Source organism: Gossypium hirsutum, chromosome A03, assembly GCF_007990345.1.
Source record: "Gossypium hirsutum isolate 1008001.06 chromosome A03, Gossypium_hirsutum_v2.1, whole genome shotgun sequence".
NCBI lineage: Eukaryota > Viridiplantae > Streptophyta > Magnoliopsida > Malvales > Malvaceae > Gossypium > Gossypium hirsutum.
The window spans coordinates 73,687,721-73,757,402 of record NC_053426.1 but is presented as its reverse complement, the minus strand read 5'-3'; the positions used below and the strand labels follow the sequence as shown (position 1 = coordinate 73,757,402).

At 33.9% G+C, this 69,682-nt stretch overlaps 1 protein-coding gene and 1 long non-coding RNA gene across 7 annotated transcripts in view; both read left to right on the top strand.

Annotated features, from left to right (window-relative positions):
• The first annotated feature begins 24,349 nt into the window (after window positions 1-24,349).
• Window positions 24,350-26,010, top strand: LOC107886336 (uncharacterized). Of its 5 annotated transcripts, none has more exons than XR_005917082.1 (3): window positions 24,355-24,851; window positions 25,236-25,451; window positions 25,580-26,010. It is a non-coding gene; the product is annotated as an uncharacterized lncRNA (long non-coding RNA). The 5 variants fall into 5 exon arrangements; XR_001680729.2 differs by having other exon boundaries at window positions 24,358-24,851; window positions 25,593-26,010; XR_001680730.2 differs by having other exon boundaries at window positions 24,359-24,851; window positions 25,236-25,438; window positions 25,593-26,010.
• Window positions 26,011-65,503: 39,493 nt separating this feature from the next.
• Window positions 65,504-69,682, top strand: part of LOC107886338 (vacuolar fusion protein CCZ1 homolog B) — a 5,833-nt gene continuing 1,654 nt past the window's right edge. The window contains exons 1-9 of one of the 2 annotated variants that reach the window (XM_016810245.2): window positions 65,504-65,634; window positions 65,743-65,951; window positions 66,063-66,156; window positions 66,428-66,611; window positions 66,711-66,749; window positions 66,858-66,967; window positions 68,014-68,109; window positions 68,298-68,756; window positions 69,434-69,589. In XM_016810245.2, coding sequence (XP_016665734.2) covers window positions 65,770-65,951; window positions 66,063-66,156; window positions 66,428-66,611; window positions 66,711-66,749; window positions 66,858-66,967; window positions 68,014-68,109; window positions 68,298-68,756; window positions 69,434-69,589 — 1,320 coding nt within the window. In that variant the 5' untranslated portion in view covers window positions 65,504-65,634; window positions 65,743-65,769. The remainder of the gene's footprint in view (window positions 65,635-65,742; window positions 65,952-66,062; window positions 66,157-66,427; window positions 66,612-66,710; window positions 66,750-66,857; window positions 66,968-68,013; window positions 68,110-68,297; window positions 68,757-69,433; window positions 69,590-69,682) is intronic. The other variant, XM_016810246.2, reaches the window with a different exon arrangement.

The following is a 69,682-nucleotide window of genomic DNA, read 5'->3' as shown; positions in this document are numbered from 1 at the left end:
ACATGCAAACTCACATATAATAAACACGAAAAATAATATTTAAATATTTTTCTGACTCGGATTTGTGGTTCCAAAACCACCATTCTGATTAGGGTCTAAATCGGACTGTTACAGGGATGGTGTGTAGTGGATGAGGGTAGGATTGTAAATCTGCATCTGATCCTGTATATGATATATGTTATGTATTTTTTCTATTAGGAGTTATGTCTGAAATTAAATCTATGATTTTGTTTTTTCTAAGTTACACACTGAGGTTGTGAGCTCACTCTCACTATGTCTGTTTTATTTTAGGTAACCCTCATATTTAGTACGGTTTGGTGCGGCGGAGCTTGGTTAAAACTCTGTAGTTAAATATTCTATTTTTCGTGATTATACTATTTTAGTTTTGGAGGACTATTAGGACGTTTTCGAGACTGTTTTAACTTTTAGGATTTTATCTTTCAATTTTAATTGTTTTAAACATTTTTGGTGGATTTAGACTTGATCTGAAAAATGGGGGAATTTACAATAACAAACTATGAATTCAAAACTGGACGCAACTAAGATTTTCCACTACGAACTCAAACATTTAAAAATTTACATATATAAACAACGGTTTCATCAAATCGGATAAGAAATATATGTTCTTTAATAAAATGGATTTTTGCATAATAAGAGCTAACGACCTTCTTTCAAGGCAAACAAATTCTGGGTTTCTAAATGATTTATGATAACCTCTCCAGATCTGGCCATAAAGTCTTGACTAAGTTTGGGGTGTTACAAAATCCTTTAGGGCTCTCATCTTGTAGATACACACAGATCTCGACTATCGATATAACTCAATTTGTATCGTTGGTTTTGAGGGACCTCAACTATAAATAGAGGTCTTCCCCCTCATTTCTATCCACTTAGTTGTAATCATTCATAATAATACTACTGACACTTGGTATGTGTTATTTTTTTATGACTTTTTGTTTGTTCGTAGCTTCTTCTGTCTTTCGAGTTTGCTTTCGCGTTGCTTCGGTGCTTTAGAAAATTTTTACAAGAATTCTCATTTTTCAATTGGCCGAATTAGACAAGATTAAAAATCAAGAAACCACCTAAAGTTATGCGATTTGTCAAATTAAAGATCTAACCCCATAACATTTACATCTATTGAAATAGTGCCCGTGAACATTCTACCACTGCTGCAATAGTAACATTGAAAATTTTTAATACAATAAAGAAAATCAACATTGAATTTTTTTAAAATAATATTAAATTAAAAATTTTATTTTCTAAAAAAACCATTTCCTTTTTTTAAAAAAGATAATTACTTAAACTATTCTTAACTTTTATCTATTATAAAAAATATACTAACAAAATTAAAATTATAAAATAAATAATTTTTAAAATTTATAATTTGTTATGAATATCTTATTAAGTGGATGTCTATTATGATCAAGAAAAAGTTTTGGTGTACTTTAAATTCTAATAGTTATTAGAATTAGATCTCTACTTCTTTTATACTTCTTATGCCTATAAATAGAAATTTTGATGAAGCATTGTATGTTATTATTGTTTTGATTAACTTATTTTACTTTTGTTCTTAAGGATGGTGGAAGATTTGATACTTTTATCTATATGAAATCGAGAAATAAGATTCACTCTCAAAGTATGCTTTTTGATATTTACTTGTGGATGATCTCTTTCTCTTCATTACAAAAGATGTTTATAACCACTACTTCTCATCAATGGTAACGTAAGTCAATCTAATCAATTTCTTTTGAAATTTGATTTGGTTTCTATTAAAAATTTCATTTATATAATTCACTATCTGTATCTCTATGAATTTATAAAACCCTTCACACATTTAGTTATTGAGATTTTTATGTGGAGATAAATATTTTTTTTTCATTTTTAATAGAATTGATTGGTTTAATTTGGATTTTGATTAATATATATATGATTATTATGGAATATGAGTAAAAATACTTACTTGTTATGAACTTTGTGATATTCACCCTATCTGTGATAATTTCATATCATTGTAAAATTTGAAATGAAATTATGTCATAAGAGATGGACGTTAGAAAATGTTTATGTTTAAACCTTTATAGCTGTGAAGTTATTTTAATTTGACATTATAATATTTTGTATTTTGTTGTGTTATGATATATAAAAAATATATATTATCTAACCATAATTATTTATTGGTGACATGAATTTATTATTTGTTACGTTTAATATATGTTTTATTTATACCTATTCATTTTATTTTTATATGAATAAATAAAATTTTATTTAAAATAAATTAAGCATTCATTAAAGTTATACAATAAGATGATTATATACTCCTGAAGAGTTAATACTGCATCAAACTGTGATGTAAAATTTTATAAAATATAATATTATTTTTCAGATCAAGAAGATATATGCTGAATAAAACCTTCATGTGTTTTACATTAAAACCATATATATAAATAACATGAGATACTCATGTATTTGTATTATATATATTCCCCGAAGGAATACATTACACTATATGATTGAAATATCTTATGCGCTCCTACAGTAGCAATATTGTGAAAATGACTTTAGCAGTATTTTCAAACGATCTTTTACCTTCTAGTGGCTAAGCAAAATAATAAGTTATTAATGGAAAACTATAAAATTCTTCCCACTAGTTTTGCTTTATTCCTTGAAGTGAATGTAGCAGTACATAGCAATTATGAAAAATGAAAATATAAATATCATGATTGTTGTTATAATTGAGGATGTGATTGGAGACTAATCATGACAATATGAATAGATAGATTTTGTGTAACACCTCTAACCCGTATCCGTCGCCAAAACAAGGTTACGGAGCATTACCGAAGTTTACAGAACAATTACAAATAATTCATGTCATTTACTGTCCATATCCGAAACTAAACATATCGTCCCTTGAATGGACCATCGGGGCCGAATTTAAGCATTAGAAACAAGTTAGGACTAAATTGGGAACTCAAAAATTTTTTCAAAAAATTTTAAAATTTTTCTCATATACAGGGGTCATACGCCTGTCTGAGAAGGCTTTGTGGCTCACACGGCCAAGCAACATACCCATGTCTCAGGCCGTATGTACATTCGATATGAGGCACATGGCCGTGTCCTAGCCCATGTCCTTACCCATGTAACTCTCTGACTTGTGCCACACGGCTTGCTACACACCTGTGTGCTAGGCCATATGGTATATTTAATTTTTACAAATTAGGTGCAGGTTTCACAAGGCCAAGACACACGCCCGTGTTCTAGGCCGTATATCTCACACGGCAGAGACACACCCTCGTGTCTCCGACTGTGTGTCCAATTCTGAGCATTCTATTTCTCAAATTTTAGGATGCAGGGACACACGGCCATACCTCATACCCATGTGCCAGGCCGTCTGTCACACACGGTCAAGACACACGCCTGTGTGTCTACCCGTGTGGACAAAAAAAACCATTTCCTACCCTATTTCTCACCCAAATTTGCCAATAACGTACAATAACACCTGTACATATATATACCAACCAATTCCAAGCATGAAACTAAGCAAAAATCATTAACATGCATAATGTAACATTTCATATATTCACACAGTCAAACTTACCTTTTAGCAAGAACATATATTTACCCTAATTCGCACTAAACATACCTTATACATATATATGATAAACATAATGTATCTTTATAGTATCATACCAAAATGTATCATTACTAGCCATTCCAATGGCTAGATTACAAACATCCATTTACATGTCATCATTAGTAAAATTAGCTTATACATGCCATTATATCAAAATAAGTTTTCTATTTATACCAAAATAAGCTGAAGGATAGTGTGATGATACTCTGACCAATCTTCAACCTTTACGAGCTTTTGAGCACTATAAAACAAAGAAAAGAAAACCTAGTAAGCATTTAATGCTTAGTAAGTTCGTATAACAGGAATTAAACTTATCATATTTTTACATTTATGATAAACACACAAAAATGCATCCAAGCAATTTGGCTAATAGCCTAAAATACACAACTTTATCAATCATATTAGTCAAGTAATTCACATAATACCAAGAACATGGATGAGCTCATCATTCAATGACTTTCATAAACATATACCCGCCATATCATTATTCTATATTACATGTACATTTTGATAACAAATCATTTCAAGTTTAATTTAATCATGTTAGAACTTTACCCGTTGAATTTATTTGAAATATTGATGGATACGCTCATGTAGTACACTTTAGTGTACATTACTATAATTCGTCAATTCATATCCAGGGGTACCCAATTAGGGCACAAAATTGGGACGCACACCCCCGAGCCTTGTAATGGGAAACTCATACAAAGCCATTTCAGGAAGCTCATAAAGAGCTTATCGAGAAGCTTATCGGGGCTATATAACGGGAAGCTCATAAGAACTATAATCGAGAAGTTCACAAAGAACCATATTGAAAAGTTCACAAAAAATCATATCGGGAAGCTCCGGATAGCCAATATCAGGAAGCTCAAGTGAGCACTGTCGGGAAGCTTACAAAGAGCCAATTTAATGGGAAGCTCATGAAGAGCCTATAATCTGAATGCTCATAAGACCTAAGGTTTGTCCACAACCAATGTAGGATCACAACCTTTCAGGACACTCCGGAGAGCTATAACAGGAAGCTCGCAAGAACCTTATACGAGAAGCTCGAGAGGGCCAATATTGGATGCTTTTTTGAGCTACAATGTGCCTTCAACATATGGAAGACCACAACCAATACGGGAAACTTTTATCCATTGACTTTCATTTATTCAAACGAGATTAGACATTTATCGGGCATTATCAGATATTCAATCAATTTCATATACATAATAATCATACAATTCATATATACAACATTTAATTCTAGCATATAAATGTACACAATTTTCTTATCAGAATTTTCATATGACATTCCTATCATAATATAGACCATGCAATAATATTAAGAGAAATTTTCTTTTTGGCTCAGATTTGTGGTCCCGACATCACTGTTCCGATTTTATTGAAAACGGGCTGTTACAACTCTCCCCCTTAAGAATTTTCGTCTTAAAAAATCTTACCAGTGATAAGGTTCTGGTATTGCTTTCTCATGGGATCCTCCAGTTCCCAAGTAGCTTCTTCAATTCCATGCCGTTGGCAAAGAACTTTTACTAAACCTACCTTTTTATTTCTTAACTCTTTTGTTTCACGTGCCAAGATTTTAATCGGTTCCTCATTGTAAGTTATATCAGACTGAATCTTAACTTCTATTGGAGAAATAACATGTGAAGAATCTGATCTATACCGTTGAAATAAGGACACGTGGAAACATTATGAATTTTGTCAAGTTCTGATGGTAATGCCAATCGATAAGCAACAAATCCAATTCTTTCAATAACCTCATATGGTCCAATGAACCATGGCCTCAGTTTTCCTTTACGGCCAAACCGGAGAACTTTCTTCCAAGGTGATACTTTTAAAAATACCTTGTCGCCAACCTGAAATTCTATTTCTTTTTGTCTAAGATCGGCATAATACTTTTGACGATTAGAGGCTGCTTTCAAACTATCCTGAATCACATTTACCTTTTTTTTGTTTCACGGATCAAATCAACTCCGTGTATCTTTTTCTCACTGAGCTCTGTCCAATACAATAGAGTTATACATTTATGACTATACAGAGCTTCGTACGGTGCCATTTTAATATTGGACTGATAATTGTTATTATATGCAAATTCAATTAAAGGTAAATACTTTTCCTAGTTACCTTCAAATTCAAGTACACAACACTGAAACATATCTTCTAAAATCTGTATAACACGTTCGGATTGTCCATCAGTTTGAGGATGGAATGTGGTACTAAAATGTAATTGAGTACCCAGAGCTTCTTACAGCTTATTCCAAAATTGGGACGTAAATCTAGGATCTCTGTTTGAAATAATGGAAACCGATACTCCATTTAGTTTGACAATCTCAAAAACATATAATTTAGTCAATCTATCTAAAAAGAAATCCATACATACCAGAATAAAGTGTGCAGACTTCGTTAAACGATCAACAATTACCTCGATAGCATTTTTTCTTCGGATATAGGGGTAATCCCGATACAAAGTCCATGGTAACTCTTTCCCATTTCCAATCCGGTATCATAACTAGCTGTAATAATCCCGAAGTGAACTGATGTTCAGCTTTTACTTGCTGGCATATCAAATATTTAGCTACATATTCAGAAATATCCCATTTCATTCTCGGCCACCAGTACATCTTTTTTAAATCATTATACATTTTGTTAGTTCCCGGATGAACAGACATAGTACCATTATGAGCTTCATTCAAAGTCTTCTGTATCAGTTCTAAATTCTTCAATACAGATATTCTGTCTCTGAATAACAAACAACCATCAGATCCAATCTGAAATTCTGAATCGGGATTTAATTCACACTATTCTCGTTTAGCTGGTAATTCACTATAATCTTTCTAAGCTTCACATATCTGCGACAGAAATGTCAGTTTAGCTTTTAATTCAGCTATGATTGAACCATTATCTGACAATGACAACCGAGTATTCATTGCTCGCAAGGCAAATAAAGATTTTCTGCTTAAGGCATCAGCAGCCACATTAGCTTTTCCCAGATGATAGTCAATAATTAAATCATAATCTTTTAACAGTTCAAGCCACTTGCGCTGTCTCATATTCAAATCTTTTTGAGTCATCAGATACTTCAAACTCTTGTGATCTGTGAATATGTGACATTTTTCACCAAACAGGTAATGCCACCAGATTTCAATTCAAAAACAGTGGCTGCCAACTCCAAATCATATATCGGGTAATTCTTTTCATGTGGTTTTAGTTGTCTAGAAGCATAGGCTATTACTTTACCTTCTTACATCAATACACAGCCTAAAACATTTAATGACGTATCACTATAAATTATAAATTCTTTACCTGATTCAGGTTGAACCAGCACAAGTACTTTAGTTAATAAGGCTTTCAGTTTGTCAAAACTCTACTAACATTTATCAAACCACTCAAATTTCACATCTTTCTGCAACAATCGAGTCATCAGAGAAGCTATCATTGAGAACCCTTTAACAAATCTCCGATAGTATCCAGATAGTCCTAGAAAAATTCTGACTTTAGACACATTTTTCGGTGGCTTCCAATTAACAATAGCTGAAATTTTATTTGGATCCACCCTGATACCTTTAACAGATACTACAAGTCTAAGAAAACCAACTTCCCGTAGCCAAAATTCACATTTACTGAATTTGGCATACAATTGTTTCTCACGCAGAGTTTGCAACACAATTCTCAGATGATCAGCATGTTCATTTTCATCTCGAGAATATACTAGGATATCTTCAATAAATACCACCACAAACCTGTCTAAATACGGTCTGAAAATTCTATTCATTAAATCCATAAATACTGCAAGTGCATTTGTCAAACCAAATGGCGTTACAAGAAACTCGTATGCCCATACCTGGTTCTAAAATTTTTCTTTGGCACATCAGAATCTTTTACCCACAGCTGATAGTAACTGGAACGAAGATCAATCTTTGAAAATACAGTGGAACCTTTTAGTTGATCAAACAAGTCATCAATACGAGGCAGTTGATACTTGTTCTTAATTGTAACCTTGTTGAACTGTCTGTAACCAATACATAACCTCAGAGATCCATATTTGTTCTTTACAAGCAGAATTGGTGAACCCCAAGATGAATGACTAGGTTGAGCAAAGCCTCTGTCAATAAGTTTTTGCAACTATGTTTTTAATTCTTTCAATGCAGTAGGAGCCATTTTGTAGGGTGCTATGGATATATGTGTTGTCCCCAGAACAAGGTCCATAGAGAACTCTACTTCTCTAACTGATGGTAAACCAAGTAATTCATCCAGAAATACATCAGGAATTTCACAAACAACCGGCACTGACTTAATTTTCGACTCAGATACTTTAATATCTAACACATATGCAAGATAAGCATCATATCCCTTTCTGATATAATTCTGTGCCGAAATAGCTGAAATCATATTAGATAACCTATCCAGTTTATCAGATTCAACATAAAGTAACTCACCATTCTGACACTTTAACACAATGTATTTCTATTTACAATTTACCACTGCATCATGCTAGGTTAGTCAATCCATCCCAAAATCAAATCAAATTCATCAAAAGACAACAACATTAGTTTAGTCGAAAAGCAATAACCCTTTTACCATTAACGGACAGTTTTTACAAATTTTATCCACCAAAATATACTGGCCCAGAAGGTTCAAAACTTTAACCACAAATTCAGTGAGTTCAACAGGTAACTTTTTAACAGACGCTAAATTTCTGCATATATATGAATATGTTGATTCGGGATCAATCAAAGTAGTAATTTCAGTGTCAAGAAGAGAAAATGTACTAGTAATAACATCAAGTGCAGAAGCATCCTCTCTTGCACGTATAACATATATCTTTGCTGGTGCTCTGGCTTCAAATTTATCTGTTGAATCTTTTGTCACACTTCGACTATCACTAACATTACTGGATGTCGGGGTGGTCTGCTCTCGAAGCTGGATTGCTCAGCCTAGAGGTCTGAACAGTATCTTTTCCAGGCTTTTCTAGGCAATTTTTGAGATAGTGGTCAAAAGAACCACATCTAAAGAAAGCTCCGCTTCTTATGCGGCATTCACTGAAATGCAATTTATTGCAATGTTTGCATCTTGGTTTGGGACTTCCAACACTCTCTACACTTGTAACAGATGGAGATGGAGATCTTGGATTAGAGCGTTAAGAGCCTCGTTCTTTTCCAGAATACCCCGTAAATGTGGTAGAATGATCATAGTGTTTCTTTGATTTATGCTTGTGACTTCCTCAAAGATCTTTTACCAGATATTCGAGCTCCTCTCTCTGCTTGTTTCTTTTCTTTACTTAATTCCTCGGCTTTATGTGCTCGATCAGCCCATACCACAAATTCCCTCAATTCAAGAATTCCAATCAACAGTTTGATCTGTTGATATCTTCATTTAAATCCTCTTCGAAACATTTGCACATATCAACCTCAGTAAGAATCCATTCTCTGGCATATTTTCTCAATCTAACAAAGTCTCGTTCATACTTAGATACTGTCATGCATTCCTATTTGAGCTCTAAAAATTCCTTTTTTTCTGATCTAGAAATCTCTAACTAATTTACTTCCTTCTGAATTCAGTCTGGAACAATTCCCATGTAACATTTTCCTTTAGCACAACAGAAATCAAAGTATTCCACCACTGATAAGCTGAATCTTTTAACAATGATACAGCACATTTCAAACAGTCGACTGGTGTATATGATAATTTATCTAAAACCCTAATAGTATTTTCTAACCAGAATTCAATCATTTCTGGATCATCTTAAGCTGTTGCTCTAAATTTTTCTACCCCATATTTACGAATTTTATCTACCAGAGGCTTACTGATTCTAACATGTTTAGCACCCAGTGACATTTCTAGAACCGGCTGTTGTAAAACAGGGTTTGTTCTTACGAATTCAGTGAACCACTTATTCATCATTTGAAAGAAGGCTAATTTTACCTTCTCACCTCGGCCCTCAGATTCGAGCTTTCTACTACTAGATGCAGCTCTTTGAACTGAAGCTGGATCATTGCTCTCAGCTTTCTTAGATTTAGCTCTAGCTTGGTTGGATAACATTACTATATGTAAAACACATTTAAAATGATCAGGAGATATCACAATATTACATATTATATAATGGCATGTATACCTAAACTCACACTTGCTACATTAATCTGAGAATCGGCTAAACTGTAGTTCAGATACCAATAAATGTAACACCCTTAACCCGTATTCGTCGCCAGAATAAGGTTATGGAGCATTACCGAAGTTTACAGAATAATTACAAATAACTCATGTCATTTATTGTCCTTTTCTGAAACTAATCATATCGTCCCTTGAATAGATACACGAGGCCCAATTTAAGCGTTAGAAAGAAGTCGGGACTAAATCGGGAACTCAGAGAATTTTTCGCAAAATGTAAAAATTTTTCTCATATACAAAGATCACACACCTGTATGAGTAGGCCGTGTGGCTCACACTGCCAAGTGACATGCCCATGTCTCAGGTTGTGTGTGCATTCAATATGAGGCACACAGCCGTGTCCTAGCCCATGTCCTTACCCGTGTAACTCTCTGACTTATGCCACACATCTTGTCATACGCCCGTGTGCTAAGCTGTATGGTATATTTAATTTTCACAAATTAGGTGCAAGTTTCACAAGGCCAAGACACACGTCCATGTTTTAGGCTGTATATCTCACACGACAGAGACACACACCCGTGTCTTCGCACGTGTGCCCAATTCTGAGCATTCTATTTCTCAAATTTTAGGATGCAAGGGACACATGGCCATAACCCATGCCTATGTGCCAGGTCGTGTGTCACACAAGGTCAAGACACACGCCCGTGTGTCTACCCATATGGACAAAATAAGACCATTTTCTAGCCCTATTTCTCACCCAAATTTGCCAATAACATACAACAACACTTGTATATATATATACCAACCAATTCCAAGCATGAAACTAAGCAAAAATCATTTACATGCATAGTGTAACATTTAATATATTCACACAGCCAAACTTACCTTTTACCAAGAACATATATTTACCCCAATTCACACTAAACATACCTTATACATATATATGGTAAACATAATGTATCTTTATATTATCATACCAAAGTGTATCATTACTAGCCATTCCAATGGCTAGATTACAAACATCCATTTACATGTCATCATTAGTAAAATTAGCTTATACATGCCATTATATCAAAATAAGTTTTCTATTTATACCAAAACAAGCTGAAGGATAGTGTGATGATGTAACATCCCAAAATAGGGCCTAAACGGAACAGTAGTTGCGAAACCACAAATTCGAGATAGAAAAGTTTATTTTGATTAATTTTTATAATTTAGTGAGTGGTTAGATGCATGTGTTAGAGTATAGATGGACAATTTTATAAATAGCATGCTTAATTTGCCGACTAGGGCTTAATTGCAAAAGTTGATAAATATGAGTTTTAGATGCTAAAGGATTAAATTGAAGAGTATAATTGAAGTAGAGGTCCTTAAATGGTAATTAGACCATTAGGTTTTCATGGACAAAAATGGACATACATAAATAAAAATAACTAAAGTTTTAATGAAGGGTATTTTTGTTATTTGGTAATTAAAAGATTATAAAAGGGAAAAAGATGGCAAAATGTGACCATCTTCTTCATTACGTCGAAATTTCAAGGGTTCTTCATAGATAGGGTTTTGTCAAGCTTTCAAGCTTCATAGTTATTTCAAGCCTTGTTTTTAATATTCTTTACGTTTTTGAAGTCTTGGTAACTTGATTTAGCTTATTCTAGCAATAATTTAACCTAGGGTTCATATTTGGAAAATACCCATAGGTGAAATGTGTTTATTTTGATGTTTTATGGTAGAATATGAAGCTTGAAATTATGTTAAACGACTTGAGCTAAGCGATTTTAAGCGAAAACGAGTAAAACAACATAATCGGTAAAAATACCTAATGGTCATAAGTACATGTTAGAGTGGGAATTTGATGTTTCCGTAGGTAAATAAATGATCAGCATGTCATAAAACATAAGAATTAGGGATAAATTTTCATTTCCAAACCTTGGGGAAAAAGTGTAATATGTAAAAGTTTAGGGGCAAAATCATAATTTTACCAAAGTTAGAGTTAAGGGCTGTTTAGATAAAAGTGCATATTAAATAAGTTAAATTTGCTATTATAGATCAAGAATAACAAAATTTGGGGTTAGACCGAAGAAAGAAAAAGGTTGAGAAGTAAATCAAAATATTTGATCGTATTTTGTATCGAGGTAAGTTTGTGGTAAATAAATGCAATGTTTTATTGTTTATAATTAATAATGTTATTTTTTAGCATCTATATATTTTTTTTGTAAATTTATTCCTTGATGATTCAAGCAAGAATTGACGGAGAACTGATACTTAAAAGTCCCGGTTGAACCTTAGGAATGTGTAGGATACAAATGTCATGACATTAGGGTTTAAGGATACCAAGTAAGACCATGCCAAGGCATGGCATTGGGAAGTTCTACAAGGCAAGGAAATCATGGAAGACCATGTCAAGACATGGCATTGATAAACTACTATAAGGCAAAGATCCCATGTAAGACCATGCCAAGGCATGGCAATGGTGAGTTCATAAGGCAAGGATACCACGTAAGACCATGTCAAGACATGGCCATGGTAAGTTTAAAAAGGAAAGGTACCCGTGTATCCTTAGTATTCCAAATGGTTCAATGGAAAATTTAAAGAGTGTACCAAAGGGAAGGTAAGATAAGTCCATGTTTGAAAGGTTCAGGTTATCTTGATAATTAATTTAGAATGTTGTTATTTATTTACATGCAAACTTACTAAGCTTTATGCTTACTCCCTTTCTTTTCTCTCTTTTTTATAGTATCGCAAAGCCAATTCAAAAAATCGTAAGGACGTCAGAGATCTCCTTACACTATCAACGAGTTATCTCGGTATTTTGTGACTAGAAATACTTTAAGTTATGGCATGTATAGGGACTTGGCTATTTTGTGTGTATGTCATTGTAATATGATTAAAGAATGGCATGTGAATGCTTGGTAATGATTAGCTTATGATATAGCTAAATAAGAACATGTTTTGGTATTATGTATGCCTAAATGAGGTTTGATGCAAAGAAACTATGAAAGACTAAAAGTTGGCCATGGAACAGTTAGGAAACAACAACAGTGACGTGGTGTTGAAAAATCACTAAAAAATTGTCAAAATGGAATTAAATGGTGAATGAGATATAGAATTAAAGCGTGTTGAGTTTATTTTCAAAGGAAAGAAACATAGCAAGCAAAGTAAGTCTATATTATGAGATATTTAAATTTATAAGTCTATATTATGAGATATTTAAATTTCTGTAAGACTAGGTTAGAGTGACTTTGTGATCCCCTGTTCCAAATTTGGAAAATCACTAGAAATTGTACAAAAAGAATTATAAGTCATAGTTTATGTGTCTAGATTCCTTAGTGAGTCTATTATCATTAGAAATAAACAGAAACGTTATCAGAATTCTGTATAATGAGATAATTTAAATATAACAAATATTTAGTATGAGTAAGAGTCTAGCTATATATGTCATACTTATATTTTGATAGTGTGACGACTCCTGACGATTTTAAAATGTTTTTCTTTTCTAGTTATGGATCCTGAACTAGTTGGTGCAGATGATGTAGAAAGTAACACGCTGCTCCCACAGAAGGTACGGTGCCACCAAATAGTAGTGAAAGGCCCGTTACAGTTAGTTAGGGAGGAGGGGCTCGAGAAGCCTTCTTCTAAGCTATGAATGAATGATTTGCCAAGTTCGTTCGTATGAATCCATCCGTTAGACCACTACCCCCTCATGATCCTCAGACTACCCATGTATCTTCCCCAGTTACAGATACAGTCAGAAGAGAGAAGCCACCAGTTGATAAAATTAGAAAAAAGGGGCTGAAGAGTTTCGGGCTGCTAAAGATGACGATGCAGAGAAAGCTGAATTTTGGCTCAAGAATACTATCAGGGTCTTTGATGAGTTATCCTGCACACCTGAAGAGTGCATGAAGTATGTTTTATCACTTTTACGAGACTCAGCCTACCATTGGTGGAAGACACATGTGTTAGTAGTACCGAAAGAGAGGGTTACTTGGGATTTCTGTCAAAAGGAGTTCCGTAAGAAATACATTAGTCAAAGGTTCATCGACCAAAAAAGAAAAGAATTCATTGAACTAAAGTAGGGTAAGATGATAGTGACTGAATATGAACGTGAATTTTTCAGAATCAGTAATTATGCTCGAGAGTGTGTGTCTACTAAAGCTATTATATGCAAGAGATTTGAAGTTGGGCTCAATGATGATATTCGACTATCAGTCGGTGTTTTAGAAATAAAAGAGTTCATCATTTTAGTTAAAAGAGCTTGTAAGGCAGAGGAGTTGTTGAAAGGAAAGGGTAAAGCTGAAATTGAGATGCAAGACACAAAGAAAAGACAGATGAGCAAGTTGTTTCAATCTATATCCAAGAGGCCTAGAGAGTTCTCTATGAGATCTAATTTTTCAGCAGGATATTCTAGCTGAAACAGAGGTAGAAGATTTATAGGTCAGAAAGCTCAGACCACTTCAATTGCGAGTGTTGGCAGTATTTAGCCTGATAGACCCGAGTGTCCTCAATGTGGTCGACATCATCCAGGTCAATGTCGAGCAACTAAAACTGGTTGTTTTTGATGTGGTTTAAAGAGAAGTAATATCGAGTATAAGATCAGGGAATGCCCCCGTTAGAGGCAGACCTTAGAGAAGTTTGGGAATAGGGGCAGGTAGAGGTGCATCTAGAGATTCAGCAGTGAGACCAGATGTTAGAGCACCTGCAAGGACCTATGCTATCCGTGCTCATGAAGGGGTACCCTCTCCCAATGTAATTACGGGTACATTTTCTCTTCATGATGTTAATGTTATTGCTTTGATTGTTCCGGGTTCGACCCATTCCTATGTTTGCATAAAATTGATGCCTAGTATGAACATGTCCATAGAGTCTACAGAATTTGTGATTAAAGTATTGAATCCATTGGGTCAGTACGTATTAGTAGACAAAGTGTAAAAATTGCCCTTTGATGATTAGAGGTTACTATTTTCTGGCCGATCTCATGCTATTGCCATTTGATGAGTTTGATGTGATTCTTGGTATGGATTGGTTGACTGTGCATGACGTGATAGTGAATTGTGGAAAGAAATTTATTGAGTTGAAAAGCGAAAATAGTGAAATTCTTTGGGTTAATTCAGATGAGTCAGATAGTTCAATTGCCATGATTTCTATTATGTCTGCTCAGAAATGCTTGAGAAAAGGATATGAAGCTTATCTTACTTTTGTGTTGAATACTAAAGATCCGGAGTTGAACTGTGGTATGTGAGTTTCCTGATGTGTTTCCGGAAGAACTACCAGGTTTGCCTCCTATCAGAGAAGTTGAGTTTGGTATTGAATTGGTTCCAGGTACAACACCCATTTCTATTGCTCCTTATAGAATGGCTCCAATAGAATTGAGAGAATTGAAAGTTCAATTGCAGGAACTAACAAAGAAAGGTTTTGCAAGACCTAGTTGTTCACCATGGGGTGCACCAGTGCTCCTTGTGAAAAAGAAAGATGGTTCGATGAGATTGTGCATAGATTATCGGTAACTTAACAAGATGACTATTAAGAACAAGTATCTATTGCCTAGAATTGACGATTTGCTTGATCAACTGAAGGGAGCTACTGTGTTCTCCGAGATAGATTTGAGATCCGGATATTATCAGTTATAAGTAAAAGAGTCAGATGTTCCGAAAACTGCTTTTCGGACTAGGTATGGCCATTATGGGTTCCTTGTGATGCCATTTGGCATGACTAATTCTCCTGCCATTTTCATGGACTTAATGAATTGAATTTTCAACCTTACTTGGATAAATTTGTAGTTGTGTTCATTGATGATATCTTGATTTATTCTAATGATAAGACTAAGCATTCAGAACATTTGAGAATTGTTTTACAGACTTTAATAGATAATCAGCTTTATGCCAAGTTTAGCAAAAGTGAGTTTTGGTTACAGGAAGTTGGTTTTCTTGGACATATAGTCTCAGGTGAAGGTATTAAATTTGATCTAAGCAAGATTTTATCCATTGTTGATTGGAAGCCTCCCAGGAATATATTAGAGGTCAAAAGTTTTCTTGGTCTCGTCGGTTGTTATAGATGATTTGTAGAGGGATTTTCCATGATAGCTACTCCATTGACAAGATTGCTATAGAAAGATGTCAAGTTTGAATGGACTGAAAAGTGTCAGCAGAGTTTCGATAAGTTAAAGGCATTGTTGACTGAAGCTCCTGTCTTAGTACAACCGGAACAGGGTAAAGAGTTTGTGATTTATAGTAATGCGTCCTTGAATGGACTAGGCTGTGTACTTATGTAGGAAGGAAAGGTAATTGCTTATTCCTCTAGACAGCTAAAGCCACATGAGAAAAATTATTCGATGCATGATTTAGAACTAGCTACCATTGTATTTGCGTTGAAAAACTGGAGACATCACTTGTATGGTGAGAAGTGCCGAATATTTACTAATCATAAAAGTTTGAAATACTTGATGACTCAGAAATATTTGAGCTTGAGGTAAGGAAGATGGCTAGAGTTGATTAAAGATTATGAACTAGTGATCGATTATCTCCCGGGTAAGGCAAACGTAGTTGCTGATGCTTTGAGTAGAAAATCTTTATTTGCATTAAGAGCTTTGAACATTAGTTTAAACTTATCGGATGATGGTTCTATCGCCGAATTAAGAACTAAGACAATGTTTCTTGAAGAAATTTGTGAATTTCAGAAAGATGGCAGTGAGTTGCAAGCCAAAAGAGCTCAGTGTAAGTTGGGTATAAAGTCAGATTTTTAGATCAGTTCTGACAGTTGTTTAATGTTCAAAAATTGGATATGTGTACCAAACAATGATGAGCTTTTTCGAAAGATTTTAGAGGAAGCACATAGCAGTTCTTTGTCTATTCATCCAGGTAGTACTAGGATGTATAATGATTTGAAGAAAATGTATTGGTGGGTAGGAATGAAGAGAGATATCTCAGAGTTTGTTTCTAGATGCTTTATCTGTCAGTAGGTAAAAGCCGAGCATCAGGTACCTTCAGGTTTATTGCAGCCTGTGTTAGTTCCTGAGTGGAAATGAGACCGAGTTGCCATGGATTTTGTGACAGGATTACCTTTGACACCGAAAAAGAAAGATGTAGTATAGGTTGTGATTGATAAGCTAACGAAGTCGGCTCATTTTATTCCAGTTCGTATGGATTATTCACTTGACAAGTTGGTTGAGTTATATGTTTTAGAGATAGTCAGACTACATGGAATATAGTTATCTATTATTTCAGATAGAGACCTGAGATTTACTTCGCGATTTTGGAAGAAGTTACAGGAAGCTTTGGGCACAAAGTTGAGTTTTAGTACAGCTTTCTACCCTCAGACCGATGGTCAGTCAGAGAGAGTTATTCAGATACTTGAGGATATGCTCAGATGTTGTGTCTTAGAATTTCAAGGTAGTTGGGAGAAATATTTGTCGTTGGTAGAGTTTGCTTATAATAATAGTTACCAGTCGAGTTTGAAAATGTCACCTTATGAAGCTTTGTATGGACGTAAATGTCGCACACCTTTGTATTGGATAGAGCTTAAAGAAAATCAAATTTACGGGGTTGATTTAGTTAAAGAAACAGAAGAGAAAGTGAAAGTTATCAGAGATTGCTTGAAAGCAGCTTCAGATAGACAGAAGTCTTATGCAGACTTGACAAGAAAAGAGATTGAGTAACAAGTTGGTGATAATGTGTTCTTGAAAGTATCCTCATGGAAGAAAGTCTTTAGATTTGGCAAGAAATGCAAACTAAGTCCACATTTTATTGGACCGTTTGAGATGACTAAAAGAGTTGGACCATTAGCATATCGGTTAGCTTTGCCACCAGAGTTAGAGAAGATTCATGATGTGTTCCATAATTCCATGTTACGTCGTTACCGTTCTAATCCTTCACATGTGATTTCACAGACAGAGGTTGAGATTCAGCAAGATATGACTTATGGTGAAGAACCGGTAAAGATTTTAGCTCGAGAGGTCAAGCAACTAAGAAATAAAAGTATTACACTTGTGAAAGTATTATGGAATAGGCATGGGGTAAACGAGGCTACATGGGAGCCTGAAGAGGTTATGCGAAAGCAGTATCCAAATATTTTCACAAGTAAGATTTTTTATGACGAAAATCCCTAAAGGAGGGAGAAATGTAACATCCCAAAATAGGGCCTAAATGGAACAGTGGTTGCGAAACCACGAATTTGAGATGAAAAAGTTTATTTCAATTAATTTTTATAATTTACCGAGTGATTAGATGCATGTGTTAGAGTATCGATGGAAAATTTTATAGACAGCATGTTTAATTTGCCTACTAGGGCTTAATTGCAAAAGTTGATAAATATGAGTTTTAGATGCTAAAGGATTAAATTGAAGAGTATAATTGAAGTAGAGGTCCTTAAATGGTAATTAGTCCATTAAGTTTTCATGGACAAAAATGGACATACATAGATAAAAATAACTAAAGTTTTAATGAAGGATATTTTAGTCATTTGGTAATTAAAAGATTAAAAAAGGGAAAAAGATGGCAAAATGTGCCCATCTTCTTCATTAGGCCAAAATTTCAAGGGTTCTTCATAGCTAGGGTTTTGTCAAGCTTTCAAGCTTCGTAGTGAATGATTCCAAGCCCTGTTTTTTAATATTCTTTACGTTTTTGAAGTCCCGGTAACTTAATTTAGCTTATTCTAGCAATAATTTAACTTAAGGTTCATATTTGGAAAAATACTCATAGGTGAAATGTGTTTATTTTGATGTTTTATGGTAGAATATAAAGCTTGAAATTATGTTAAATGACTTGAGCTAAGCGATTTTAAGCGAAAACTAGTAAAACAACATAATCTGTAAAAATACCTAATAGTCATAAGTACATTTTAGAGTGGGAATTTGATGTTTCCGTAGGTAAATAAATGATCAACATGTCATAAAACATAAGAATTAGGGATAAAGTTTCATTTCCAAGCCTTAGGGCAAAAGTGTAAATATGCAAAAGTTTAGGGGCAAAATCATAATTTTACCAAAGTTGGAGTTAAGGACTGTTTTGATAAATGTGAATATTAAATAATTTAAATTTGCTATTATAGATCAAGAAAAATAAAATTCGGGGTTAGACCGAAGAAAGAAAAGGTTGAGGACTAAATCAAAATATTTGATCGTATTTTATATCGAGGTAAGTTTGCAGTAAATAAATGCAATGTTTTATTATTTATAATCAATGATGTTATTTTTCATCATCTATATATATATTTTTTTGTAAATTTATTCCTTGATGATCCAAGCAAGAATTGACAGAGAAATGATACTTAAAAGTCCCGGTTAAACCTTAGGAATGTGTAGGATACAAATGTCATGACATTAGGGTTTAAGGATAACAAGTAAGATCATGCCAAGGCATGGAATTGGTAAGTTCTACAAGGCAAGGAAATTATGTAAGACCATGTCAAGACATGGCATTGATAAACTACTATAAGGCAAAGATCCCATGTAAGGCCATGCCAAGGCATGGCAATGGTGAGTTCATAAGGCAAGGATACCACGTAAGACCATGTCAAGGCATGGCAATGGTAAGTTTAAAAAGGAAAGGTACCCGTGTATCCTTAGTATTCCAAGTGGTTCAACGGAAAATTTAAAGAGTGTACCAAAGGGAAGGTAAGATAAGTCCATGTTTGAAAGGTTCAGGTTATCTTGATAATTAATTTAGAATGGTGTTATTTATTTACATGCAAACTTACTAAGCTTTATGCTTACTCCCTTTCTTTTCTCTCTTTTTTTATAGTATCGTAAAGCCAATTCAGAAAAGCGTAAGGACGTCGGAGATCGCCTCACACTATCAATGAGTTATCTCGGTATTTTGTGACTAGAAATACTTTAAGTTATGGCATGTATAGGGACTTGGCTATTTTGTGTGTATGTCCTTATGATATTATTAAAGAATGGCATGTGAATACTTGGTAATGGTTAGCTTATGATATAGCTAAATAAGAACTTGTTTTGGTATTATGTACGCCTAAATGAGGTTTGATGCAAAGAAACTATGAAAGAGTAAGAGTTGGCCAGGGAACAGTTAGGAAACAGCAACAGTGACATAGATTTTAAAAATCACTAAAAATTGTAGAAATGGAATTAAATGGTGAATTAGATATGTCTATTTTCTTAGGAAAGAAACATAGCAAGCAAAGGAAGTCTATATTCTGAGATATTTAAATTTCTGTAAGACTAGTTTAGAGCGACTTCGTGATCCCTGTTCCAACTTTGGAAAATCACTAGAAATTGTAAAAAAAGAATTATAAGTCATAGTTTATATGTCTAGATTCCTTAGTGAGTTTATTTTCATTAGAAATAAACAGAAACATTATTAAAATTTTGCATAATATAGATTTTTAGTGAAGAGAGGTTAGGTCTGCTAAACTGCAAAATAGGGGAACATTTAATGAATAAACTATACTAATTGGCCAAACCAAAAATTCTGGAAAAGTTATGGTAAGAATATATATGAGTCTCGTTTTAGGGAAAATTTACGGATTTAAATTTAGAGTTTCGTAACTCGAGTTATAATTAATTTACTGACGTTACGCAGATAGACAGTTTTATTATGAATAGTGAAATAAATTGTTTTGATTTGTGTAAGTAATCGAAAAATTTTTAATGTTCTCGGTTTGGTCCCGAACCGTTCCAATTGTACGTTTTAGGGCCTCGAAGGCCCTTTTTAGGGATTTATTGGATGAATGTGAGTGAATTAATATTTGTTTTAAAAAGTAAATTTTTTTATGCCCCGAACAGGTAAGATAAGTCTGGTAACTCCTCGTGCTCGACTCCGGCGACGGTCTCGGGTAAAGGGTGTTACAGATGATACTCCGACCGATCTATAACCTTTACGAGCTTTTGAGAACTATAAAACAAAGAAAAGAAAACCTAGTAAACATTTAATGGTTAGTAAGTTCGTATAATAGGAATGAAACTTACCATATTTTTACATTTAAGATAAGCATACAAAAATACATCCAAGCAATTTGGCTAATAGCCTAAAACACACAACTTCACGAATCATATTAGTCAAGTAATTCACATAATACCAAGAACATCGATGAACTCATCATTTAATGACTTTCATAAACATATACCCTCCATATCATTATTCCATATTACATGTACATTTTGATAACAAATCATTTCAAGTTCAATTTAATCATGTCAAAATTTTACCCTTTGAATTTATTTGAAATGATAAATACGCTCATGTAGTACACTTTGGTGTACATTACTATAATTTGTCAATTCATATCCAATGGTACCCAATTAGGGCACATAATTGGGAAGCATACTCTCGAGCCTTGTAACGGGAAGCTCACACAGAGCCATTTCGGGAAGATCATAAATATACTATCGGGAAGCTTATCCGGGCTATATAATAGGAAGCTCAAAAGAGCTATAATCGGGAAGTTCACAAAGAACAACATCGGGAAGCTCTGAATAGCCAATATTGGGAAGTTCAAGCGAGCACTATCGGAAAGCTCACAAAGAGCCAAGTTAACGAGAATCAGAATGCTCATAAGAGCTAAGGTGTGTCCACAACAAATGTAGGATCACAACCTATCGGGACGCTCTGAAGAGTTATAACGAGAAGCTCGCAAGAACGTTATACGGGAAGCTCGAGAGGGCTAATACGAGATGCTCTTTTGAGCTATGGTGTGTTTGCAACATATGCAAGACCACAACCAATACAGGAAACTTGTATCCATCGCCTTTCATTTATTCAAACAGGATTAGACATTTATCGGACATTATTGGATATTCAATAAATTTCATATACATAACAATTATACAATTCATATATACAACATTTAATTCTAACATATAAATGTACATAATTTAGTTACACGAACTTACCTCGATACTTGTTCGTATACGAAAATCTCCTAATCCGAAACTTTTTGTTTTCCTTGTTCCAACTTAGTATTAGGTCTTTCAGGATCTATATAAATGAATTTAATCATCAATTTAATACAATTCACATTCAATTGGATTCAATTTACACCCTAGGCAAAATTATCATTTTTACTCTATACTTTTCATAAATTCCAATTTCGTCCCTAGGCTCAGAAAATAAAATTCGTGCAATTTAATCCTTATTCCAAGCCTAACTAAAATTTCCATATAACCTTTACAACACATGTATTTCACAAAATTTAGAATTTTTCCACAACTTTTACATCTTTACAATTTAGTCCCTAAATCATAATTTCATCAAATTCACTTTGTAAAAGTTGTTTATCTATCAACAACTTTTCAATTTTTACCACAAATTTCTAATTTTTAGCATATTCATCCATGGAAAAATTTTGATACTTTGATAACTTTACAAATTAATCCCCAAAATAGATAGATTAAACTATTTCGATCTCAAAAATATAAAATTACTAAAAGCGGGACAAGACTACTTACCTAATTAAACCAAGAAAGCTTGTTTTCTCTTTCCTAGGGTTTCCATGTATATTTTGGGATGAAGATGATATAAAATGATAATATTTCTATTTAATTATTTATTATCCATTAATTTTTCCACTTTCAATTTAGTCATTGCCTTTTTCTAATTTTCCATGGATGATTCATCAAAAATATCTACTAACTTTTCTTTAATGGTCTAATTACCATATAAGGACTTCAAGTTTTGAATTCCATAGCTATTTGGTACTTATAGCTACTAGAATTCAATTTTTGCATTTTATGCAGTTTGTTCTTTTCCATAATTAAACATATAATCGGTAAAATTTTCTTATCAGAATTTTCATATGACATTCCTATCATAATGCAAACCATGCAATAATATTAAAATAAATTTTCTTTCCGGCTCGGATTTGTGGTCCCAAAATCACTGTTTTGATTTAACTGAAAACGGGCTATTACATTTTGGTTTGAAATCCACGCATGTTTTGCGATGGTGGTTATGAAATAAAGAATCAATGAAGGCGTTTTGAAATCTATTCTACTAGATTTATTGCATGCCCTGAAGTGAATGCAAACATAAATAAACACTACAATGAAATAGTACTGAGACGACACTTTTGGGGCGACACTTTCCTAAGTGTTGGGATAGGCTTGCCAACATATGCTTTGGACTACACTTTGTATAAGGTTTGAGATGTTCATATCTAAGGCAAAGCTTACATAAGAGTTGGCTTTGCCCAACACTGTGCCGACACTTTTGGGTAGACACTTTCCCAAGTGTAGGGATAGACTTGTTGACACACAGTTTGGCAAACCCTTTGTATAAGGGTTGGGATATGCATGCCTAAGGCAACGCTTAAATAAGAGTCAAATTTCTCCAACACTATACCGACACTTTTGGGCCGGCAATTTCCTAAGTGTTGGGATAGACTTGCTGACATATGCTTTGGCCATCCCTTTTTATAAGCGTTGGGATATGCATGCCTAGGGCAACACTTAAATAAGAGTCAGCTTTGTCGAACACTATGCCAACGCTTTTGGGCCGACACTTTCTTAAGTGTTGGGATAGACTTGCCGACATATGCTTTGGATAACTCTTTGTATAGGGTTGGGATATGCATGCCTAAGGCAACGCTTAAATAAGAATCGCCTTTGTCCAACATTATGCCGACACTTTCCTAAGTGTTGGAATAGACTTGCCGACATACGCTTTGGCCAACTCTTTGCATAAGGGTCGGGATATGCATGCCTAAGACAACACTTAAATAAGAGTCGGTTTTGTCCAACACTTAAATTTGATGTCCAAATTGAATCTCTTTTTTTCTCTTAATCTAATGGTCCAAAATCATTCAAAAGTGCACTAACTTTATTTTTTCTCTTAATATATATTCTTGAGAATTGTCCATTTTACCTTTTATAATTCTTTGTATATATTCATCCTTGAACCTATGATCACTTTTTAATATAATTACACTTTTAGCCCTTGCACCGTTACTTCTTTACAATTGAGTGTATACTTCGATTTAATACATTAAAATATATCAGTTCTAATGACTTTCTCCGATGTTCAATTACCTCTTCTAATTTTTATCAATTAAATGCAATTCACTGCTAGGGAAATTTTCATTAAATATTTTCCCAAAATAATATTACTTATGACACCGGAGTTTTAGGGGAGTTATATCACCTATCACGTTGAGATCATCCCAAATATTACCATCACTAAAGTTTATCTTTAAGAATGTTATGCCTTAAGATAATCTTTGAGACTTCGGAGGTTCATTTGCAAACCCAAACATCTCATTCGAGACCATGTCGGACGTTGCCATCATTAAATATCATCTTTGAAGATGTCTCACCTTTGCTTGTCAGCATCCTTCCTCTCTTTAGAACCACTTCTCTAGGTGCGAGAACTTTTCCACCCTCAACATTTTGTATATAAAATTACTTATTAAAATGATTGTGTTAATTTTTTTGAATTAATATCATATTAGTATTATTTATATTAAACTTAAAATTATTAATATTCTTTGGTACATTAAAATTATTACTTCAAGAGAAAAATAATTTCATAAATATGAAAAATAATGATATATTAATAGAAATATGATATGATTATCTAATAATATTAAAAAGTTATTTTTATTTTTCCATTATTTACTTTTTGTTAGAAAGCATTTTGCTTTTGGTTTTCTAATAAATAAATAATTTTTATTTTTGACTTGAGAGAGTTCACAGGAGAGTATAGGAGAGAGCTATAGGGTTTTAAACTTCACTCTTTTTTCTTTCCCTTCTTTTAGTGTCTTCATCTACAACTTCTCAATTTTTCGCCAATTTCGCAAACAAGACTAAAACGAAAACCCTAATACACTTTACCTCTTTTCTTCTTCTTCTTCGTGGTCGTGCTTCATCTTCGTTTCAATCCCAGCTCACTTCAAAAATGACTAAATTGCCCTAGCTCAGCAGCCAAAATTTCATGCCCGAAACTAGCTCTTTCCACTTAAATTTGCCGTCATGCTTTTTTTTCTTTTAATTATAAGTTTGAAGTGTAAAGGAAGGATTTTTTTTTGTTGTTTGAAGATGAGAGAAGGAAGCCACGGAAGGGGATAGGGTTGCTCTGGCGTGTTTGATTTCTTGGATCCTTTTTGCAATTTTGGGTTTAGCTTCATTTTCCATTCTCTGGGCTGTCAATTGGTGCCCATCGCGGATTTATAGGTATTGAATCTAATATTTCCAACCTTTAATTTTGCTACTGATATAGTTGCTAACATCATAACAGTGCTGAGGTTGTTACTAAATGCAAAAGTGCTGCTGAGATCGTTAACAGTTTATTTGGAAACGGGTTTTGATTTTTTGAATTTAATTGTATCTTGGAGTTTCTATGTTGCTTTTTGGATTTCATGCTTTGCTGCTTACTGCGATTTCTTTGGTCTGCTCAAATGAGAAGCCACAATAAACTGTTTGCATTGTTATGCTTTAGGGTATGTTCAAATGCTTTACATCATGAGAGTTGGAAGTCACAATAAACTGTTTGCTTACTGAGTTGATGATTAATTCTTGGTTTTCTACTAAAATTTTGACTAATCAATTCTTGACTAGATTAGACGATACTCCCTTAGAGGATTCGACCTCAAGATTTGCCTCAAGATTGCATGTTTTGAGAAGGTTTGGATCAATCTGATTGCAGGAGTGGACAATTGATATGACAGGTCAGATATGTCCATCAAAAAGAGCAAACTTTTGGAAGACTAAAAGACTTCTCTTTGTTACCCCACAAGTATTGGAGAAAGGCATTCAATCTGGTGATTCTCTAAAGTAATTTTCACTGCATATTATTGATGGATGGAAGATAAATGATTGGCTGACTTATGAATTTTTTTTACTTCTACTATTCTGCTTAAGGTCTTTCTAATATGTTCTTTTGCTGGATTTTTCTCATCAAGTAACTTGTTGCAGGCACATGTTGGTAAAAATACCTTGCATGTTTAGTGATTGATGAGGCTCATCGAGCAATGGGAAATTATTCCTATTGTGTGGCAGTTCGCGAGGCAGTTTCCACATTTCTTTTAGTCTTTCAAACTTTTATTTTTCCCTTTTATTTTGAGCATGCTGTTGGCGGCAACATTTATGGAGCAAGTTATTAGAGATGCTAGTGTTACCCTAAATTTGTAGTTAATGTCAATGCCAGTGCAGCTAAGAATATTAGCTTTGACTGCAACACCAAGATGTAAGTTACGATTGTCTTCTCATTGAGTTTTGAAATTGTCATGTAACCTTACTGCTTACATTGGTTGCCATTATTCAGCAAACCAGCCTGCTATCCAGCAAATAATTGAAAACTTATATATATCAACCCTTAATTATTGCGTCGCTATTTAGAATCGTCCCTTTTGTTTTTATTATTTTGGCATTATCTTTACTTTACGTTTTCAGTGCATTGATATCATTCATCATACTGTATATAATAGGTTAAGTTGGCAACTAAAATATCCATCCAAGTGGATCAAGTTGAACCCATTTGCAATCCAACGGCATTTCTTGTATGTATATGTTTTATATATAATATAATAGGAGAGGGATCTATTATACTGTTGTAAAATTAAAATTGTTTTATATTTTTATATAATTAATATTTTAATAATCTAGTCGTCATATTTCATATTTTATTTATATAGATTATGTAAGTTAATTTTGACGTAAATTAATTTTTTATTATTTATTTTATGTAAAAAAATTTAACCATTCAATAAATATTAACATGTACATTTTTAAGATCAAAATGATAGAATTATTGGATTAATTTGAAAATTTACATGCACAGTAAGTATAATTATATCGATAAATATAACGTGACAAATATATTAATGTGTAATGTTATGTTAGCCTGTTATTTTTTAATAATTAGTTTCACACAAGCTATAAGTTTCATATTAAGCCTTTATGTTAGCCAAAGGAACTTGATTTCAATTTCTTGTTTGAAAAGTTTGTTGCGATATGAAGGGTTTGAAGTTGTAACACTCCAAACTCGGCCTGGACGTTATGGCCGAATCTAGTGATGTTACATGGAATGGGGTTTGAAATTGAGATTGACAAGTTAAAACATTTCCAGTTAATTAGTTTTTATTTAATTAAGAAAAACGTGAACTAGCTGATTTGCCTTAAAACATGTCTTTTAAGTAGAAGTTTTTGAAATCAATTATTTTACGAAATTGAAAATCTTAATTTTTAGAAAAAATCGTGTTTTGTTGAGTTGCAGTTTAAAAATCCATAAAAACAGTATAAAATCTCAATTTCAACCAAACAGTTCAAAGTCTCAACATTACAATAATAAATACCCAAAAATATTATAAAATCAAAAGCTATAATAAAGCAGTTCAGTAGTGGTGGTCACCGTTGAGCCTTCCGCTGCATTGATCTGCCTAAGTCTGGGGATCACTTGTACAGATTAAATAGAAAAAGGAGTGAGTTTTTGCAAATTCAGTGTGTTATTCCCACAGAAAACATACATACAGATACACATCAGAAAATAATCAATTACAGTCTTGGGCGTGAGCCCATTACAGATTCAATTTGGGCCTTGGCCCATTTGGATACAGTCTCAGATATAATTTAGGGCCTTGGCTCATCTCAAATACAATATGCAATAGCAGAAAATCACAATCCTACCCACCAGCCTCTACACACCATCTCCGTCCATCCCTACACACCATGTGGGGATTCAATCAACCCACCTATCCCTACACTCTATGCTATACCGAAATGCGGCACATAATCAGAAATTTGCAGCAGAGCTGCCAGATAACTAGCTTAATAGTCTTTCAGACACTTCCTCCAGATAACAAAAACCCACCCAAATGCAATGTAACATACAAAAGATGTCATACTATTATGCAATTATAGTACATACATTCAGATATCATAATTCATGCTCATTACAGAAATCAAACAGACAGATCACTCATATAGGGGGTCTAAGAAGGGCTCACCGACCTTTTAGTTGGTCCACAGTCGACTTGGGCGACCTGTGCAACCTTAGACAACTTTTTAAAAAAATGAGCTCACACGCCCGTGTGGCCCACACGGCCCAAATTGGCCTTGGCCGTGTGATTCATTTTTAATGTAACCCATGCTAGCTAAATATTCATATATGTTTTCACTATTTACTTATATGTTCATTCAAAGCTGTCTATTTTAGTCATTGTCACTAAATTATTTATATCTTAAGCTACAGAATTCCAAAATTAAGATTCGCTTGATGTTTTTGAAACTAGACTCAAATACCTTTCTACCATAAAATTTTCAGAATTTATAGTTTATCAAATAAGTACAATAAAATCTTCAAATTTATCCCTATTCTGTTGTTTGATAGCTTCAACCTCTCCTTACTAAAATTTATTTATCTCTTAGTACGGAATTTGGATGATGTTTCCGTTTGTTGCTCTTGAAAATAGACTCATTAAGGATATAAACATATAAATTTAAACCCCTAATTATTTTATTTTTTATACAGTTTTTGATGTTTTTCCAAAGTCAGAACAGGGGAACCCGAAATCATTCTGACCCTATCTCACAAAAATTATTATATCGCATAATTTACAATTTCATTGCTTACACTGTTTCTTCCATGAAAAACTAGACTCAATAAAATTTAATTTCATATTTTCTTCAACCTCTAACTCAATTTCCACTATTTTTGATAATTTTTCAAAATTAGACTACTGCTGCTATCCAAAACTATTTTAGTGCAAAATGGTGATTTCCAAGCTTATAACACCCTTATTTCCTTTTTCTACAATTTTTCGCATCATTTTCTCATATTTCTCTTATTTCTCGACAGCAACTAATTTCGACTTTTCTATGAATCCCATTTTCTGCGTTTCGGGTACACACCTGGTATCAATTCGTTGTGCAAAGTAATCCAAGCCTTAAAAAACCAATATTTGACCAATATATCCCTTAATTAATCATTTGATTAGTCAATCAAATCAAATATCCCCAACATAAAACTCGAGAAACTAAACCAACGACGATTCGAAAACTTACCATGACGAATCAGATAACCAGTCGTCTTCACACACTGGAATATCCGCTTAAAACCTTTGAACAGCACCTAAACGAGAGTAAAATGAACCCTTTGTTAATTGCCTAATCGAAATACGATAACTAAGGGGAAAAATTCCACTTACCGGAATAGATGAAGTCGAAAGTTGCACCCAAAGAGATGACTCGCAAAAAATACAGAAACGAAAAGAGTAGGGAAAAGAGAAGAGAATTTCGGCTATAGAGCAAGAGATGAACCGATCAAGAAAACAAAAAGAGATGGGAAAGAGAAGAAACAAGATTCGGCCAAAGGGGAACAAAAACCAAAAGTGAACAAGAAAGGAGAAGAAATGGCAGAGAAACAAAAGTCTAACGTCAGAAAATTTGTGGGGGAAAAAGAAAATAGAAAACTAATAAGAAGAAAATCTTATTTTGATAACTTCTTCTCAATTATCTCCTAAAAACATTCCCTATTAACTCACTAAAACGCAACAACTCAGCAGTCTAGTCTAATTTGAACTCCACCATGCTACACGGTGCCTCAAACAAAAATTAATTCCCCTGCTTGCACAGGGACTCGAACACATGACCTCCTACACACTAACACTCCGCTTAACCACCAGACCAGCATGCCCATATTGATATATTTTTACCAACAATCAAATAAAAGCCTACTGAACAAGAGTAAGGCCTAATTCATTCAAAATACCAAAATTTGCCCAAGCGAAGGCTTGAACTTAAAGCCTCCCAAACACTCCCAAAACACATAACCACTAAAGCTGACAGATATTTGTGTCATATTTTCACAATAATGAAATTAGAAATTTTGGGGAGTTACAGAAGTTGTTAATCCAAAGGAACTTGATAATCTACTAAAGGAAGAGGTATGCTGTTTCATATTATTTTCTATTTCCTATCTAGTGCACCTTTGAATATGTTATATTTTACTATAACAATTTGGGGTTGAATGAGGTCTGCAATTAGCTTACAGCAAGGTTGGGGCTTGAGGGATAACGCTAAATATAGTGAAGATTCGGGAAGCAGTAATGGTGAAATGAGAGAAGATTACTTATGTTACAAGAAGATAGTAAACAAAATGGATTGTTCGGGTATATGGTATACTTGGATCCATAGATGTTTCACCACTTGAGGCTACCCTTGTAGAAATAAGAGATCAGTAGAGTTTCTTGGAATTGAAGTTGCATTTTAAGATTGTATTGGTTGTTATATAGTATAACATCAATATCAATGTCCATCATTTTAGGAACTTTTTTACTTGTTTACTTTTGTACATTGAGTTAAGTGTTGGTGGTATATATTTCGGCTAAATGTTAGTGTACTTTGATATTAGATCAATTTTTGTAATGAATATTCAACCATTATTTTAATTTTAATTTAATATTTTTAGTCGTATTTAAAGCATAATTTCTATCATTATTCACTGTAAATGTTTATGAAAATATATTAATATTGAAACAATAAAAAATAGAAAAAATTACCTTAGACATGTTTATTCCAACATTTTTAAGATTGTTTTAAACGGGTTTATCCCAACCTTTTAAAGGTTGCCTTAGACGGGTCTATCCCAACCTTTTTAAAGGTTGTCTTAGATAAGGTATATCCCAACCTTTTTAAGGTTATACTAGACGGATCTATCTTAACCTTTTTAAAGATTGCCTTAGACAAGGTCTATCCCAACCTTTTTACGGTTGCTTTAGATGGGTCTATCCCAATCTTTTTTAAGGGTTGCCTTAGACAAGGTCTATCCCAACCTTTTTAAGGGTTGCCTTAAACGAGTCTATTGTAACACCCCGAACCCGAAACCGACACCGGAGTCGAACACGAGGTGTTAACTGACTTTAACCCCTTATAAAATTTATTTTCCAGACACTGCCCAATCTGTGTACTAGTCGTTTTAAAAATCATATCTTGAGTTTCGTAACTTGAAAATCAGTTTCGTAATTTTTCCCAGAAACTAGACTCATGTGCCCATCTATGTATTTTTTTCTAGAATTTTTGGTTGGGCCAATTAGTACAGTTTATTAGTCAAAATCTCCCAAGTTGCAGGGGTCGACTACACTGACCTTTGCCCATTACGACTTGAATATCTCCCTGCACGGGGCTTCAATACTGATGCCGTTTGTTTATATGAAAACTAGACTCAGAGAGGAATCTGTACATATATGGTACGACCCCTAATTATCTCTGGTTAATTTGTAATGAATTTCCAAAGTCGGAGCAGGGAATCCAGAAACCGTTCTGGCCCTGTCCCACAAAAATCTGATTATCTCTTAATATACTGCCCATATGCTCTTTTCGTTACTTCCTCATGAAAACAGACTCATCGAGCTTCGCTTACATAATTTATTCATCAATTAATTCCACTCCTACTATTTTTAGTGATTTTTCAATCTCATGACACTGCTGCTGCCAGCATCTGTTACGAAAGTAACTAGGTTCATTTCATGCCTACCCTTGATCCAACTCAATCGAACATTCGTGCCATGTTCGCATGGCTTAAAGTTTACATGCCAAAGTTCAAACACAACGTAATAGCTTATACATGCCAAAATGTTCTTCTAAGCCAACTAAGAAGAAAGTACCAAAACTTGCTATCCGGTGTGATGACTTCGATGACGGCCCGACCACGCAAAAATAGATGAGTCCAAGCAACCTATAATGGGTGACAAGGAAACACCGAGTGAGTTTATAACTCAGTAAGTCATAAGCTATGCACTACCATCCATCAATAACATTATCACAAGAGAAAACAAAATGGAACGAGGCTAATTACTCCATCCATTCCGAACCATACCATAGTTCCTCCAACCTATCAATTCAATTTCATATCAATTCATGCATTCACATTCCATATACTCATCAATAGGACATTGAAGCATTTTCATAAATCAATTTATTTTCGTTACAATCAAACGACTAAACGGCCTTTCACCCATCCTACGATAAATTTTATGTACGTGACTTCAAGTATATTTGTCACATAGGTTCAAACTTACCGAGCTCAACACCAAGTATAAGCATAGCACCTATTAGCCATGTACTCAAGACACTTACCCGATCCGCTGTCCGCGATCGACTCAATAGTGTCGCACACATAGTGTCCATAATGATTCACGAATGTATATCGAGTCCGCACACTCAGTGCTATATAATCAACTCGCACACCTAGTGCTACATAATCAAATCGCACACTTAGTGCTACATAGTCAAACTCGCACACTTAGTGCCGCATGGTCAATTCGCACACTTAGTGCATCATATTCATTTCGCACACTTAGTGCAACATAGTCAAATCGCACACTTAGTGCTGTACAATTTAATCCCGCGCCCTTAGCGCCAATCTCATGGTCATAAATGGTTATCCCGCACGTTTAGTGCCGAGATCAACAACTCAGTACATCTTACCTCTTTTCTTTCATTCAACAATTTCATCATCACATACGTACATGCACATATATATATATGTATATTTATTCATTCCATTCAGCATCAATACATAAACATTATGACCATTGAAATAATACCAACTACATGCTTAATGACTTACCTCGTGTTGGGTAAGACGGTTCCAACTCGACTACTCGATAACCTTTTCTTTGCCTTTGCTCGATTCACCTCCTTTAACTCCTTGAGCCAAATCAATAATTTAAAATAGTCATTAATCGACTATTCAAGTATTACTTTCAGAATAATATATATATTGATTTGACTTTCACACACATAGATTATAGTAAGCTTTATAATAGCCAATAAATAACTCATTGGCAAATTTTCATTAATGTTTACAACAAAATCACATATTCACTACGAGCTGTTTTCCTGAGCAGTAGTCGCTAAATTGTTTATAAATGGAGCTACAAAACTCCAAATCACTAGCCGTTAATTTTCCCTGAATATATACTCGTATATCTTCCATCCATAAAATTTTCAGAATTTTTGGCTTGGCCAATCAATACCAGATTTTTCTTAAAGTTTCCCCTGTTTCACTGTTTGACTATTCTGACCACTCTTCACTACAAATCAAATTTCTCATTTTACAGAATTCAAAATGTGTTGTATTTGATCTCATTTGAAACTAGACTCATTAAGGAGTCTAAGCATATAAATTTTATCTTATAATCATTTTTGTACAATTTATAATGATTTTCTAAAAACAGAACAGGGAATCTAGTAGTCATTTTGACTCAGCCCCACAATACTTCAAATATCTCAAGATCGGTAACTCTTTTGTTTTCATAGTTTCTTTTGTAAGAAAATAGACTCTTCAAGCTTTAATGGCATAATTCACTCAGCTTCTAATTCAACTCCTACAAATTATGGCGATTTTCCAAAATCACCTTACTGCTGCTGTCCCCAAACAGATTATTACCGAATCAAATACTAACATTTGCATTTCACCTTAATAGCTAGCTTGCCAAGCCTTAATTTAACATATTTTCATTCAATTTAGTCTAATAACGCATAAATGGGTAAATTACATTTTTACCCCTAATATTTCGCACTTTCACAATTTAGTCTTTATTCCACAAAACACAAAATACACAAAGTTTGGTCACACTCCTTAAGGGCCGAATCTTCCTAGTGCCCATATAAGTCCATACATCTCATTTATTTCACCTTTGAGTCCTTCAAAAATTTGTTTTTGTAATTTAGCCCTAACTACTCAAAATCACCAAAAACTTCAACACAAAACATATTAATCTTTAACATATCTTTCACTTTTCATCAACAACTATCAAAAAGCTCAAGCACTCATCAATGGCAAAACACAAAATCATCATCAATCCACAAAATTGAACCATGGGTTTTTAGAACTCTAGTCAACTACTAAAACATGCATGCATCTCAAGAACAACATCAAACATACCTTAGTCTAGCAAACCACCATAGCCGATTTTCTCAAGCTCTTCCCCTTCCTTTCTTTCCTCTATTCGGCCAAAGGTGTTCAAGAATGAACACACATTTTTTTTTGTTTTCTTTCCTCAACTCACGGCAACAAGGGGGGGTATGGATGAGACCATTTTTTTTTCATCACCCTTCCTTTTCATTGTTTAATTCCTTTCTTTAATTTATTTTAATTATCATGCTTAATATTTTATTTTCCTTACCATACATCACTAACACAACATGTTGGTGACATGTTTCCACCCATAGCATGGCCGGCCACTACATATTAGGGAGGGGGAATTTGACATGCAAGTCCCCTTTTTCTTCCACATGCACTAATAGGTCCTCATGCATTGACCTATCACATTTTAAAATTTTCTCATATAAGTCCTATTGACTAAATTCACATGCAATCGACTAAATCGAAGCTTGAAATTTTCACACATTCATGATTACATATTCTAGATAATAAACATCACATTCAAACCTTTCGGTGACTCGGTTTAGCGGTCCCGAAACCACTTCCCGACTAGGGTCAATTTTGGGCTGTCACAACTCTCCCCCACTTAAGAAATTTTCGTCCCCGAAAATCTTACCGGTAAATAGGTTTGGATATCGTTCTTTCATCGAGCTCTCGGTTTCCCAAGTAGCTTCCTCGATCCCGTGTTCGAGCCATAACACCTTTACTTTCTGTTCGGCATCTTTAATCAAATCAACTCCGAAAATTTTACTTTCACCAAGCTCAGTCCAAAACAATGGTGTGCGGCATTTACGCCCGTACAAAGCCTCGTAAGGTGCCATCTTAATACTTGATTGAAAACTATTGTTGTAAGCGAATTCAATCAAAGGTAAATACCGTTCCCATGAACTACTAAACTCGAGGATGCAACATCTCAACATATCCTCAAGCATCTGAATTATCCGTTCGGATTGACCATCGGTTTGGGGGTGAAAAACGGTGCTAAAATGCAGCTTGGTACCCAAAGCTTCTTGCAATTTCTCCCAAAATCGCGAGGTGAATCTCGGATCTCTATCCGACACGATAGAAATAGGTACTCCATGTAATCTCACAATCTGTGAAACATACAATTCGGCTAGTTTATCCAATGAAAAATCCGTACGCACGGGGATAAAGTGAGCCGACTTAGTCAGCCTATCAACAACAACCCAAATCGCATCCTTCTTACTTGCTGACAATGGCAGTCCGGACACAAAGTCCATTGTGACTCGATCCCATTTCCACTCGGGTATCATGATCGGCTAAAGTAACCCTGAAGGCACTTGATGTTCCGCTTTCACTTGTTGACATATTAAACATCTCGAAACAAAGTCGGAGATGTCTCGTTTCATACCATGCCACCAAAACCGACGTTTCAAGTCGTTGTACATTTTCGTGCTCCCCGGGTGAATTGACATTCGGCTACAATGGGCTTCGTTCAAAATCATCGGAATGAGTTCCGAATTCCTTGGAACACACAAACGGCTTCTAAACCTCAAATAACCATCATCATCAATCTGAAACTCCGATTCCTTGTTCGGAACACACCCAGCTCGTTTTGCAACCAATTCATCATCGACTTTCTGAGCTTCACGAATTTGATGAGTCAATAATGGTTTGGCTTTTAATTCAGCTACTAACACATTGTCAGGTAGAACAGACAAGTGTACATTCATCGCTCGCAAAGCAAACAGTGATTTCCGGCTTAAGGCGTCCGCAACCACATTAGCCTTTCCCGGGTGGTAATCAATGACAAGCTCGTAATCTTTCAACAACTCAAGCCAACGTCTTTGTCGCAGATTCAAGTCTCGTTGAGTCATCAAATATTGAGACTTTTGTGATCCGAAAACACATGGCACTTCTCACCAAACAAATAATGTCGCCATATTTTCAATGCAAACACAATGACGGCTAGTTCGAGATCATGGGTCAGATAATTTCTCTCGTGTGGCTTCAATTGTCTCGACGCATAGGCCACAACTCGACCTTCTTGCATCAATACGCAACCCAACCCAAGTAGGGATGCATCACTATAAATGACAAACTCTTTACCCGATTCGGGTTGCACCAAAATTGGAGCTTCAGTCAAATGAGTTTTCAGTTGATCGAAGCTTTTCTGACATTTCTCCGTCCATTCGAACTTAACATCCTTTTGAAGTAACTTCGTCATTGGTGTGGCTATCATCGAGAAACCTTTGACAAATCGTCGGTAATAACCGGCGAGCCCTAGAAAGCTCCGGACTTCGGTAACATTTCTCGGAGGCTTCCAGTTAAGTATGGCTGAAATTTTGCTCGGGTCAACTCGAATACCCGATGCGGACACCACATGACCCAAGAAGCTAACCTCTCTTAACCAGAACTCACACTTACTGAACTTAGCATATAACTGCTTATCCTGCAAAATTTGCAACACTTGCCTCAGATGCTCAGCATGTTCGGTCTCATCTCTTGAATAGACCAAGATGTCATCAATAAACACAACTACGAACCGATCCAAATACGGCCTGAAGATCCGATTCATCAAATCCATAAACACCGCAGGGGCATTAGTGAGCCCAAACGGCATCACTAAGAACTCGTAGTGACCATATCTCGTCCTGAAGGCAGTTTTGGGTATGTCCGATTCTCGAATTCGCAACTGATAATAGCCCGATCTCAGATCTATTTTTGAGAACATTGAGGCTCCCTTCAGTTGGTCGAACAAATCATCAATACGCGGTAACGGATACTTATTCTTTATCGTCACTTTATTCAGTTGACGATAGTCAATGCACAACCTCATGGTTCCGTCCTTCTTTTTCACGAACAATACTGGTGCACCCCAAGGTGAGAAACTCGGTCGAGCGAAACCTCTATCCGTCAATTCTTGCAACTGAGCTTTCAACTCTTTTAACTCGGTTAGTGCCATACGATACGGAGCGATCGAAATTGGCGTAGTTCCAGGTACAAGGTCAATACCAAACTTTACCTCCCGAACAGTTGGCAAACCCGGTAACTCTTCAGGAAAAACATCCGGGTATTCACAAACCACCGGCACCGATTCGGGTTTCTTTTCTAACTCCTTGTCATCAAGTACATACGCGAGGTACGTTTCGCACCCTTTCCTTACATATTTCTGGGCCAACATTGCTGATATTACAGCTGGCAACCCCCTTAAGTCTGCAGACTCAACTCGGATTATTTCGTTATTTGCGCACCTCTAATCGATAGTCTTGCTTTTGCAATTCACAACCGCATCATGCGCGGTTAACCAATCCAAACCAAAAATAACATCAAACTCGTCGAACGGCAAAAGCATCAAATCGGCCAGAAAACAGGATTCTCGGATTATTAGAGGGCATCTCTTACACACTTTATCAACAAGTACGCATTGACCCAAAGGGTTTGATACTCGAATTACGAGCTCAGTAGACTCAACAGGTAGAGTCTTACTGGTTGCTAAGGTTTCGCATACATATGAATGAGTAGAACCAGGGTCAATCAATGCAATCACATTAGTATCAAAGAGAGTGAAGGTACCAGTGATGACGTCGGGGGAGGATGCCTCCTCTCGTGCGCGAATGGCATATGCTCTAGCAGGAGTACGGTTCTCGGCTCGATCGGCCGTATCAGAGGCCCCCTCTGACTACCACCCCTGCCTCCTAAAATTCTCGGTGGTCTACCTCTAGATGTCACTCCACTAGGTCTTGCACCTTGAATCTTATTCTTCTCATCCAGCTCCGTGCAATCTCTAATGAAGTGGTCCTTCGAACCGCATCCGTAACAGACCCTGCTAGTAGACTTGCCCCAACATTCACCTAGGTGTCGTCTTCCACATTGGGGACATTCAGGTTTCTCGTGACGATTATTGCCCACACTAGCTACCGAAGTAGCTCGGGAGCCCATCGATGGTCTTGCCCTGATGGAAATTCCCGCAGTCGCCCTCGACTTCTTAATGTCCTCCCTGAACTTCTTTACAGCTGAGAACGGAGCTTTACCCGTCGATCTCTTACGATAATCTCTAGCTTCAAATTCAGCCTTCCTCTTCTCCTTTCCAAGTTCTTCCGCCTTGCAGGCTCGTTCGACTAGTGTTACGAATTCTTTTATTTCCAAAATACCCATTAGTAGCTTTAAATCTTCATTCAATCCTTCCTCGAATCTTTTGCACATAGCAACCTCGTCAGCTACACACTTCCGGGCATACCTACTGAGTCTTACGAATTCATGTTCGTATTCAGATACAGTCATACGGCCTTGCTTGAGTTCCAAGAACTCCTTACGCTTCTGATCAATGAACCGTTGGCTAATAAATTTCTTCCGGAATTCCATTTGAAAGAAGTCCCAAGTTACTCGCTCGTTCGGGACAATGGAAATCAAGGTCCTCCACCAATAGTAGGCTGAGTCTCGCAACAAAGATACAGCACATTTTAGACATTCGTCGGGTGTGCATGACAATTCATCGAACACCCGAATGGTGTTATCTAGCCAGAACTCGGCCCTTTCGGCATCATCAGTTACTATGGCCTTGAACTCCTCGGCCCCACGCTTCCTAATCAAGTCTACAGGTGGCTTACTCAGCCTCACAGGATCAACGACTGATGGCATTACAGGCTCTTGGGGTGGATTATTCAAATTCGGGAATTGTTGGACAGCCGGGTTGGTTCGGGCATATTGCGCGACCCACTCATTCATCATGGTAAAGAAGGCTTGTTTAGCCCCCTCACCTTGATTATTCGCAGATGACTGAGGTTCAACAGGCGGCGTCCCTTGTGCAGGAGCAGCCGCTACGCTCTCAACGTCATCCGCTAGGGTTCTTTCTTCACCGGGGTCCATTTACTAATCAAAACAAAAACATTTCAACCGTCGGAAGTCATCACACATTTAAACATTAACATTCGGCATGTATAGCTAGACTCATACGCGCTATGGTAGTCCTAGAACCGACTAAACCATAGCTCTGATACCAATAAAATGTAACACCCCGAACCCGAAACCGACACCGGAGTCGAACACGAGGTGTTAACTGACTTTAACCCCTTATAAAATTTATTTTCCAGACATTGCCCAATCTGTGTACTAGTCGTTTTAAAAATCATATCTTGAGTTTCGTAACTCAAAAATCAGTTTCGTAATTTTTCCAAGAAACTAGACTCATGTGCCCATCTATGTATTTTTTTCTAGAATTTTTGGTTGGGCCAATTAGTACAGTTTATTAGTCAAAATCTCCCAAGTTGCAGGGGTCGACTACACTGACCTTTGCCCATTACGACTTGAATATCTCCCTGCACGGGGCTTCAATACTAATGCCGTTTGTTTCTATGAAAACTAGACTCAGAGAGGAATCTGAACATATATGGTACGACCCCTAATTATCTTTGGTTAATTTGTAATGAATTTCCAAAGTCGGAGCAGGGAATCCAGAAACCGTTCTGGCCCTGTCCCACAAAAATCTGATTATCTCTTAATATACTGCCCATATGATCTTTTCGTTACTTCCTCATGAAAACAGACTCATCGAGCTTCGCTTACATAATTTATTCATCAATTAATTCCACTCCTACTATTTTTAGTGATTTTTCAATCTCATGACACTGCTGCTGCCAGCATCTGTTACGAAAGTAACTAGGTTCATTTCATGCCTACCCTTGATCCAACTCAATCGAACATTCGTGCCATGTTCGCATGGCTTAAAGTTTACATGCCAAAGTTCAAACACAACGTAATAGCTTATACATGCCAAAATGTTCTTCTAAGCCAACTAAGAAGAAAGTACCAAAACTTGCTATCCGGTGTGATGACTTCGATGACGGCCCGACCACGCAAAAATAGATGAGTCCAAGCAACCTATAATGGGTGACAAGGAAACACCGAGTGAGTTTATAACTCAGTAAGTCATAAGCTATGCACTACCATCCATCAATAACATTATCACAAGAGAAAACAAAATGGAACGAGGCTAATTACTCCATCCATTCCGAACCATACCATAGTTCCTCCAACCTATCAATTCAATTTCATATCAATTCATGCATTCACATTCCATATACTCATCAATAGGACATTGAAGCATTTTCATAAATCAATTTATTTTCGTTACAATCAAACGACTAAACGGCCTTTCACCCATCCTACGATAAATTTTATGTACGTGACTTCAAGTATATTTGTCACATAGGTTCAAACTTACCGAGCTCAACACCAAGTATAAGCATAGCACCTATTAGCCATGTACTCAAGACACTTACCCGATCCGCTGTCCGCGATCGACTCAATAGTGTCGCACACATAGTGTCCATAATGATTCACGAATGTATATCGAGTCCGCACACTCAGTGCTATATAATCAACTCGCACACCTAGTGCTACATAATCAAATCGCACACTTAGTGCTACATAGTCAAACTCGTACACTTAGTGCCGCATGGTCAATTCGCACACTTAGTGCATCATATTCATTTCGCACACTTAGTGCAACATAGTCAAATCGCACACTTAGTGCTGTACAATTTAATCCCGCGCACTTAGCGCCAATCTCATGGTCATAAATGGTTATCCCGCACGTTTAGTGCCGAGATCAACAACTCAGTACATCTTACCTCTTTTCTTTCATTCAACAATTTCATCATCACATACGTACATGCACATATATATATATATGTATATTTATTCATTCCATTCAGCATCAATACATAAACATTATGACCATTGAAATAATACCAACTACATGCTTAATGACTTACCTCGTGTTGGGTAAGACGGTTCCAACTCGACTACTCGATAACCTTTTCTTTGCCTTTGCTCGATTCACCTCCTTTAACTCCTTGAGCCAAATCAATAATTTAAAATAGTCATTAATCGACTATTCAAGTATTACTTTCAGAATAATATATATATTGATTTGACTTTCACACACATAGATTATAGTAAGCTTTATAATAGCCAATAAATAACTCATTGGCAAATTTTCATTAATGTTTACAACAAAATCACATATTCACTACGAGCTGTTTTCCTGAGCAGTAGTCGCTAAATTGTTTATAACTGGAGCTACAAAACTCCAAATCACTAGCCGTTAATTTTCCCTGAATATAGACTCGTATATCTTCCATCCATAAAATTTTCAGAATTTTTGGCTTGGCCAATCAATACCAGATTTTTCTTAAAGTTTCCCCTGTTTCACTGTTTGACTATTCTGACCACTCTTCACTACAAATCAAATTTCTCATTTTACAGAATTTAAAATGTGTTGTATTTGATCTTTGAAACTAGACTCATTAAGGAGTCTAAGCATATAAATTTTATCTTATAATCATTTTTGTATAATTTATAATGATTTTCTAAAAACAGAACAGGGAATCTAGTAGTCATTTTGACTCAGCCCCACAATACTTCAAATATCTCAAGATCGGTAACTCTTTTGTTTTCATAGTTTCTTTTGTAAGAAAATAGACTCTTCAAGCTTTAATGGCATAATTCACTCAGCTTCTAATTCAACTCCTACAAATTATGGCGATTTTCCAAAATCACCTTACTGCTGCTGTCCCCAAACAGATTATTACCGAATCAAATACTAACATTAGCATTTCACCTTAATAGCTAGCTTGCCAAGCCTTAATTTAACATATTTTCATTCAATTTAGTCTAATAACGCATAAATGGGTAAATTACATTTTTACCCCTAATATTTCGCACTTTCACAATTTAGTCTTTATTCCACAAAACACAAAATACACAAAGTTTGGTCACACTCCTTAAGGGCCGAATCTTCCTAGTGCCCATATAAGTCCATACATCTCATTTATTTCACCTTTGAGTCCTTCAAAAATTTGTTTTTGTAATTTAGCCCTAACTACTCAAAATCACCAAAAACTTCAACACAAAACATATTAATCTTTAACATATCTTTCACTTTTCATCAACAACTATCAAAAAGCTCAAGCACTCATCAATGGCAAAACACAAAATCATCATCAATCCACAAAATTGAACCATGGGTTTTTAGAACTCTAGTCAACTACTAAAACATGCATGCATCTCAAGAACAACATCAAACATACCTTAGTCTAGCAAACCACCATAGCCGATTTTCTCAAGCTCTTCCCCTTCCTTTCTTTCCTCTATTCGGCCAAAGGTGTTCAAGAATGAACACACATTTTTTTTTGTTTTCTTTCCTCAACTCACGGCAACAAGGGGGGGTATGGATGAGACCATTTTTTTTTCATCACCCTTCCTTTTCATTGTTTAATTCCTTTCTTTAATTTATTTTAATTATCATGCTTAATATTTTATTTTCCTTACCATACATCACTAACACAACATGTTGGTGACATGTTTCCACCCATAGCATGGCCGGCCACTACATATTAGGGAGGGGGAATTTGACATGCAAGTCCCCTTTTTCTTCCACATGCACTAATAGGTCCTCATGCATTGACCTATCACATTTTAAAATTTTCTCATATAAGTCCTATTGACTAAATTCACATGCAATCGACTAAATCGAAGCTTGAAATTTTCACACATTCATGATTACATATTCTAGATAATAAACATCACATTCAAACCTTTCGGTGACTCGGTTTAGCGGTCCCGAAACCACTTCCCGACTAGGGTTAATTTTGGGCTGTCACATCTATCCTAACATTTTTTAAGGCTTTCCTTAGACAAGGTCTACCCCAACCTTTTTAAGGTTGCCTTAGACATGTTTATCTCAACATATTTTAAAGGTTGTTTTAGATGAGTTCTGTCCCAACTTTTTTTAAAGGTTATCTTAAACTGGTCTATCCCATCCTTTTTAAAGTTGCCTTAGACGGGTTTATCTTAACCTTTTTTAAAGGTTGGCCTTGACTAGGCCTTTCCCAACCCTTCAATAAGGGTTAGCTTATGTTGACTTATGCCAACTATACTATAGACAACCTTTTTGGAAGCGTCGGGGTAAGCGTCGCGAAACCTATGCCAACCTTTTTTGCATCTTTTTTGGTAAAAAAAAAGTGTCGTGGTAGGGTTGTTTTGCTGTAGTGAAAATAAAAGATATAATCATGGACCACTAAAAGTGGGAACATAGTAATAAATAAGAGAACAATGAGAGTTCTCAACATAACTCTTCAAATGGTAAAGATAACTTATGTTATCAATGTGATATAAAAGATTATTTGCAACATGTGGCATATGCACAAATATTTTATTTCTGTTAAAATTCGTTGATGGAGGATATGAGAATGTAGTAATAAATTCTATCACTATAGATAGAAAATATTTATCTTATTTGGTATTAAAACAAACAAATATTATTCCAATATTTGATAGTACAAAATTAGTCGAAAGTTCTAAAAAAGCTAATATATTAATATCTTGTGATGGTTAATCTATTGGTTTTAAAAGATATTTATAATGGATCTTATATTGAGATTTTGAATGAGGAAAATATTATATTTCATATGAATCACTATTGCTATAAATTTCTATTTTGAAATAATGAAAAAGAGAGGATTGAGTTATTAATTTATATTTATTTTATAATCTTTGTGATCTTCTTTTGTCATCATCCTCATTAAGAGGTTGGAAGCAAAATTTTTGTCTATGAATGATCTATTTATGAGTAATAAAATATGATAATTCTATCTAAAGCTCGTTATGGTTGGATGCACCTAAAGTTGCAATTTTTTTTAAATAATTGAATATGCATATTCCCTGAAGCGAATATTGCATATAATTATTTGAAAATTATATTTATTTTGTTGACTTAGTGACATTATAATATTCACATTGATTTAGACATTTCCAGTAGTAAATGTCACAATAGCACTTATATGTGGATACAAAGTAAAAGGAATATAGTAAAATTATTAATTTGTTACGATTTAGTACAATTAAAACACATATTAAAGTAAACCAGAAGTTTACTAATACAAATGTATTTACTACTTGGCATGACCAGTTAGACAATTTTGGATCATATATGATGCAAAAATTAATTAAGAATTCATACGGACATTCATTAAAGAACCGAAAGATTCTTTAATTTAAAATAGTTCTCATATGTTGCTTGTTCTCAAATTGATTATTAGAAACTCACTAGCTAAAGTTGAGCTTTAATGTCTTGCATTTTTTAAACGAATATGGGCCCATTCATCCACAATGTGAAGGTTTTTGTAAACAGCCCGTTTTCAGTGAAATCGGAACAGTGATTTCGGGACCATAAATCTGAGTTTGGAAGGAAACTTATTTTAATATTATTTCATGATCTGCATTATGATAGGAATATCGTATAAAAATTTCTTTAAAAAAATTTACCGATTACATGTTTAATTGATAAAAGGACCAAATTGCATGAAATGCAAAAGTTGAGTTCTAATAGCTATAAGTATCAAATAGCTATGGAATTCAAAATTTGAGGTCCTTATATGGCAAATAGACCATTAAGAGGAGTTAGTAGATAAGTATAATGATTCATCCATGGAAAATTAAATAAAGAAAAGGACTAAATTGGAAAGATGAAATAATAAAAGATGATATTTTAATTAAATAAGAAATATCATCATTTTATATCATCTTTCCCAAATTAAAGACATGGAAACCCTAGTTATGGGTGTTGAACTCAAGCAAGCTATTTTGGCTTAATTAGGTATGTTCTCTTGTCCCGTTTTTAATAATTTTCATATTTTTGAGATTGTAATAGCTTAATCTAACTATCTCGGGGATTAATTTGTAAAGTTATCAAAGTACTAGAGTTTTATAATGGATGAATATAGTTGAATTATGAAGTTTTATAGCAGAAAATGAAAGGTTGTTGATAGATAAACAACTTTTGTAAAGGAAATTTTGATGAAAGTATGATTCACGAACTAAATTAAAAAATTGTAAAACTCATGGAAAAATTTTGAATTTTATGAAATGCATGGGCTGCTGATATTATATGTAAAAATCGGCTAGACTTGGAATAAGGATTAAAATTACATGAATTTCATTTTCCGAGCCTAAGGATGAAATCGTAATTAATCAAAAGTATAAGGGCAAAATGGTAATTTTGCCTAAGATGTGAATTGGATTGAATTGAGTATAAATTGTATTAAATTAATGATAAATTCATTCATATAGATCCGGATAGACCAAATACAGAGTTAGATCGTTGAAAAGAAAAAGTATCAGATTAGTAGATTTTGTATACACGTACATTGTCGAGGTAAGTTTGTGTAACTAAATTGTGTATATTTATATGTTTAAATTGAATGTTGTATATATGAATTGTGAAATTTCTATTTATATGAAATTGATTACATACCCAACAAAACCTGATAAATGTTAAGTTCCGTTTGAATATATGAAATTAGATGGATATTGGATTCTCGAATTTGTTGTGGTCCTGCATATGTTGCGGACATACCACAGCTCGAAAGAGCATCCCGTTAACAGCCCTCTTGAGCTTCCCGTTATATGGTTCCTGCAAGCTTCCCGTTAATAGCTCTTTGGAGCATCCCAATCGGTTGGGATCCTACATATGTTGTGGACATACTGCAGCTCTTATGAGCTTCCCGTTATATGGCTCTTTGTGAGCTTTCCGATTAAAAGCTTTTTGTAAGCTTCCTAATTAATAGCTCTTCAGAGTTACCTGTTATTGGCTTGCATAAGCTTCCTGATTATGACTTTTATGAGTTTCCCGTTACATGGCTCACATGAGCTTCTCGTTATATGGCTCGAGAGAGAGCTTCTCGTTTAAGTGCTCGTATGAGTATTCCCGAATATGAATTGATGGAATACAGTTTTGTATACCTTGTGTGTACAACATGTGTATCCATCGATATTTTCAATGATTCAACAGGCAAAACCCTGACATCAGAAAATATGAATACAAAATGAATCATTACCCGTATATACAAGAAATACATGGAATTGATATATGAACATAAGATATGGAGAGTTTATGAATGTGGAATTTGATATTTGATGAGCTCAGACATGTTTCTTGATATTCATGTTAAATACATGACTAACATGTTGATGAAGCTGTGTGTTTAGGCTATTAGCCAAAATTCTTGGATGCATTTTGTATGTTTATTTTAATGAAAATAATTGGTAAGTTAATTTTCCGTTATAATGTAATGACCCAAAATTCACGGGTATCGAGAAAGTGTATTATCGGGCCTCCGTCTTAATAAACCGAATTCTTAAATAATTATTAGAAATATTTATGAGTCTAGTAGTGTGTTTAATTAGGCTTTAGTTAGGTGAATTTAGCTTAATTAGGAGAAATTAGGAAAAATGACTAAATTGAATAAAGGGTAAAAATTTAATTATAGATTAAAATAAAATAAAAGGGATTAAATAGAGAATTATGCCTATTTTATTTGGAGAGGCGGCAAATGGGTATATTATATATAAATATTATTATGGTTTTATATTAAAATTATTATTATTAAATAAATTAAAATAGTGACAAATGTATGGTAATGATAATAAACATGTGTAAAATACATGAAAATACACTTGTAATATATTTGTATATTTTCTTAAATAATAAGTAAAAGATATTTATTAATTATTATTATATTATGAAATAAAATAAATAAAGACAAGTGTATGGTGATGATAAAATACAAGTGTGTTAATTAAAATATGTACATTTGTAATATATGTATTTAATTTATTTATTATTTAAGTAATAGATATTTTTTATATTTATTTATTATATTATTATAAAATTAATAAATAAATATAATGCAAAGAAAGTAAAAAGGACTAAAAGGGCAATTAAACCAAAAGCATAATTTCAGATGGTTAATCCTTAAAAATATGAGATTTTTAAGTTTAATATATGTATTATATTATTAAATAATAAAGATATTTATTATGTTTTATTATATATTATATTATTATATTATATATATAGTAAAGTAAATAAAGAAAACAAAGAAATTAAAACAACAAAATAACAGGGACGAAATAGAGAGAAAAAAGAAAGAAAAAGAAAAAGAAAGAATTTAGTGTTTTCAAGGTTTAAATTCAAATTGCCAATATCGCAGTCGAGGCATCCACGAAGAAAGGAAAAGAAAAAGTGGACAAGGAGTAAAAACGAGAAATCACGATTTGTATTACTATAATTCAAATCTATTTATTATTAATTGTTATATTTTAATTAAAATGCATGGTAAGTAAAATTAGGTAAGCAATTGAAATGTTTATGGCTATTGAAATTGAATGTGAACAAATTGGAAATTAAAAGTGATTTGAATTAAGTAATTGAATTATGAATTATGTGAATATTTGAAAGTATATTGATTGGAAACTAAAAGTGATTTGAATTGAATCAAATTGAATTGAATGAAGAAAATATGTGAGTATTTGAAATGTATATTGATTGAAAAGTAATTAGTGGTTTGAATTTGATTGAAAAATGAATTAAAAATATGAATTGAATAAAAGTGAATTAAATTATGAATATGTATGAATATGTGAATTGTGTATTGATTGAAAAGTGGTTTGAATTGAATCGAAGTGTAATTATATGTGAATATCTGAAATATATATTGGTATTGAATTGTATATTGATTAGAAAGTAGAAAGTGAATTTAAATTGAATTGTGATTGAATTGAAAGTGAATTTGAAATAGAAAAATGATTTGAATACCCTATTAACTAGTTAGGCTGAGTCAGATATAGTTTGCATGCCATAGGATTGGAAGAGTATGGGAATTTATCGGCTTTGCCGATCAGGCACTATATGTGTCGTATTAGGCACCATGTATGTCGTTTCAGGCACTTTATGTGTCGTATACTGCTTCTGATATATTGATCAGGTACTGAGTACCGTTTTAGGCACAATGTGCTGTACTGGTGTATTTGGTTGGAATCCATGTATCCACCAAGGTCCGAGTTTGTTAATAAGGTAAATAACTGAAATGAGAAAATTAAATAAATTTGATTGATCATACTATTAAAAATATGATAATGAAATTATGAGTTGAATTGTGAATTGAATTGAGACATGAGATTTGAAGCATGAACTTAAGGTCCATGAATTTGTTAAAATATCGAAATAAGAAGTGAGAATAGAATGAATTGGAAATAATGAAATAGTGTATGAGTTAATTGAATATAATCATGTGAATTAATTATAATTATTTTTATTGAAAATTATTGGTTTAAAAATAGACTAGTGTTATAAGGTTTTAGATATGAAATAGAATAAGTTATTGAATTAAGATATAGAAATGAAATAATGATTTTATGAAATGGTTATTGATGAAATGCATGAAATGAATATTGATATAGTAAGAAGATATATAAATTAAAATGAAGAAAAGCCATTTAAGATACATATTACTAAGAAAATTTAAAGTTTTAAATGCATGAATGATTTATTGAAAGTAAAATAGTGGTAAGATTAATTGTGCATATTTATTGTTTTTACTAAGTATTTGAATTATAGTAATACCACTGGGTGTATACTCAGCGTATGGTTTGTTTTCATGCGCAGATTAGGTACAGAAATTTTGAAGAATTGTATTTGAGATTACGAGCCTTCATCTCATCACATCTTCAAGCAACAAGAGGGTACATTTTAAAATTTTGAATAGAATGACATGTACTTAGGAAAAATCAAGTATGTTCCAAGTAGTAGTAATGACTAAATTATAAATTATTTAAATTTATTATTTTTCTATTTTTATGTTCTAATATATTAGTGATTAGCCAAGAATTACTTTGGCACCAAATGTAATATTCCTATATCAGGTTCCTTGAGTCGAACATGGTATAGGGGTGTTACAATACAAACTTACTAAGTATTAAATGTTTACTCTATTTTATTTCCTCTATTTTATAGTAAATTGAAAGCTCGTTGGGTTGGAAGCTTGGCGGAGATCACTCACACTATCCACTGGCCCATTTCGGTACAAATATAAAACTAATTTTGGTTGTAATGGCATGTATAGGCTAAATTTGCCAATGTTGGCATATAAATGTTTTGGTTGTAAATAGCCATTGGAATGACTTATGAGGAATATAATTTGAAGTATATATAAGTAGATTTATCATGCTTGAAAAATGAGTTGATTATGCATAAATGTATTTGGTACCTAGGTAAATATGAGTAATAGAATGATATAATGATAAATTGTCACTTGTGGTGCTTAAGAGCACATTAGTTGTATGTGGTAATATGTCATGTTTAAGACATGATTTTAGCATGTTTTGAGTGCTTTGATATGGTATGTAAATGTGCAATTTGTTATTATAGGTTGATGTCAAAAATTGGGCGAGAAATATGGCTTGGAAATGGCTTATTTCATCTATACGGGTAAATACACGAGCGTGTGTCTCAACCATGTGTGACACACGGCCTAGCACATGGGCATGTGGTTTGGCCATGTGCCCCCTGCATCTTCAAAATTTCAAAACAAAATGCTTAGAATTGATCACACGTCCTGGCACACGGGGGTGTGGCTTGGCCGTGTGACCCCTGCACCTATTTAATGAAAATTATTATGTTCACACGGCCTAGCACACGGGCGTGTGACTTGGTCGTGTGACCTAAATCAGAGAGTTACACGGGTATGAACATGGGCTGGGACACGGCCGTGTGCCCTACTTTGAATGCCCACACGGCCTGAGACATGGGCATGTCTCTTGACCGTGTGAGCCACATAGCCTGGCCACATCGACGTGTATCCCTTGCACTTAAGAAAAATTTTGAAGTTTTGCAAAAAATTCTCTGAGTACCCGGTTTAGTCCCGACTTAATTCTAATGCGTGTTTTGGACCGCGAGGGCTCACATAATAGACAATATGATTGATTATGATTAGTTTCTAATGCGTGTTTTGGACCTCTAGGGCTTACATAATGGACAATATGATTGATTATGATTAGTTTATGATATGAATGTTAAATGGTATGAAATGTTTGTATTTGATCTATAAATTCTGGTAATACTCCATAACCCGTATCCGTCATCAGAATAAGGTATGAGGCATTACCGGAGCTTATCGAATCATCATTAATTAGGGGAAAAAGTAAAACAAAGTAAACATGTAATATTTAATAAATTCGTATAACATGGTAATTAACTTACCGCTTCTCTATATTCAACATAATTGTGCAAAGCATAATTATTCGAATTGATCATGAGCTCTAATAACTATTCTTATCACATTGTTAGTCATATAATTCATATAAATGTCAAGAAATATGTATGGGCTCAACTTTCATTAAATTTCTCATATGCATATACTTTTACACAACATTTATTCACATAACTTATAACAATCATATCTATGTATTTTAAATATGCTTTCATAACAATTTGTCTTGATTTTAGACTATCTAACATTGGAGCTTTACTCATCAAATCATTTGAAATACTATCTTTATACAAATAGTACACTTGAGTTGCACAATTCTATAATTATGAACGAACACATTTATAAAATATATTCCATGTTCATATATAATAGTCTCATGTCTCCATATATAAAATATATAACCATCATTTTCTTGTGTTTCAGATAAATACATATAATCATACATAAGCATGTCATTCATTATTTCTTCCTGTCTATCACAATTTTAAATGACATATTTGTAACAGTCCGGTTTTGACCCTAGTCGAAATAGTGGTTTTGGGACCACAAATACGAGTTATAAAAATATTTTTAATATTATTTTTCGTGCTTATTATAAGTGAATTGACATGTGTGAAAGTCTCGTGTGAAAATTTAGTCATATGTGTGCTTAATTTGATAAAAGGACTTAATCGCGTAAAATATAAAAGCTGTGTGCTAGTAGTTAAAGTGCTTAATTGTCATGGCTTATTAATTATAAAGTCCTTATTTGAAGAATGGATGGACCATTATGCCTAGAGTTAGTGGAATTTTAATATTAATTCATTAAGGCTAAAATGGTAATTGTATTATTAAATCAATTTTAATAAAACATAGTGAAAATAATGGTCATTTTATCATCTTCATGGCGGAATGAATCAAGGAAAAGAGCTAAAAATAGGGTTTTGATATTCAGTTCTTGTGTGGCCAAATTAAGGTATGTGTTTTACTCGGTTTTTGATAATTTCTACGTTTTTGTAGTCGTTGCTTCGTATACTATCAAGCCCATGTCTCAATTTCTGATTTTAATGATGATTTTGAAATGTGCCATTGATAAAGCTATGAGCTTTGTGATGTTAGTTGGTGAATTATGAAAGCTTGATGTTGGGTTTACATGTTTTGTCTTTGAATTTTTGATGAAATTGAGTGTTATGGGCTAAATTGTAAAACTGTTATTTTGAGGGACTAAAATGTGAAATAAATAAAATGTATGGACTTGTATGAGAGCTGGGAGAATTCGGTCGAGCATGAGTATAAGCAAATTATGTGTATTTTGTGATTTTGTGATTTAGGGACTAAAGTGTCAAAATGTGAAAATGTGAGGGCTATTTTGTAAAATGCCCTAAATATGTGTATATGTATTGTTTTGAATTATTTGGGGAATAAAATGGTTAATTTTGAATACATATAGGTCAAGAAAAGAGGAATTCAGACTTAGATCGAAGGAAGTTGAAGATTGTAGAGTAAACAGTCCGAGTCGACAATTCAGAGTACGAGGTAATTTTGAACTTAAAACATGATGTTAAGTATATTTTGATGATTTGATTTTATATACATTGTATTTATGTTTGGTTTGGATGAATACGATGATAAATCGATGGTAATTAACACTAAGTGTGCGATTTAAACTAGCTTCGGCTATATAAGGAACTAAGTGAGCGATACCGACTTAGCTTCGGTTAATTGAGATGGCACTAAGTGTGCGGTATCGTTCTAGCTTCGGCTAACTTTTTTAGCACTAAGTGTGCGGATGTTCAAAGCACGAATAATTTATGGAAAGTCTTAAAATATTTAAACGAAATGTGAGAATAAAAGTGAATAAGTACGGAAAGATTCAGGTATGTACGATACCTATGTGGTAGATGATACTATGTATGTGAAGCTCATTGATTTGGTATGAACATGTGGCTTGTGTTGGTATAGATTTGATAGATGATTTGAGAATTTATAAATACTTATGTATTGATGATTTTTGGTACGAGCTTACTAAGCTTTTGAAAGCTGACTTTATGTGTGTTTGCATTGTTTTATAGATATCGAAGCTACTGCAAGCTCGGGGATCGTCTAGGTTCGTCACCACACTATCGAACCTCATTTTGGTACTCTAAAAATGTATATATTAAAGTATGACATGTATAGGCTAGTAGTTGTGGGATTATGTTTTGTGATGTATATACTTAGCCATGTGATTTGGCTATTTGGTGTTTAAACTTATAGTTGATAATGGCTTATGGTAGGTGATGTTAATATGCAATTGTGGTATGTTTTAGTTGGTAAGTTTGGTAAGTTTAGCTTGAGATTGAATGATGTATGGAAGGCAATGTTTTGGTATGATCTTAGCTTATGTTGGCATGAATTGGTAAGGTTTATAAGTAGGAAAATGGTTGATATTGTTATGATATAAATGATGAATGTTTGGTATAGATATTGGCTGAAATGGTTGAGCAAATATGCTTGTTTCTTTGCTTGTAGGTTGACCCATTTTGGGATAGCAAATTGGTTATTCAAATGGCCTATTTTTGTCCAGACGGGCAGAGACACGAGTGTGTGTCTCAGCCGTGTGCGACACACGACTATGTTGCATGGTCGTGCGTCTCTTGGGGTACCCTAAAATTGTAAGTCAAGCTCGAACACAGCCAAAGCATACGGGTGTGTGGCTAGCCGTGTGACCCAAGTCAGGCTTGACCACGGCCAAGGCACACGGGCGTGTCTTGTAGCCGTGTGAGCAAGTCAGTAGAAATACCCTGTTTTGACACGGCTTAGACACACGGGCGTGTCTAAGGCCATGAGGTATGTGACCTTTGAAAAGTTGAAAATTTTTATAAGTTCTGAAACTTTTTTATATTATCAACTTAGTCTCGAATACACGTTTAATTATTGTATGCTCAATTTTATGTTCTTAATGAATGTGAATGAATGACATTTACTGTAATGATTTAATATTTGATATACAATTATTTTGAATTGTGTTGTGGGTCAACTAATGCCTCCTAACCTATTCCTGCGACAGTACGGGTTAGAGGTGTTACATTTTAATTGGTATCAGAGCTATGGTTTAGTCGATTCTAGGACTACCATATCGTTTGTGAGTCTAGCTATACATGCCATATTTATGAACTGTGATAGTGTGATGAATCCTGGCATTGAAATGTGTTTTTATATAGTAAATGGATCCTGAAAGAGCCATAGCAGACGATGTTGAAAGCAATGCGCCTGCTCCCGCGCAAGGAACGGTGCAAGTTAATTCTCAACCGGCTACGAGTTTGAGGCTAAACAAGCCTTTTATCAGATGATGAATTATTGGTTCACCCAATATATTAGAACTAATCCGGTTGTACAACAACCTCCACCCCCCGGTTAATTCTCCTCAAACTCCTATTATGCCACCAGTGAATTAGATTCAGTTAAATAGACCACCAGTCGATAAGATTAGAAAATATAGTGCTGAAGAGTTCCGAGCTACAATGAGCGATGATGCTGAAAAGGCTGAATTTTGGTTAGAGAATACTTTAAGAGTGTTTGATGAACTGTCTTTGAGACCCAAGAAATGTATAAAATGTGTTGTTTCCCTTCTGAGAGATACGGCGTATCATTAGTGGAAGTCTTTGATATTTGTGGTTTCGAGTGAACGGTTACTTGGAATTTTTTCCAAGCTGAATTTCGGAAGAAATATATCAGTCAGAGATTCATCGATCAAAAACGTAAAGAGTTTTTTGAGCTTAAATAATGTCGTATGTCTGTCACAGAATATGAGCTGAAATTTGTAAGGTTGAGTCAGTATGCCCGAGAATGTGTATCTTCAGAAGCAATAATGTGTAAAAGATTTGAAGATGGTTTGAATGAGGATATTCGTTTGTTAGTCGAGATTCTGGAAATCAAAGAATTCATTGTACTAGTGGAACGAGCATGTAAAGCTGAAGATCTTGGAAAAAGAGAAAAGAAAAGCTGATTTTAAAGCTAGAGAGGTACAAAAGAGATTATCTGGAAAATCATTTCAATCTGGATAAAAAAACATTTAGAGATAATAGCAGTCGTTCAAAAACTAGTGTGGGATATACGAATAGAGATCGTGCTAGATCGCAATCGAATTTCAAATCTTCAGTTACGTCTGTTGCCAGTGTTGATAATGCAAAGAATGAAAAGCCTGAGTGTGATCAATGTGGAAGACGACACTTTGGAGAATGCTGGGGAAAAAGTAATAACCGAGCTTGTTATAGTTGTGGTTCAAGAAATCATTTTATAAAAGATTGCTCAGATTTAGTTGAAAAAGGTAATGTTCAGAATCCGAGGTAGAGTGATAATGTTTCTCGTGGTAGACCTCCCAGAAATTTGGGAAATATAAGCAGTAGTAAAAAGGGAACAAAAGACATAGTTATTAGATCTGAGGCTCATGCACCTACCAGAGCCTATACTATCCGAGCTCACGAGGAAGCTTCATCACCAGATGTGATTACGGGTACATGTACTCTTTATAATACTTCTGTGATTGCTTTGTTTGATCTTGGATCGACACATTCGTATATATGCATGAACTTAGTGAACAGTAAGACTTTACTTGTAGAGTCTACTGAATTTGTAATTAGAGTTTTGAACCCCCTAGGCAGATGTGTTCTGATTGATAAAGTATGCAAGAATTGTCCATTAATGTTTCGAGACACTTGTTTTCTGGCTAATCTGATGTTGTTACCTTTTGATGAGTTTGATATAATTCTGGGTATGGATTGGTTAACTTTGCATGATGCTGTTGTGAACTACAAACAGAAAACTATTAATTTGAGATGTAAGAATGATGAAATAGTCAGAATTGAATCTAGTGATTTGAATGGTTACCTGCTGTAATATCTTCGATGAAAGCCTTAAGTATTGTGAGAAAGGGTTATGAAGCTTATTTAGCATATGTGATTGATTTGAGAGTGCCAAAAAAAAAGTTGAATCCGTGCCTGTTGTGTGTGAGTTCACTGATGTATTTCCTAAAGAACTTTCAAGATTACCTTCGGTTAGAGAGGTAGAATTTGGTATTGAATTGGTACCTTGTACTACTCCGATTTCAATAGCTTCGTATAGAATAGCTCCGACCGAGTTAAAAGAATTAAAGTCTAAGTTGCAAGAGTTGACCGATAGAGGATTTTCCAAATTGAGTTTTTCACCTTGGGGTGCTCCGGTTTTATTTGTGAAAAAGAAAGATGGTACGATGAGAATGTGTATCGATTGTCGTTAGTTGAATAAAGTGACTATCAATAATAAATATCCTCTACCCCGAGTTGATGATTTGTTTGATTAGTTGAAAGGAGCTGCTGTGTCTTCGAAAATAGATTTGAGATCAGGTTATTATCAATTGCGAGAGAAAGATTCAGATATTCCAAAAACTACTTTCAGAACGAGGTACAGCCACTATGAATTTTTAGTTATGTCTTTCAGATTGACTAACGCACCTGCTATCTTTATGAATTTGATGAATAGAATTTTTAGACCGTATTTAGATCAATTTGTTGTTGTATTTATTGATGACATATTGATTTATTCATGTGATGAATCCGAACATGCTGAGTATTTGAGATTAGTGCTACAGATTTTGCGAGATAAGCAGTTGTATGCGAAGTTCAGTAAATGTGAATTCTGGTTGAGAGAAGTGAGTTTTCTGGGCCATATTGTATCATCATCTGGTATCCAGGTTGACCCGAGCAAAATCTCAACTATTTTAGATTGGAAACCTTTAAGGAATGTTTCTGAAGTCCACAGTTTTCTGGGACTAGCTAGTTATTGTAGAAGATTTGTGAAAGGTTTTTCCATGATTGCGACTCCGTTAACAAAACTGCTATAGAAAGATATGAAGTTTGAGTGGTTCGAAAAGTGTCAGAATAGCTTTGATCAGTTGAAGACTTTGTTGACTAAAGCTCCGATATTGGTACAACCCAAATCGAGTAAAGAATTTGTGATCTATAGTGATGCTTCATTGACTGGTTTGGGATGCGTTTTGATGCAAGAAGGCAAAGTCATTACTTATGCTTTGAGACAGTTGAAGCCGCATGAAAAGAACTATTTGACGTACGATCTTGAGTTAGCTACGATTGTGTTTGCTCTAAAGATTTGGTGTCATTACTTGTTCGGTGAGAAGTGTCACATATATTTTGATCATAAGAGTTTGAAGTATTTGATGATTCAGAAAGATCTGAATCTACGACAGAGAAAATGGTTAGAACTGCTAAAAGACTATGAACTTGTGATTGATTATCATCCGAGAAAAGCTAATGTTGTTGCTGATGCCTTGAGTTGAAAATTGTTGTTTGCTTTATATGTGATGAATGCTCATTTGGTTTTGTCCAATGTTGGTTCATTTTTACCTGAATCAAAAGCAAGACATTTGTTATTACAGCAGATTATCGAAGCTCAAAAGATTGATAATGAGATTTTAGCTAAACGAGCTCAGTGTGATGTAGAGTCTGATTGAGAATTTAGAGTTGACAAAGATGATTGCTTGAGATTTCGAGATTGAATTTGTGTTCCGAGAAATACAGAATTAATTCAAATAATTCTGAGTGAAGCTCACAGTAGTTGAATTTGTGTTCCGAGAAATACAGAATTAATTCAAATAATTCTGAGTGAAGCTCACAGTAGTCATTTATCTATGCACCCGGGTAGTACGAAAATGTATAATGATTTGAAACAGCATTATTAGTGGTCCGGAATGAAAAGAGATATCTCTGAATTTGTTTTTAAATGTTTGATCTATCAGCAAGTTAAAGCAGAACATCAAGTACCATTGGGATTGTTACAAGCGATTATGGTTCCAGAGTGGAAATGGGATCGAGTGACCATGGACTTTGTTTCGGGTTTGCCCCTATCCCTGAGAAAGAAAGATGCAATTTGGGTTGTAGTTGATCATTTGACGAAATCAGCCCATTTTATTCCTGTTCGATCCAATTACTCGTTTGATAAATTAGCTGAGTTATATATTTCTAATATTGTGAGATTGCATGGTGTGTCATTATCTATAGTGTCAGACAGATATCCGAGATTCACATCACGATTCTAGAAGAAGTTGCAAGATGCTCTAGGTACTAAATTGCACTTCAGTACTACTTTTCATCTGCAAACGGACGGTCAATTTGAGCGGATCATTCAGATACTCGAGGATATGTTGAGATGTTGCATTCTTGAGTTTGAAGGTACGTGGGAACAATATCTACCTTTAATTGAATTCGTTTATAATAACAGTTTTCAGTTCAGTATTAAAATGACACCCTACGAAGTTTTATATGGTCGCAAATGTCGTACACCTTTGTATTGGTCTGAGCTCAACAAAAATAAGATTCACAGGGCTGATTTGATAAAAAAAACAGAATAGAAAGTAAAAGTGATCCGAGATAGTTTAAAAGCAGCTTCCGACCGTCAGAAATCATATGCAGATCTGAAAAGAAAAGACATTGAGTTTGAGATCAGCGATAAAGTGTTTTTGAAAGTGTCTCTTTGGAAGAAAGTGCTTCGGTTCGGTAGAAAAGACAAACTAAGTCTGAGGTTCACCGGGCCGTATGATATTATCGAGCGTATTGGGCCGGTAGCATATAGATTGTTGTTGCCACCAGAGTTAGAAAAGATTCATAATGTGTTTCATGTATTGATGCTTCGACGATATAGATCCGATCCTTCACATGTGATTTCTTCGTTTGAAATAGAGATTCAGTCTGATATGACTTACGAAGAAAAGCCAATCCGTATTTTAGCTCGCGAGGTTAAAGAACTGTGAAATAAGAAAATTCCATTAGTTAAAGTGATGTGGCAGTGACATGGTATTGAAGAGGCCATATGGGAGCCTGAAGATACTATGATACATTTATATCTGAATCTATTCAATGGTAAGATTTTCGGGGACGAAAATCCCTAAGGGGGAGAATTGTAACAGTCCGATTTTGACCTTAGTCAGAATAGTGGTTTCGAGACCATAAATCTGAGTTAGAAAAATATTTTTAATATTATTTTTCGTGCTTATTATAAGTGAATTGACATGTGTGAAAGTCTCGTGTGAAAATTTAATCGTATGTATGCTTAATTTGATAAAAGGACTTAATCGCATAAAATGTAAAAGCTGTGTGCTAGTAGTTAAAAGTGCTTAATTGTCATGACTTATTAATTATAAAGTCCTTATAATGTTATAAAGCCATTTGAAGAATGGATGGACCATTATGCCTAGAGTTAGTGGAATTTTAATATTAATTCATTAAGGCTAAAATGGTAATTGTATTATTAAATCAATTTTAATAAAACATAGTGAAAATAATGGTCATTTTATCATCTTCATGGCCGAATGAAGCAAGGAAAAGAGCTAAAAATAGGGTTTTGATATTCGGTTCTTGTGTGGCCAAATTAAGGTATGTGTTTTCTCGGTTTTTGATAATTTTTACGCTTTTGCAATCATTGCTTCGTATACTGTCAAGCCCATGTCTCAATTTTTGATTTTAAAAATTATTTTGAAATGTGCCATTGATAAGGCTATGAGCTTTGTGATGTTAGTTGGTGAATTATGAAAGCTTGATGTTGGGTTTACATGTTTTGTCTTTGAATTCTTGATGAAATTGAGTATTATGGGCTAAATTGTAAAAAATGTTATTTTGAGAGATTAAAATGTGAAATAAATGAAATGTATGGACTTGTATGAGAGCTGGGAGAAATTGGTCAAGCATGAGTATAAGCTAATTATGTGTATTTTGTGATTTTATGATTTAGGGACTAAACTATTAAAATGTGAAAATGTGAGGGCTATTTTGTAAAATGCCCTAAATATGTGTCTATGGATTATTTTGAATTATTTGGTGGATAAAAAGGTTAATTTTGAATACATATAGATAAAGAAAAAAGGAATTCAGACTTAGACTGAGGGAAGTCAAAGATTGTAGAGTAAATAGTCCAAGTCGATAATTCAGAGTACGAGGTAAGTTCATAATTAAAACATGATGTTAAGTATCTTTTGATGATTTGATTATATATACATTGTATATATGTTTGGTTTGGATGAATATGATGATAAACCGATGGTAATTGGCACTAAGTGTGCAATACCGACTTAGCTTCGGTTAATTGAGATGGCATTAAGTGCGCAGAATCGTTCTAGCTTCGGCTAACTGTTGCAGCACTAAGTGTGCGGATGTTCAAAGCACGAATAATTTACGGAAAGTCTTAAAATATTTAAACGAAAGGTGAGAATGAAAGTGAATAATTACGGGAAGATTCAGGTATGTACGATACCTATGTGGTAGATGATACTATGTATGTGAAGCTAATTGATTTGGTATGAACATGTGGATTGTGTTGGTATAGATTTGATAGATGATTTAAAAATTTATAAATACTTATGTATTGATGATTTTTGGTACGAGCTTACTAAGCTTTTGAAAGCTTACTTTGTGTGTGTTTGCATTGTTTTATAGATATCGAAGCTACTGCAAGCTTGGGGATCGTCCAGGATCGTCACCATACTATCGAACCTCATTTTGGTACTCTAAAAATGTATATATTAAAGTATGGCATGTATAGGCTAATAGTTGTGGGATTATGTTTTGTGATGTATATACTTAGCCATCTGATTTGGCTATTTGGTGTTTAAACTTATAGTTGATAATGGCTTATGGTATGTGATGTTAATATGCAATTGTGGTATGATTTAGTTGGTAAGTTTGGCAAGTTTAGCTTGAGATTAAATGATGTATGGAAGGAAATGTTTTGGTATGATCTTATCTTATGTTGGCATGAATTGATAAGGTTTATAAGTAGGAAGATGGTTGATATTGTTATGATATAAATGATGAATGTTTTGGTATAGATATTGGCTGAAATGGTTGAGCAAATATGCTTGTTCCTTTGCTTGTAGGTTGACCCATTTTGGGGTGGCAAATTGGTTATTCAAATGGCCTATTTTTGTCCACACAGGCAGAGATACGGGCATGTGTCTCAGCCGTGTGTGTTACACGGTCATGTGTCCTTGGGGTACCCTAAAATTGTAAGTCATGCCTAAACACAGCCAAAGCATACGGGTGTGTGGCTAGCCATGTGGCTCAAGTCAGGCTCGACCACGGCCAAGGCACACGGGCGTGTCTTGTAGCTGTGTGAGCAAGTCAGTAGCTATGCCATGTTTTGACACGGCTTAGACACACGGGCGTGTCTACGGCCATGTGAGGCACATGGCCTGTTTATACGGGCATGTGACCTTTGAAAAGTTGAAAATTTTATAAGTTCCGAAACTTTTTTATATTATCAATCTAGTCCCGAATACACGTTTAATTATTGTATGCTCGATTTTATGTTCTTAATGAATGTGAATGAATGACATTGACTGTAATGATTTAATATTTGATATATGATTATTCTGAATTGTGTTGTGGGTTAAGTAATGCCTCCTAACCTATTCCTGCGGCAGTTATGGGTTAGGGGTGTTACAAGATTCATGTGAATGAGCTCAATAATAACCATGAAAATACTTACCACATTCTTTCAAACATGTTCCACTTATAACATTTTTTTTATATTTGTCTTGACATTTACTAAGCAATATTGGATATTCATTTATTAGGCAATATCAAATATTCAAATTATTCTTTAACATATATAACATTTAATTCAAATATGAATTTATAACATTTTTTCATTTTAACAAAGTTTAACATTTACCAAATATAATCGAGCATATGATCAATTTATGCATAAGTCACTCACATATTTTCCCCCTCCTCCTCTCCATTCCACATCCTTAATATATATAACACGCTTATACGTAACATTATCTATAATTTCACTATTTACTTATATTTATATTCCAAAGCTGTCCATCCGTGTCATAGTTACTAAATTATTTTTAACTTAAGCTATGGAGATCCAAATTAAGATCTACTAATTTTCCCTAAAACTAGAATTATATATCTTCTTACCATAAAATTTTTAGAATTTTTGGTTTAGCCAATTAGTACAATTTATTAATTAAATTCACCCCTGTTCTGCTATCTGACAGTTCCGACCCTTCTTCACTAAAAATTAATTATCTCCTCGTACGGGATTCGAATAATGTTCCCGTTTGTTTCTATTGAAAATAGACTCATTCAGGATTCTAAAAATATAAATTTAAGCCCATAATTATTTTTTTCAATTTTTTATGATTTTCCAAATTCAAAACAGGAAAACCCGAAATCATTTTGACCTTATCTCACAAAATTTATTATATCTCATGATCTACAATTCCATTGCTTACATATCAATAAGATTTAATTTAATATTTTATTCATCCTCTCATTCGATTTCTAAAATTTTTGGTGATTTTTCAAAATTAGACTACTGCTGCTGTCCAAAACAGTTTTAATGCAAAATGTTGATTTTCATTTTACCCCAAATTTCACAGTTCATACCATTCAGTCCTTACTCAATTAACCCCTCAATTGAGCTAATTTTTCTCAATTAATACTTTATTCTGTCATTTTAAACTACTTCATAACCCCTGAAAATCAGAACTTTAGCACTAGACCTTTAGCACCAAACTACTTCATAACCCTTGAAAATCAATTTCCATCAATTTTACTTGATAAAATCATCATATATCAAAATTAAAGCTTCAATTCTATATTTATTCATCATATTCTTCCAGCACTCATCCATAGCAACTTTAAAAATTAGCCATGGAATCAAAAACTAATGACATAATAAGTTGGACCCAATTGTAAAAGTCCAAAATCTTAGAAATTTCAAGGAGAAAGCAAGAATTAAACTTACATGAAGCCAGAGTATGAAAACCAGTTTGAACCCTCTTCCATGGCTATTTTTAAACTGATGAAAATGAAGAAAAATAAAGAGAATTCTAGATATTCCAATTTGGTCCCATTTTTATTTAGCTAATTTTGGCAATTTTCTAATTTTGCCCTTATTTCACCCATTTCCTGATTTTTCTCGGCTATTGCCACCCAAAATATCTTTTTTGGGCTTATTTGCATTTTAGTTCATTCCTCATTTGACAATTGAGCTATTTAATCCTTCTAGCAACTTTTACACCTTTTTCAATTTAATCCTTTTTATTTAATTAATCACTCAAACGTCAAAATTTTCTAACGAAATTTTAATACTAACTTATTGACACTCTATAAATATTTATATAAATATTTATGGCTCAGTTTATAATACCGAGATCTCGATACTTTTTTTTTCTCAATTTCTTGACCAAATAAATCTTTATAAAACACAATTTACTATTTCAAAAATCTTTTAAAAGCTACATTTGGCTTTTAAATATTAAATAATATAATCTACGAGTTCATTTTTCAGATTTGGTGGTCTCGAACAACTATTTTTGACATCGCTGAAATTTGGGCTATTACAAATATGAGTTAGGGGTGTTACAGTTTTGATATTATATGATTTTGGTAGATACATCTACCAAATAATCACATATGTGTTATTAATTTGCAACCTGCCATTTACAAGATTGCTTGTTTAAATAATTAATTTCAGATCATGTAATTAAGACAATTCATCTTGCTAATATTGATGAGTTTATATCTCAGTTTTTTAGTGATTGAGTTTAAAAGTTTGTTATTTTATGCGTATAATGGTTTAGAGAAATTATTGATTGAACAACTCTAAATTAATGTCTAAACCATTACTTATGAGAACTAAACTTCCTATTTCAACATGAGATTATGTTGATTTATGTGTTGTACGCATCAAGCCAATTAGTTATAAATACTCCCATTACAATTGGTTTTTGATCAAGAGCTAAATATTTCTAATCTTTGAATTTTTGTATGTGTGTATATGTTCCAATTGCTCCACCACAACGCAGAAAGATGAGTGAATCCTCAAAGAAAGTTGAGAATATATATTAATTACAAGTTTCTTTATATTATTAGATGTTTTGAATATATTCTAGATTCAATTATAACATGATTTGTGATTATAATTTTGATTCGATAGTTTTCTCGACATTTGGGGGAAAGAAACAGTAACTTGTAATGAGTTAGGGAGAGAGTAATTTGAACTAGAAGTTCAATAAAGATAAATCATTACAAGTTAACTGTTAGATATATTTACAAACTTAATGAGAATAACCAAGTGTTATATACCATCTAATATTTAATTTGAATCAAAGTCTTAGTAGGATAATCAGTTAGAATAAATAATAGATTTGTTGGTTTCAAAAATAAAAATTCTTCTAGATGGTCATATAGTAGAGGCGGGTGCTCGAGAAGAGACCCAAGACATAACAAATAAGTAAAACTTCAGAAGTGATTCAAGTACCTGAAATTGAATTTTAAAATAATGAAAATAAGAGATCTCGATAATTTATGTCAATTCGAGAAAATGTGGAACCGAATAATAAAAGTGGTCGACAATGATTTTGCATGCAATATTATTATTGAAATAATGAAATAAAAGGAAGATATTGAATAAATCTATTGAGAAATATAGATATGGAATAAATTGATCAAAATAGAAAGACGCTACTCAAGTACAATTAAATTCGTGGAGTTTTTGGACCAGTAATCCAAATATCTAAAGGTATAAAGCTAGGAATGGTGCAATTGAAGTAGTTTTGCAAAAGAAAAATATGAAGTTTTTCGCTAAGTTTTGGCATTAATTATAAAAAGATATAATATTCTTTTGTGGTGGATGCAATAACCTTTAGATATATTATTAAATTGACAATTCATAAAAGATTTAACTTGCATCTAATGGTTATTATTACAACACTTTATAAATCACTATATAGTAAAGTTTATATTAAAATCCTTCAAGGATTTAGAATGCTAAAAGCATATTGAAATTTTAGGAAAATTATTCATTTATATGAATTGAAATAATTGAACATATATGGTAAATTTGACTTAGTCAATAGTAGTTGAAAGAGGATGATAAAATGATCCAAAATACCTATTTGTATTTTTATAGAAGGATCATGATTAAAGTTTGCTATGATTATTGTTGAAACTCTTGAAGAGATCAAAATATATTTCCCCAAAAATTTTCCTCACTCATGATTTTCAAAAGAATGGTGATATAAATGCCTAGCAATACATTCAAATAGTCATTTGAAAAACTAGTATTCAAGATTGAATACGTAGAATATGAGAAAGTATGTGATGTTTTCATGAGGAGGAATAAATACACGTTGTACTATTTTTCCCTTAACTGAGGTTTTGTCCCATTAGGTTTTCCTGATAAGTTTTTTAATGAGGCAATATATTATGCATATTATAGATTGTCTACTCTTTTTCCTTTGTTTTTATCCCACAGGGTTTTTCTTAATGAGGTTTTAACGAGGCACATTATCTACCAATGGACATTCAAAGAGAAGGGTTATGAATATCTTATGAAGTGGATGCCCATCATGATCAAGATAAAATTTTGGTGTACTTTAAATTCTAATAGTTATTAGAATTAGATATCTACTTCTTTTATACTTCTTATGCCTATAAATAGAGACTCTGATGAAAAATTGTAATACCCCTTTCGATCAATAAAGTACATAATCTATTGTTTTCATATTTTCTTTTGTTCTTTATTCTCTCCATCTCTCTTTATTTTATAATATAATTCTTTTTTTTTGTTACACAAAAGCAATATTTTCAGAATTGAACCGATGGTTAAATTAATTAGACAATCGATTCATGTTCTAATCAGTTCATCCTGTTTAATTGAATAAATTTATTAATGATATAAAAGAGGAAAAAAAAGGAAAAATTGGTTCACTCGACTTGATAGCCAGTTCAATTGGTTTAATCGATTTAACCGGTTCACAATTAGTCGATCTGATCCCTTATTTAGGACCTATACCCCGATCAACTCCCAAATCAACTAGTTGGTCTAATTCTAAAAACGACGCATAAAAATTATAATGTCAAGGTACTTAATTTTTATAAATATATAAAAAGATTAACAACATAAATTCAATACTAAAAATTAATATCTAATTTAGTAACACTTAAAATTTTCTAATTTATCAATAGTACCTAACTTCCAAGGTATGTATACGACTCACTTTGTAAATACCCTCTCAAATGTAAATGTATATATATATATTTCTATGAGGGTGTGTTTGTGTTTCTATATAATAAATTCATAAATATTTGATTATAATAATATATGAACCTAAAACACCATACATGATAAATATTTAACTTTATTATTATAATCAAAGCATCAATTATTTTTATATGGATTTTTAATAAATATATATTTTAATTATTTTCACCCACATGTGCCATTAATCTAGTTTACTATAGGTTCGAGTGAGAAAAATTAAAAAACCAAAAATTGATCTAAATTGTAGTGTTTGAATAGTTTATGAAATGCAAATTAAAAAATTGTGTTTACTTGTAATCAAATCGAATTCTAGTTTTTATTTAATTTATAATTAAATCTAATTTTTATGATATAAAAAATAAATAAAATTTAAAATAGTCAAAATTATTTAAGAGTTTTGTATAAAAAATATGTATTGATTATTGTTTATTTATTTGAAAAATTATTCTTTAAAACTTTATCAAATAATATTAAAAAATTATAAAAATAACTTTAATTTCTCAAAATAAGTCTAGAAAAAAACTATATAAAAAACTAAAAATCAAACCAAATTGATATCCCTTCAAAATTCGTGGCTGTCCCTCCAAAAAAATGTTGTCTTCAAAATTTGAGCTTAAGCTCTTTCCTTAATAATACAATGTGCCTTACCATTATATTCAACTAATTCTTAGTTAGCTTTTGATAATTTAAATTTAAGCAATTTGAAAAGAGTGGTTGTAGGCTTTAGGCTCCAAACTTGATGCCCAACTCAAATTGGGCTTTACCATGACAGCCCAAAAGTTGCCCTTCTTTAATTTAATTTTTATTCATTAACTAACAATTACTCCTTCCACCTACGATTCAAAGTTCATCTCCAAACCGCAAGTCTACTCGCTCTCGTTCTTTGGCTACTGAGGATCTGAGAAGCTTCATCGCCAAATTTTACAGAGTAAGTGTTTTGGCATCTCACTGTCGCTTTTTCTTAATTTTTCTTTCCTAATAATTGTGTAGCTTTTTTTTGCGTTCCAATCTTCCTTTTTCTGTTTATTTCAATCAGGTTCATTGAAACAAATTAGCTAGTTTCATGGGTTTGTCGTCTATTGGCACTGCTACTGAAGGCATGCAACTCTGCATATTTGATTTGAGAAGAGGCCAACATGAAGGGCAAGAACTTGATAAAATTTTGTACTTCTTTCCTCCTGATTTGCCCTTTTCGACTCAACTCTCTGTGGTTGGGCTCAGCGAAGGGCTTATTACATTCACGCGGTTAGTACTAAGGAACCCCTTTCGTGATCCATCGTGTTCAGTTTAAGATTAGAACAAAGTTTCTTTGTTTAGCTAGTTCTTTTTACAAAAACATTAGAGTTTTTTCTGCAGAATTTTCTCTCCGGAGGCTGCTTGCGACGTTATAGAGGCAGAGAGGCACTCTCATGTCTTTTACGAGGCAGAGCCAGATATTTGGATGGTTATGGTATGAATGTAGTTGTGACTATCTAGTATGATATATATTTTTTCTATGTCCATTTGCTTCTGAATGGTAATTTTAGGCATAGATGTACAAATGTTTGGTTATTGGTGTCAATAGATTGTCTTGAAATCTTGAAACCTTGTTTAGACGTGTTCCGGTAATTACCAGCATTTTGTTGGAAAAAGAGTAAAGTACATATATCTTGGTCAACCTGTAAAATTTTGTCCCTTGATGGGAAAGTCTGATGTCTGATATCTGCTATTTATTGTTATAGATAGTGGAGAAAAGTAAGGAGCCGGAAGCCATATGGCGGATTGATGCATTAAGAGAGGTTCTCAAGGAAATTCACTCTCTTTTCATTATGTTTCATGGATCTATTAGAGCTTTGCTTGACAAAGAACCTGGCGGAGGACTAACTCGTGCTCATTTATACCCTTTCATCATGGATTATCTAAGAGGTAAGTTATGAAATTTTATGTCTGCTTGAAACTTGTGCTAAGTTTATTGTTATTTTGTCTTTGATTCAAAATATTTCATTGCAAGTCACTAATTGTCAGCATGTCAAAAGCTGTCTCCCTTGGATGAGTGCTGCTGGGGTAATGCTGAAGTTGCTGTATCAAATGGCTTTATCTGGATTTGTGCTTCCAAGTCTTGCTGAAGTAGCTATATCTCATGCCTTATGTATAACTTTTATTTTGAGGCAGATTTTCTGGTTGGGAAGAAACTCCTGTTGCCATCATTCTGTGACTGTTTAAAGGAACGAAGGACTGTACAGATGCTAACTGTAGGACGAGAGGCTGCAATTGAAGTTCAGGTTTGTGTTAAGAATTTGTGTGCATGCGTGTGTGTTTTTGCAGTTATCATATGTAGTTGAATTGCCAAAATTCTTTCACATTTTCCATAATAAGTGGTTTAAAGTTCCTACCTCCAATGAAGAAACTTATATTATGGTAGTTTCGAGTTATGTAACCTTGGAACTAAAATACTAGTGACTGGATATTAGCATACTGAATAACTGATAATAGATAGTTTCTATGCTCGAATGAATCTGCTCTGCTCTATATTTGAAGTGATAATGTAGTTTGAATTTGAGGTCTGGTGCTATCATTACTCTGTATCTACTGAACCATCAAACCACATATTTCCACTTGTGTAAAAGTTTCCCATATATTGTTCCTATCATAGATTTCTAAGTTCTTGCCTATCATAGATTTCTAAGTTCTTGCTATATAATTAGAGCAAAGTGACTCTATATTATATATTGTCGTTGTTTGTAAATTGTCTAGATCTTTTTCTCTTTTCAGTGGGCAAGTCAACGCAATCAAGCTCACCTGTAAGATCCAGAGACATGAGTCTTCTATTGAACACACTTTTTGATTTTTCTTCTTGACTATATATATAAGGTTTAGGATTTTCATAGGAAAAACTGGTAAAGGGAGTTTAATAGAGCATTAGATGCCTCTCTTAGATTTGCTTTCTTAATTTGCCAGAGTAAGAGATATGGCATTAATGAGTGAATCTAATTGAACAGTTCTCAGTGTTTGATCTTATAAATAGTTGGTTGATTCTTCCAAAAAATGAGTTTGGATAATCCTATTTGACCTTTTATACCAGATGCAAGAGTTGACAACACTGTTGCTTTCTACTGCATTTTTTAACCTGCTAACTTAAAACTATTTTAAAACCAGAGATTAGAAACTTATAGAAAATCATTCATTGCTGCTTTGCATGATTAAAACTTTATATACCTGCTTGCTACTATAAGCATAGAAGATGAACAGTACCATATGCACCTTAAAATGACAGTTGTTTGTAATTGTTATTTCTTTTAGTTTTAATGATTTCCTCTTGTTTTGGCAGACACTTGTTAGACTATTAGAATCTTCTGCTGGCAATGCACAATGCTCCTCGCTCGTTTTATTTCAAGACTTGCTCGTGTCCACAACACTTTCTCCTGTATGGTCTGATCTTCAAAGCTGATGTAGCAGTTTTCTAGTTTCTCTCACCTGACTCTAATTTTATACTAAAATGAAATTAATGTTTAATGGCTAAATAAATTTTCCTGGTCAACATTCTTACAGGAACCATTCCTGTTAGATTTTATTAAAACTAAATACTAATGCTTCTAATGATATCGTTATCAGGAGGATACCGTAAACTTGTTCACGTACGCGGTTTTAAGGCTAACCCCACTTGCTCTATCCTCTGGAGCAAGGTCATGGTCCTATTTACGCAAGGGAAACACTTCATCACATGTTACTGCTGGATCTACCTTGGCCCCCTCTGGATCTGTTTCAGAACAATTTTATGGTTCACAAGATACTTCTCCTGCTGGAGATAATAGATACTGTGTTGTAAGGCCCTTGCAGCATGACAAGTGGTCCAAAGGGAAGGATGGTTTTCTTATCACTGATATTTGGGGTGTGGATGCTGGTAGATCAGATGTAACCACTCCAATAGTTTGGCTACAGCATACGGAGGAGAGGATGTATCTATGTGCTTATCAGTACAAAAGCCTTACGTTGATCCTTCTTATCCCTCTTTCTTCTATCCTTAATGGGGAGCAAGGTGTTTCAACTGTGAAACAGCAACTTCTTGAAAATGTTGGTTCCTACATGTGCTATATATATCATACTTAGCATAAGCATTTCCATTTATCAACCAGTTCATTCAAATACTTTTTATTTTAGTTTCACAAATTCTATTCTTTTTTCACAATGTATCCTCATAAGCTCGCAGCATGTCTAATTCATTTATTTCTTATATACTTGTCTTTCCCACTTCTTATCCTTCAAAATCTTTCTTTTGCATCTTAGAGCCCGTGCCCTTACATAGCCCATGGCCTAAGTCATTTCTGCTAGTCTAGATTGCTAACGTACGAACTTCTTATGTCCGTCTTTTTGTCTTAAACCAATGGCACTATTTGGGTTTCATATAAGCATTATCTTTGTTTCTTTCCAAGTCTTTTTACCCAAATTTTGTTTCCAATCCATTCGTTTTGTTGCATGCAAAGTTTTGGCATCCACCTTTTTCAAATATTTTGGTGGTATGAACAAGGACTGGTGATATAGACCTTTCAAAAACCTTTGTCTTCTTGATAGATATAATAATATCTGAAATGATAACTCATGTTTAGGACATTTGAAATGTGCATGACTTAAGCATTAAAGCAAATTCCTAATAGACAATGATCCTTAATAATTAGATGCAATAATTATATCAAGTTTAGAAACAATATCTTTACATAATTGGCTAGGCTGACAATCTCTTTAACTCTTAGGCCTCACTGAAGATTTTGAAAGTTGAAGAAAAGTTGTCAAAGGGATGGGGTGGAGAGAATGCCTATCATGTCAGTGGGTATCGCTACTTGATAGTGGATGGTAACAGAGACATATCCAGGGCTTCACCCCCAGCAAAGGTTACAACATTAACAAAGGTAAAGCACAGAGCTATTCTTTCAAATGGTTACAATATATTGTTTGCCTTGACCTGGAAAAAAGAAGAATGTCGAAGATCATTTCAGTGGTAT